This window comes from Scleropages formosus, chromosome 15 (assembly GCF_900964775.1).
Source record: "Scleropages formosus chromosome 15, fSclFor1.1, whole genome shotgun sequence".
Taxonomy (NCBI): Eukaryota; Metazoa; Chordata; class Actinopteri; order Osteoglossiformes; family Osteoglossidae; genus Scleropages; species Scleropages formosus.
The window spans coordinates 799,102-871,190 of NC_041820.1; the positions used below are offsets into that span (position 1 = coordinate 799,102).

Here is a 72,089-nt window from a genome sequence, read left to right on the forward strand (position 1 = left end):
ACCCTTTCGCTGATGGAACTGCCATCAAGCATCCTTTTCTTCAGAGAAAGATAGAATACTGTTTAATTTGAAAGGGCCTGGTAGTGAATGAGCAAACAGGTGAGTGAGAGTGTGTTTTTAAAGAAGCTGGTGGTTGGTTTCTAGAGAAGTGTCAGTGTGTAAATGAATTCCAAGCAGCTCCTGGTTCAGGCCATGGTGATATCTTACCTGGACTACTGCAACTCTCTCCTGTCTGGTCTTCCAGCCTCCACCTCAAACCTCTCCCGCTGAAACACAATGCTGCTGTATGAGTTGCGTTTGACCTGCCGCAGTGTTCCCATGTATCCCTCCTCCTTGTCTCTATCCACCGGCTTCCTCTGGCTGCCCGCATCAAGTTCAAGACTCTGATTATGGCCTACAAGACCGTCAATTGATGTGCTCTCAAATATTGCAGGACTATGCTCCAGCAAAACCACTATGCTCTTCCATCTCAGCCCACTTGACTTGGTGGTCCCACGCACGACATCCAAAATCAAAAGCTTAAAGGTTCTGGCTCTGATGCGATGAAATGAATGAGGTCTCTCTTATTTACGTTGCATAACTCCATTTAGCTGACACTTTTCTCCAAGCGACTTACAGCGTAGCGCTGTGTTAAAATTATTCATCAATTTAAGCAGCTGGGTAATTGTACTGGAGCAATTTCAGGATAAGTACCTTGCTTAGGGGTACTTCAGCCAGAGGTGAGACTCAACCCTGAAACCTTCGGGTGCGAAGGCAGCAGCTCTAACCACTACGCTAGCAGCTGTGCTTCCACACAGAGCTCCCTGTTGTAATATGTGCTGGTTTAAATGATGGCCTCAGACAAACTGATTGTACTTGGAGAATGAATCACATGTGTGCATCTCTCTGTCCCTGTCTGTTGGCGAAATGCACTTTTCTTTTCTCTGAGTTGTCTGCCACTTTGGAGAAAAGCATCTAAGAATGAATTTAAGCTGCTGTACAGAAAGCCAGTGCCTGCAGTGACAGAGAGAAGTGAAAATTGTTTGAATCCTACTTGAACATGACCAATAAATACGCAAAGCAGTTAGAGACAAAGCCTGGGGTGACAAGACACAAGTCCTTCTCCCAGATTACACTAAAATGTTTTTAAAAATCAATGCTAGTAGTACAGGAGCTTATGTGGGATTCATACAGGCTGTTTTTTATATTAAAACTATTTATGTATTTCTGATGTAGAAGTGTTTGAAACCTTGTTTGAACTTTGAAGGCTTGTTCCTGCGGACTGTCGTTGACGTGGTGTTCGCAAAACACCACCAAGTACCTCAACACACGTTTTTTGCTTGTCGTATTTTTCACTGTTTGTTCACGAAGGCACACAAAACAACTACATTTCAGGTGCTGATAATTGTATTGTTTGTAGGTAGAATTAAAGCACTATTTAGTTTAACATTTTGTTGTTCTTTCTACGTGACGTGTGAAGTGAACTTTACCTCTTCAGCAGCGCACTCCTCACGTCACGAGACACTGCCACGCGCCGCGTGACCGCCGCCCGCGAGCCGCCATTTTCCCGCGCTCGTTGGGCTCCTTCAGAGGTTTGCGGTATAAAGGGTTCGATGGCGAAGTGACAGGAGCGCGTTATATTTCATACGGAAAAGAGGGATATACCGTCCTGTCACGTGCCTCACACGTTACATGTTATTAAGCGAAGTGGGATGTGAGCCATCTATCAACCATCTATGTTCATTTGCAGCGATTCATTTATCAGGTGCTTTTCTTCAAACTCAAAGCGACGCACATCTCAGAAAACGTGTTCATTACATTAGCAGAAAGAGAGATTATAAAGTGTTTCTAAGGTGCAGTTAGTCTGTTTCTTTCCACCATATGAACCAATGTACATCACACGGGTAGCTGTATAAGTTTATCCTTATCGACGATTCCTGATCGCCTCCCTAATATTTTTTAAAAAAACATTTACATTACATTACAGGAGTAGTCCCATAAAGGTTTATCCATTGTTCAATAGTTATGATCTGAAAGTTATAGCTCATGAACATTTACGCATTACACGAACTTAAGATATAAACAGAAGTGAGCCTGGAAAAGCCAAAGGTGAGTTTTCAGGCCCTTTTTAAATGTGGACGGAGATTCAGCAGTTCCGAGTGAGAGGGGAAGGTCATTCCACCACATCAGAGCCAGAACCAAAGACCTTTGTGCTTTTGCTTTTGAACCTTTTGTATATGGGATCACCAAGCAGGCAGATGTGGAGTTGCGTAGCAGTCCGGTTGGGGTGTGGCGGATTATCAGGTCTTGTAGATACCTGGGTACAGTTCCATTGATGCATTCGTAGACCGTAACCAGAGTGTTGAACTTGAACCGGACAGCTAGAGAAAGCCAACGCAGAAAGACGAGGAGGGGAGATACATGGGAACGCTTCACATCTCACCATTTTCTACACCTTTTTCGACACACGCTTGGAGTTGTTTCTCTGTCTTCTAGTAAATGAATCAGAACAAGTGGCCAGTTTGCTTTATGTTTATTGAATATTAAAGTAGGTTAATAACATTCACATGTTTATGGAAAACAACTTTTTTTTTTTTTTTTTAAAAATGATCAAATAAACAGTTATAAAAAAACAACCCGAATTCATAGGACACCTTCATGCTTAAATGATCTCCCTCATACAGATTTAAAAAGTACCTCTTACACTGAGCACAGAAAACATTAAAATAATCTGCCATCACTTCTACATTATAATCCACCATCTTTACCTCTGTTGAAGAAACATTGAATTTTACATCATACGAATACCTGAGAGAAATATTAGGTAGAACATGTAAAGTGAAGGAGCAGTCAAAGGAATTAATAAAATGATAAGCAAATATGCAGGATGTTAAGTATCAATATTGAAGTTAATAAATGGTAAGATTAAAATTTATCATACTGTTTCCATATACCATGTTTGTAATGTTAGACAGGTTCTACTGTAAACAGACAGAGAACCAGAAGTCTGTTCTGGAAAATTCAGGAGTTCTCTGAGAAAAACTGACAATGTTCCATTTTTGAGACTGGAAGAAGCCAATAAGGAATAAAAAAAACTACTTATTGAAAAGTGTGTTCAATTTTTTTTTACACATTAAACACCAAATAAACCATCAAATAATTATGTTTGCAGTCTTCCATTACTTTTCAAGTGCGCTTTTTCTTGTAGCTGTACTCCTGATGTAAATGTTTGACAAGAATGGTTCTTCTGTCCAGGAGGTCCTTTCACATAAAAATCCTAAGGTCTAATACTTCACACCAACTTTTCATATTCTGTAATTCTTCATCAACATCTGAAAAGACAAAGAATCCTGTTGCAAATGATGGGCTATACTCACATCACTTCAAACTGAGGTTCTTAACTTTTTCTATTTCACAGACCTCTTTAAGAATGTGATGAAAGCTAAGGAGCACTCTTTGCTGTCATGTCATATTTCATAATAAAGGAGAGGAAAATACTGAACTCAATTTATTGCACTGAAATTGTATTACCAGCACTTTTTTCATGTATAGTAAATGATGAATTGCCATACATTCAGACAAACAGAAAACAAATAAATAAATGATGAAAATGTAACAGTTATCACATAAACTTTTCATTTCCCGAGAGAATTTCTATATCCCAGAATGAGGACTTGCTGTCTGAGGACAGGACACATGAGCACATGATCACATGTTTAGCAAAGCCCAAGAGGGCCAAAATAAAGGCCATTCTGTAGATTTTTACCAGGTAGGTTGATGAAGTCGTCTGGGATCTGCCCGAGAGCCACCCTCATGTGTGCCGTCATCTGTGTCTCAAGTTCTTTCACAGTCCACATCTAATGGGGTCAGAAAATAATTATATATGAATGTACTGAATTAGGGGTGTGGTGGCGCAGTGGGTTGGACCACAGTCTTGTTCTCCGGTGGGTCTGGGGTTCAAGTCCCGCTTGGGGTGCCTTGCGACGGACTGGCATCCCGTCCTGGGTGTGTCCCCTCCTCCTTTGGCCTTATGCCCTGTGTTACCGGGTTGGCTCTGGTTCCCCGCGACCCCGTATGGGACAAGCGGTTCTGAAAACGTGTGTGTGTATTGAATTACTACATTACAAAACAATAATGATGGCCCCACGCACAAAAGGTAAAGTGTGGAGGTTCTCGGTTCTGGCTCCGTTGTAGTGGAACAACTTTCCCCTCTCACTCAGAACTGCGGAAACTTTGTCTACATTCAAGAAGGGTCTGAAAACTCACCTTTTCCGGACCCATTTCGCCCAAGACCTCTCCAGCTCATGTATGGTGTAAATTTTCATGCACTGTAACTTTATGATCACCTCCAGATAAGCCTTTATTCAGCCGCTACTCCGGCATTGTATGCGATTGTTCGTGTATCATATATTATAACAAAAAAAAATTGGTAGGTGGTTATCAGGATTCATCCATCCTGCGCTTTATGCACCTACTCGAGCGATGAACACCGGTGCATCGGTGCATCAAGTGGAAAGTAACAAACTAGGTTTACTTAAGAATCACGTCTGCAGCTGTGTCTCTTTCTCTTAATGTAATGCAGAAATTGTATTTTTGCTGAGATGTACCTTGCTTTGGACAAAAGCATCTGCTAAATGAATAAATGTAATGAAAAACAATATATGAATATTCCTTTTGGAATAGCCCAACTGAACATCATATATTTTGAGTTTAGTTGGAACAAAAATCAACACAGCACTCCAGATCCAAGGTGGAGAACCGTTGCTGCATAACCTTTCTCAGTTGCTGTAAGGAAAGTGTTCTGGTTGTATTCACACCTAAACAATTTGCTTAGCTCCATTTTTTTACAATGAATCATAAATGTCTCTTAGACTAAATGAAAAGTTTGCTGCAAATTCAAAAACTATGTGTATTGACAATTTTACTTTCAGAAAAAAATGTTTGTTGTATCTGTTTTTCTTGCTTTATGCCTGTGCTAAAGCTCTCTGTCTCACTGCGTGAGAAGAGCGCGCTATAAAAATAAAAATAAATAAATAAAATAAAAAACTAACCTTGAGGTCTTCAAACTGTCTCAGCATCTCTTTCATAGCTTGCTGAAAAATGGTATTTTTGGAAGACAGAATTTTTTCCTTCAGTGTGTCCTGAATATTTGCCAGAGTGTATGTCCCATTCCCAGAAAAATCTGGAAAATATTATTTATAGCAACAATGACACACAATTAAAAACACGTTTTCTGGGAGCTATAGGTATGAATCCAGCTTTGTCTATCTGTTACATGGGTTATCTGCAGGTTGTCCAGTTTCCTCCCACAGTCCAAAATGTACAAAAAGGGAGGAACATGTACAAAAGGAGCACAGAGGAGCTCACCTCTATAAGCTGTCATCATAGTTGCTTCGACAGATTTGCTGAGGGAATCATGGATGGACTTCTTTCTTTGAACGATCTCCTTTTCCATACTGCTAAGCAATTTTCTTTGCTGCATCATTTTTAAGGGAGAAAAAAATTGCATGTTAATGAAATAAAAGAGTTAATATAATGGCCGTTTAAAAGTGCTTCTTTCTCTCACCTTTGTCTTAATGTACACCTTACGCAGGTATTTTTCTGGCTCCTTTTTACATGCATCCAGATCCCAAGGTGCGATAAATGATTCCTGGAAACTTCCAAGCTTCCCATAGATTGATTGTCTTGAACTTCCGGGGCTAAAATAATTTGATGTTCAAGAATAATATTAAACCATTTCCTGTTTTTGCAAAAATGATCATGAGAGTTCTGTACTTGACATGAAGTCCCTTAATTCTTAGGCATTGCTAGATGCAAGTTAGTGGACATCTACCTTGTGCACCATTCTAGCCAGGCCAACGTTACTGCAACTCCACATTCTGCCGTATTTCCCAACACCAGTACAAGGTGAACTACAGTCTCCAATCTATAAAACCTGTAGTCCTCAGTCACACTCAATATCAATAACTGCTTCTCCATGTTGGGGTTCGAGCAGTCTGAAGTTTCCTCCAGGCACACAGGGTGCAAGGCAAGGCAGGATACACCCTGGATGGTGTGCTAGCCCATCAGAGGTTAGCCCTCAGGTGGATTCAAACCTACAACTGCAATTACTTCCATTGTATATTGCTTTGGAGAAAGGTAGTGAACAAATGTGAATCTGAGTACTTTTGAGAGAGTTTGCTGATTGAATGCAAATTAATCTGCACACTTTTCATACATTTATTGTCTTTACTGTTTTGTTTTGCAGGAGGGGGTGCGGTGGTGCAGTGGGTTGGACCACAGTCCTGCTCTCCGGTGGGTCTGGGGTTCAAGTCCCGCTTGGGGTGCCTTGTCCCATACGGGGTCACGGGGAACCAGAGCCTACCCGGTAACACAGGGCGTAAGGCTGGAGGGGGAGGGGACACACCCAGGACGGGACGCCAGTCCGTCGCAAGGCACCCCAAGCGGGACTCGAACCCCAGACCCACTAGAGAGCAGGACCTGGTCCAACCCACTGCGCCACCGCACCCCCCTACTCCGGAGAAATCAATTAAAGAAAATGGCCTCGTTGTGTTATTACAGCTAATGTTGACTATTGCAGCAACTGTCCATTTTAACAGTATTTTCTAATATTTTATGGTAAATGTATCACTTTTGGGGCTCAGGAACACATAAAATCTTTTATCTTTGAAATTAATAATTTCTTCTTTGAGTTATGACTTCTTTGAGGTATTGAAAAGGGTTTTTCAGGGACTCTACCTTTGACTGCAAAAGTAAAGTATCAATGGCAAAAGTTACTGTGAAAAGTATAATCTCCACAATGATGTTTATTTTTACTTAATGATGCAAATGTAACATTACTGACCACCTTCAATCATTAGTATTGGAATATAACAAACAGCTAAGAAACATTTAGCTAGCTGCACTGAACTAGTTGTAGACACTGGGTCCCGAACTCAACTGGGATGGAATTTAAACTCGATTTGTTTAGTTTTCTTAATTCCGTATATTGTCATGGTTGTCCAGACCTTTTTCCACTTTTTATTACCCAAATTGGTGTACTAAAAGGAATCTAATAAACAGATGTTTGTTTTAAAATAATTTTCATTTATCTGATGCTGTTCCTGAAAGCAACTTGCAACGTTAAGCTACTGATAGTTATACAGCTGGATAATTTTTCACTGGAGCAACTTGAAGTGAACACCTTGCTCTAGGGTACAACTGGAGGTGAGACTCAAGCTGCAACCTTTGGGTCTGAAGGCAGCCACTCCAACCACTACACTACAAGTTGGACCACTGCACTGTCTGCAACTCATTTGTTTGTGTAAAACACATATATGAGAAAGCAAAACACAGATTAAGGAATAAACCCCTTGCACATGTATACATAAAAAGCAATACTTCCTAATAGCAGGATTATGACGTATGAAAAAGTCACCTGAAGGTTTGCAGAAATACGTCATTCATATTTGCATACATGGGCTCTGCGAGTGTATAGTTCAGGTCAACAACATCTCCATTACCACACCTGAAATACCCATTGTTTTTACACAAGGCCTTGAGTGTCTTGTGGAAGCCCCTGTAACATTTCTTTTTCTGTGTGAATAGGAAATGAAAACAACAAACATAATGCAAATACAACAAACTTGCTGATTTAAGACAGTGTTTATCCATTGTTATTTTGCTTTTAATAAACCACATTGCTCAGTACTGTTATCACACACACACACATTTTCAGAACCGCTTGTCCCATACGGGGTCACGGGGAACCAGAGCCTACCCAGCAACACAGGGCGTAAGGCCGGAGGGGGAGAGGACACACCCAGGACGGGACGCCAGTCCGCCACAGGGTACCCCAAGCGGGACTCAAACCCCAAACCCACCGGACAGCAGGACTGTGGCCCAACCCACTGTGCCACTGCACCCCTACTGTTATTACAATTGAGTTAAACAAAATAATTAAAAATCAAAGAGTTACTGAAAAACTGAAGCATATGAACCATCCCTGCTGCTCCTTGCAGTCTGTGTGAACTGGAAATATATATATAAGTAAAAAGAATCATACACACCAGTGTTGCCATCGTATGTATGACAGTCTTTTGTAAAATTGCATCATTGTTAGAAAAATCTAAACACCTCACACACCAGCAAGACTAAATAAGTGCTGTTTCACTGATGTATAAATTATTTTATCTTACATACAATATACCAAGTACATATTGTTTCATTCATATAACCACTATGCCAAAACAACAGAAATAAAAATTAAATTTTTCGACTAAAAAAAAAAAATGGTAGTAGCCTTTGATTCATTCAGCTGGCACTTGTTACCACAGGAGCTTACAATGTTCTGCTACTTACAATTATCTACCTGCTGACAGAGCTGAGTAATTTCACTGGTGAAATTGAGGGTAAGTACCTTGCTCAAAAGTACTACAGCTGGAGGTGAGATTTGAACAGGCAGCCTGTGGATCTGAAGGGAACAGCTCTAACACCCCACTAGCAGCTCCCGCTGAGGACTAGGTTCACGCACACCAGTACGGGCCTGTTTCACTCCAGCTGTGATTAAGTGATCACAAAATTTACTGCAGATGTCCTCATTTTTTATTTTTGCAGCAGCTGGTAGTGTAGTGGTTAGAGCTACTGCCCTCGGACCCAAAGGTTTAAACCTCCAGCTTTAATACCCCTGCATAAGATATGTACCCTGAAATTGCTCCAGTAAAATTACCGGGCTGCATAAATGGGTAAATAACTGTACGCAGATTAATGTTGTAAGTTGCTTTGAAGAAAAGCATCAGGTAAATGTAAATTTGTTATTGTTCAATTGTTTCAGCACACCATAAATTCATAACCACATCATACAATGGCTTTTAGCCTTTACTATACACCAAATGTAAAAGTCAAGTTCATGAGTGCTGGAAATTATCATTTTGGGTTTTCTCAGTTACTCACTGGCTCCAGAAACTTTCTGCCATTGGTCAAACAATGCTTCTCAGCCTCTTTCACTCCCTTTACCAAGTTATTCCTCAGTTTACTCTGGACATTGGTCAGAAACTTGTGCAGCTCTTCACATTCATCATTCAGCTCCTTTTCAAGTCTTCCGAATTCCTTAGAAGTGTAAGATGCAATCTGAAAGAACACAGGACATGTGTTTGTGGATCCATGTTTCCATTGTTACTGATGTTGATTCAGGTTCCTCACTGATAAAGACCACACTCATTAGACTCTTTATACAGAGGTTTTCGCAGTAAAATCAGGGGATATGATACCTTCGCATTACAAGGGTTCTTTGAAAGGTGCAGAAATGTTACGACCCCTGCAACGTCAGACACATAATCTTTCACTGCCTTCTCTGAATGCCACACGTAGATCTTCTTCATGTGTTCAATCAGCATCGGCAATTCTTAGAAGAAGAAACAAGAACCATCATTATTTTGAATAGTACATTATTTTAGTAATAGTACATAGTACATAGTACATTATTTTGAATATTACTAATATGCTTAGAGAAATGTTCCTCACATCTTATCTTGTCAGGTCAGTGAATATGTAACATACAAAAATTACTTCCTTTTTATACATGGGTTCTTCAGCTAGAATTCATCCATTTAAATTTGTATCAAATATACTTGGAATGACTGACTGACATTTGATTCAATCAAGCCCTTAATTAATAGAGATAAAAATCCACGTATAGAGCAGCTAGCCAGAAAAGCTCTAAGGAAACGTGTCACAAATTGTCTCTCACCTGTTTCATGACAATCAAGAGTTGTGTCCTCCCCCTCTTCAATCGCACTGTATTCTTGAGAGCTCACAGTGAACACATCAAAATACTTGTCTGAGTCCACATTTTCACCAAGCAGAAAATTCTGAAATGATGAAAATGGATTTTAAACAAGAATCTTTAAAACACAGGTTGTCAACCCTTTCTGTGCCACGGATACTTTTAATTTAAGAATTAATTCCACAGGTAAATGAAAAAAAGTGGCACAGTGCGTTTGACCGGGTCCTGCTCTCTGGTGGGTCTGGGGTTCGAGTCCCTCTTGGGGTGCCTTGCAATGGACTGGCATCCTGTCCTGGGTGTGTCCCCTCCCCCTCCAGCCTTGCACCCTGTGTTGCCGGGTTAGGCTCTGGTTTGCCATCGGGACAAGCGGTTCCAGCCTGTGTCCATCCATCTTCTGTCCCGCTTGTCCTAAAAGGGTTGCAGTTGCAGCAGGGAGAGCAGAGAAGCCCAGCCACCCCTGTCCCCCGCAACTTCCTCCAGCTCAACCTAGGGGATCCCCAGCCGTTCCCAGGCCAACTGTGAGATATAATCCCTCCAGCGGGTCCTGGGTCGACCTCGGGGCCTCGTCCCAGTTGGCCGTGCCCGGTATACCTCCAAAGGGAGGCGTCCAGGGGACATCAGATGCCCGAACCACCTCAACTGGCTCCTCTCAATGTGAAGGATTAGCGGCTCTACTCTGAGCTCCTCCCGGATGTTCGAACTCCTCACCCTGTCACGGAGAGTGAGTCCCAACACCCTGCGGAGAAAACTCATTTCGGCTGCTTGTATCCGCGATCTTATTCTTTCGGTCATTACCCAGAGTTCATGACCATAGGTGAGGGTAGGGACGTAGATTGACCAGTAAATGGAGAGCTTCGCCTTATGGTTCAGCTCCCCCTTCACCACTACAGTCCGGTACAGCGACCACATTACTGCTGCCGCTGCTTCCAGTCTGCGGCCGATCTCACGCTCCCTTCTCCCCTCACTCGTGAACAAGACTCCAAGATACTTGAACTCCTCCACCTGGGGCAAATTCTCTCCTCTTACCTGGAGGGGGCATACCATCCTTTTCCATGAGAGAACCATCAACTCGGACTTTGAGGTGCTGATCCTCATCCCCACCGCTTCACACTCGGCCGCAAACCGTTCCAGTGCCTGCTGGAGGCACCCTGTGACGGTGCCAAAAGGACAACATCATCTGCAAAAAGCAGAGACGCCACCTTCCGACTCCCACACAGAATGCCCTCCTGACCTCGACTGCACCTTGATATCCTGTCCATGAAAGCCACAAACAGGAGTGGAGACAAAGCACAACCTTGGCGGAGTCCAACACCCACACTGAACAGGCCTGACTTAATGCCGAGTTTGCGGACACAGCTTTCGCTCCGTATGTACAAGGACCGAATGGCCCGCAGTAGTGGCCCACAGCTCCCAAAGCACCTCCCACAGAATTTCCTGGGAACACAGTCATAGGCCTTCTCCAAGTCCACAAAAAGACGTGTAGACCGGATTGGCAAATTCCCATGCTCCTTCAATGATCTGCGAGAGGGTAAAAAGCTGGTCCACTGTTCCACGGCCAGGGCGGAATCCGCATTGTTCCTCTTCGATCTGAGGTTCAACTATCGGCCGGAGCCTCCTCTCCAGCACCCCGGCATAGACTTTCCCAGGGAGGCTGAGAAGTGTGATGCCCCGATAGTTAGCACACACGCTCCGGTCCCCTTTCTTAAAGATAAGGACCACCACCCCAGTTTGCCAATCCAAGAGCGCTGTCCCCGAGGTCCATGCAACATTGCAGAGGCATGTCAACCAAGACAGCCCTGCAACATCCAGGGCCTTAAGCATTTCCGGGCGGATCTCACCCCCGGTGCTTTGCCACTGTGGAGCTTACCAACTACCTCACTGACTTCCACCAGGGAAATGGACTCTGATACCCCGGAATCCTCTGGCCCTGACTCCTGTAAGGGAGGCATATCACTCGGGTTTAAGAGTTCTTCAAAGTGCTCCTTCCACCTCCCGACAATGTCCTCATTTGAGGTCAGAGTTTCTCCACCTTTGGTGAGCACAGCTTGAGCAAAGCTCCTCCAACCCCTCCTGAGCTGCCGGATGGTTCTCCAGAACCTCTTTGAAGCTTACCATCATTTTCCATGGCCTCTCCAAACTCCTCCCATGCCCGGGATTTTGCTTTTGCAACCACAGCCGCTTCTGCCTTTTCGCCTGCCGGTACCTGTCTGCTGAGTCAGGAGTCCCCAGAGTCAACCAGGCCCTAAAGGCCTCCTTCTTCAGCTTGACGGCTTCCCTCACAACTGGTGTCCACCAGCAGGTTCTCGGGTTGCTGCCCTGGCTGGCACCAACAAGCTTTTACCCACAGCTGTGTCTGGCTGCTTCCACAATGGAGGTTTTGAACAGGGTCCATTCAGACTCCATGTCCCCTACCTCCTCCGGCACATGGGAGAAGCTCTCCCAGAACTGCGAGTTAAAATCATTCCAGACAAGGTCCTCCGACAGTCATCCCAGCACACCCTCATTAAACATCTGGACCTACTGGGTCTGCCCATCAGTTTTCCCCACCATCTGATCCAACTCACCACCAGATGGTGATCAGTCGACAGCTCAGCATCTCTCTTCACCCGAGTGTCCAGAACATGTGGCCTCAAGTCAGAAGAAACAACTACAAAGTCGATCATTGACCTTTGGCTCAAGGAGCTCTGGTACCAGGTACACTTATGAGCATCCTTGTGTTCGAACATGGTGTTTGTTATGGACAAATCATGACTAGCACAGAAGTCCAATAACATTTCACCATTCGGGTTCAGATCGGGCAGGCCGTTCTTCCCAATCACCCCCTGCCAGATTTCCCAGTCATTGTCAACGTGAGCACTGAAGTCCCCCAGCAGGACTATGGAGTCTGTAGGTAGGGCCCTGTCCAGAACCCCACCCACCTTCTCCAAGAAGGCCGAATACTCTGAACTGCTGTTTGGTGCATAAGCATACACAACAGTCAAAGTTTTCCTCTCTGCAAGCCTAAGTCGCATTGAGGCGACCCTCTCGTCCACCAGGGCAAACTCCAACTGTATGGCAGCCAGCCGGGGGATTGTGGGTATCCCCACACCCGCCCAGCGCCTCTCACCTCGTGCAACTCCTGAGTAGGAGAGGGACCACCCCCTAACAAGGAGTTTGGTTCCAGAGCCAACACTGTGAGTGGAGGTGAGCCCAACTATATCTAGTTGGTATTTCTCAACTTCCCCCACCAGTTCCGGCTCCTTCCCCCTAAGTGAGGTGACATTCCACGTACCAAGAACCAGTTTTCGTTGCGAGGGGCGGTGATGCCATGCGCCACCCCACCCCCTCCCGCCGCCAGGTATACATAGCACCCGACCCCCACGCTGGACCTTGCAGGTGGTGGGCCCACATGCCCCCCCCCCCAGGATGCCTTTTCGGGCTGAGCCCGGCCAGGCTACGTGGGCTGCCCGGCCAACAGGCGCTTGCCTAAGAACACTACCCCCAGGCCTGGCTCCAGGGGTAGGCCCCGGTGACCCTATTCCGGGCAGGGCAAACGTTCTCTTGTTTACTTTTTTCATGGAGGTTTTTGGATCGTCTTAGTCTGGATCTTCACTCCAGGCCTGTTCGCCTTGGGAGACCCTACCAGGAGCATAATGCTCCCGATGACATAGCTCTGGAGATCCCTAGATCACGCAAGCCCTTCCGCCACGCCAAGGCCCCGATCCAGGAAGGCCCAGCCTGTGTGTGTGTGTGTGTGTGTGTTAAATGTAATTCGACTGGTAGAACTGTGAAAAACTTACCTTGATCTTTGCTTTGTGATTTTTTCCGAACTTTTCTTTAGTCTTCTCATTACGGTACCGAATACATGCCTGTTTCTCCCTTTTTTTAAAATCTGGAGAGTCCTAACAAAAAACAGAAAAAAAAAAAACATTTCAATATACATTCAAACACAGTGTTGTGCTTTAAAAGCAGTGCCTGTATTTAATAGACAAAAGCTTAATATTATACCTTGAATTCACTGATTTGAAGTTTCTCATCAGTGATTTTGTCATTCCTGAAAAAAAATTACAGAAAAGGTTATTGCAGTTCTAATAAAACCTACTACAAGACATAATTCTTAGATCAATTAAATGGACTAACTCAGTTTTCAGGTGTGACGCTTCTGTTTATTCTACTAGTGCATTGTTGGAAAAAGGAATTTCTCTACTCGGCCACCTCCTGTCTGTCCATCACATGTACAGTATACACCCATTACATCACAGTTTTAATTCACAGCTGGTACTGTAGCGGTTACAGTTACTGCCTTTGGATCCAAAGGTTCCAGGTTTGAATCCCAACTCCAGCTGTAGTACCTTTGAGTAAAGTACTTACCCTGAATTGCTCCAATAAAATTACCCAGCTGTATAAATGGGTAAATAATTGTATGCTTGCAACTGTAATAATTGCAACCCTAACATTGTGAGTCACTTTGGGGAAAAACATCAGCTGAATAAATAAATATAATTTGTTCCCATTTTAGGAAAATTCCTGTTATGAAGGAACTAAATTACCAATATTTGCTGTTTAAAAAAACTGTTCTGAGATGAGAAATTTATAACAGAGAATTCATTGAAATGCCAAAACAAAAGGTATTTTATGCAAGACAATGACACCACCAACACTGTAATATTTGTAACAGAAAGTATTATTGTTATCTTTTGATAAGAAGTGTTCATATCTCAGTATGAATAACCAATTTTGCTAATGCTGGGTTGTCGAGGTCCAGAGCCTATCCCAGGAAGCATAAGGCACAAGGCAGGGTTCACCCTGGACTGGACACCAACATATTGCAGTGCATCATGTTGTATTTAATCTTCTCAATGTGCCTTGATCTGCCTTTTCAGCTTTCCCCAGGGCCTTCTGTACTTTCTTTTCAACTTTTACTGGAGATATGTAGACCTCTGGGCTCATGGATGAGTTTGATGTAATATAAAAAATGTAATAAATTAACATACATTTAAATTAACATTTATTACATTAATGTTAGAAATAAATGTAAATGTAAATAAATGAATAAATGTAAATGTAATGATGTAAAGATTTAAAGCTCCTATGATTACTGCCTGTGTTTTTCACTGACGCAAGCAGGTCCCATGGTGTTACAGGCGCTGTTTGTCAATCATTTACAGTTTTAAGGCTTTATTTATGCTAGTGCTCATTGGGTAATATAGAGGATAGTACAGTACATTTTGCCAGAATGGGTCTGACTGACTCCACTGAGGTACCAACACTTTGGGTGTGAGACACCAAGTGTCTCTCTGTCCCAAAATGTCACTACAAGTTTCTGACATAAGCCGTTGTACAGAATAAAACACCTACTGTGAAAATAAAATGACTGCACAGCAGGCACAAATATCGCTGTACTGAAAAAAAGCCTGCTGTATGAAAACAGGACATATATACTTCCATAAGCCACTGGGTTCCTGTTGGATGAGGCCCTGTTAAACAACAAGTGGAAGTATAAACTGCTGCTGCCCTCCACGTTCCCACCTCCACCTTCTGCCCCAGCATGTCACTCCAAGGAGCTCAACAACACCTGAGCCTCCCGTCAGCTCAGGGCTGAAAGGCAAAGGACATGCAGTGTTCACCCAAACTCACAATCACTGGCTAAATGAGATCTAACTAGTGAAATACTTACTTTTTTAACTCTTTTGGATTGATGTTGTCTGTCTTGGTGCAGATGAAAGTGATGTTGTGACACTCTCCTCCTCCAGCGATGCTCCTCAAACTTTCCTGAAAGATTTTCTGCGCCTCTTTGTCAGACAGAGCTCTGTTGATGTCATTGACGATCCAGATGGAGGCGCAGCGGCTCAGGCACTGTGCACACAAACAATGTGTTCTCTTAGCTGAGGTTTCTCATGTTTTCTCTCAGTCTGTGGGCTTTTTCCAGCAATTACTCATCTAAGCAAGAGAGCCTTTATGTTTTAAATAGTAATAATAATGACAATCTAATATTTTACAAAACAGACAGTACTCACCATAGTGACGTGCAGTGATTAACCTGTTTCTCTGACACCTTTGTCCAAATTCACTTAAAGTGATAGATATACTTCAATAAACTGCCTATAGTCACTAACGCATTTATACAGCAAAGCCATGTAATACACACACACACACACACACACACACACACACACACACACACACACACAAACTGACAATTTAAAGTCACCAGTCTACCTGAAACACATATCCTTGGACTGTGGGAGGAAACCAGAGTCCCTGGAGGAAACCCACACAAACATGGGGAGAACAGACTGAATAAACGCAGACGCAGCAGGGTCTGAGCCCATGTCCTATCACACCATCCAGACAGTGTGAGGCACCACCATGCTACCCTACCATACACAGAGTAACTTGGACACCTTCCAAAGAAAGTATAAGCTTTATTATAACCAAGTAACCACTGGACTCCCTTTTCAGGATAGTGGCTCATTGCATGGTGTGGAAACTATGCAGTGTTTGTAGCCCCTCAAACACCAGTTATACTTAGATATGGTTGTATAATTTTACAGCAATCATTATGTGTAATAATATGTGTATTTGTTACTGTAATGTTATTTAATGAGATTAAAATATTTCATGATGGATTTAGAATGTTTTTAGCTTTTCGAGCAGTGGCTTTGGATGTTGATTCATTCATAAATGCAGCTCATTTATGAACCCCACTGTTTCTGTGCACAGCCCAAGGCCCACAAAGCGCACTGTACGATGTAGTATTATCAGAGTTCATTACCTCCTTCCACATCTCATCTCTCTGTTTGTTGGCGTCTCCAGCCCCAGGAAGGTCCACCAGCACAATTGTGTCCAGGAGAGTAGGAGAGCGAGGAAGGGAGATGGTCACACGCTTCACCAGAGGCCAGTATTGGGGGTCTCCGTCACTGTCACTACGAATGTAGCGGCCAATTTCGTTCGACAGCTCTTCAGCCTGTGTGGACAGTGTGTTAATGTGCAGCTTCCCAAACTAAAGTGTATTAACACTGACCTGGAACTCCTTTTTATACCAGTAGCTCAGCATAACCTCTAATCGTTGTACTTACTGTGTCGTAAGTCAAAGAAATGCTGCAGTTTTTCAGAATATCTGAGACTTTCTTGTTTCCCACCAATTCATCATAACCTTTTTCAAGTCCATCCTCTCCGTAAAGTGACTTGATTTTTTCTTTAGCCATGTCTCGCATCTCATCAGCATCATCATCGTACTCAGTGTCAGCATCAGTCCTGTCCTCCTGATCATTAGAGAGTGTTTCCAGCAGGAAGCGCAGCTCCGCATCCCACTCCTAGCAAAACATTTACTGTATGTTCTTAATGGTATTTGACTTCCACACCTCACATTTCTCATTATGTGTTTTAAATACAAATAATGGTAAATATTAACATCTCTTATGAATTAGTTGTTAGGCAAACACACATCCAAAGCATTTTATGTTCAGTACTACTGCTACTTAGAAGGAATACAGTGCAGTAATACAGTACAGGGATGTGAACTGACAACATTCAGGCTACAAGTCTGTGTTCCCGTGTCCTTGGGAGAGAAAATTAATGATGAAGCAGATGTTGTGTCTTCTGGAATAATGTTGCATTTGACATTGGACTGCCGTTATCTAGCTATGGGTGCTGTTCCTGAGACCTCTCTGTTCTTCATATTTCCTACAAGCTGTGAAGGCACTCGCCCCTTGTCCTCACCGAGATGTTCACCTGTCACTAACGCTGTCTGATGGTACTTTTCCACTCATGAATACTCCTGTCCCCTCCCTTAGACTGTGTGTCCGTTCAAACCCAATTCCATGGCATCCTCAACCACTGCACAGTTTACTGCTCTACTAGAAACCACATCACTGTGAAAATGTTTTAATTTATCCATTTTGTCACTTTATACATGCAAACACCAGTGCGACAGTACACTCTATTCAGGATGAGGGACTCATTATTAGAGAGTGTAGCTCACCTGTTTGCTCATTAAATCAATGTCTGCTCTGTATTTGTCAGACTTAGTGTTGGCCTCTACGTACACGATGACGGAAGTGCAGGCTTGAAACCCCCCAGATGGTAGAAGATGTTTTTCATTCACAATCGCATTGATCAAGGAGCTCTTTCCAGCTCCTGTCCTCCCAAACACACCAATGTAAATTTTATCAATTGGTTTGCGCTCTGTTAATGACGTGATGTTCTTGCTGCAAAACAAAGAGCAGCTGCTATGAAACAATTTACAGCACTTCTATGAAAACACTTGTATACAAAAATATACTGTACTTGTCTATCATAAATATTTTAACAGTGTAAAAAGAAATAAAGTTTTACTGAAAGGTTTCCAAAAATCCCATGCTTTCTGTGCAGGAAACGTTTTGAAGTTTCATGGAAATGTCTGCTATAGTCTCTCTGCAGTTTTTCATGGCATCCTCACCTGTTAATATGAAATATACAATTTATTAGACAAATATTAGTTCAAACAGGGTTGTACTTTCATTCCAAGAATAGCTTTAGTGTGACAAGTGACTAAGTAAAAATACTGCGCTTCCACACACACACACACACACACACACACACACACACACACACACACACACACACACACTGTCAGAACCGCTTGTCCCATACGGGGTCATGGGGGAACCGGAGCCTACCCGGCAATACAGGGCGTAAGGCCAGAGGGGGAGGGGACACACCCGGGACGGGACGCCAGTCCGTCGCAAGGGACCCCAAGCAGAACTCGAACCCCAGACCCACCGGACAGCAGGACTGTGGTCCAACCCACTGCGCCACCGCACCCCCTACTGTGCTTCCACGATATGAAATATTGCATACAACGACCAAACCAGCTAGAATAGCCTACCTCCCCTACGTCAAAGATACCACCAACAAGATAAGTAGATTACTCAAAAAGCATGACATTAAGACCATTTTCACCGCCAGGTCCACAACAAAAAGCCTTATCGGTACAATGAAAGATAGCAGCCTGCCGCTGAAGACCAGCGGAGTCTACGAAATACCCTGCAGCTGAGGCAAAACCTACGTAACGCAGACAGGATGGCCGATCTCAACCCGGCTCCAGGAACACATAAGAGCGACGAAAAACAATAACATCAACTCGGCAGTGGCTGAACACTCACTGCAGGCCGGTCATGTGATCGACTTCGAAGAGACAAGAGTTCTTGCACCTGTTCCGGGATACAAGAGCCGCGTAGTAAGAGAAGCGACTGAGACAGAGAAGCACCCCGGTAACTTCAATCGAGAAGAGGGTTTCAAACTATCGAGGACCTGGACACCCCTCATTTCCAATCTTCATTCCAGACCCACGACGACCCGACCGCCTCAGACGGAAGTTCAGATCAACGAGCCGACCAGGAACTCGAAAGATGCAGTGCAGGTGGAAAACACAGCAGGGACACCATCCAACGGGACCGCCCGCTACGCCCTCCGACCACGACCCGGCCCGTAAATACGCCTACCCTGGTCAAACACTCCAGTTCACATCCAGCCTTCGCAAGATGTGGAAGCTCCCTGAAGATGCTTCCAACAGGGCAAGCGAAACGTCGCAACAGTTTCCTACACAACGCGGTCTTATCCAGAAGGCTTAAAACCCCAGTCAGTTGACACCAGCCACGGAAGCCGACGTGTTTTGATAAATATTGCAGTGTTATATCTTTTGAGAATAGTAATCAATCAATCAATCAATCAATCAATCAATCAAATAAATAAATGCTATCAATCCCAGAGGGAAATCCACTTGGGTGAAGACTATACAATATACACCATATATACACACAATACATACACCTACATACACATAGTGAGGAAAACAGGGATAAATAAGTAGGTAAGTAAGTGACTTGCTGAGTAAATGAATAAAGAGGCAAATAAGTAGACAAGTGTGTTTATATGTAAATGTGTGCTGGGTGAAGGTGGCATTAGGTGTAATGGGACAATGTCACTGGGACGTCACTGTCAGGTGGACTACAAAGGTGCAGAACTGAGAGTCCTCAGTCAAACCTCTTAAAGAACTACTTTAACTCATTGGTCCTTTCATGGTCACCTTCCACAGGGCCTCTACTAGATTGCTGGCAGCCAGCGATGGACTTGAGGCCCTTCCACACCTCTCGTTCACCGTTCTTTCCCAGTTCCTGCTCCACTTGCTTCCTGTAGGTGTCCTTTGCCTCCTGGACCCTCATCCTCTGTTCGCTCTGCACCTGATTAACCTCATGCCTGCCACCTGCCCTAAATGCTCTCTTTTTCTCATTAATGAGGACCTTCAGGCCACATGTGACCCAGGGTGTGTAACCAAGGAAGCAGCGAACTGTTCTGCTGGGAGCAGTGGTGTCCACACAGAACTTGATGTGTGCTGCCACATCGTTCACCAGTGAGTCCATCAGTGTCCTCCCCTTGTGGGTCACAGAGTAGCATAGTCAGTGGTCTAAAAGTAGTCCCCATCAGTCTTTGGTGACCATCTCCCACCTGCTGTGGTCCTCACCACTTGTCAGTGTACAATGGGCCTGTACATGGGTCTCAGGTAGACCAGGTTATGGTCTGATCTGGCCAGTTGGGCGAGTGCTGTGGCATCCTACACATCAGCAACTCAGCAACATTAGCATGGAGCAAGTCCAGAACCTTCCTCTTAACTGTGCTACACATGATGAACATGCCCTCAAACAGACGGTGGAGAGTCCTGAGGTTCAATAAACTCAACAGGTTTATGAATCCTTTCATTACTGAATTCAACAGATTCTCCACGAGACAGAAGTAGACAGGCAAGTGCAGTCTAGTCCACAGTACCGGGAGTGCAGGTCAGAACAAAAAGTGCGATAGTTGTGCAATATTCTTCATGGGAAATCTGGGTGTGCCACATACTGAACATCGTAGTGTACGTTGTGTGTTGTCTTGATGTCTTGTGTTCGAAGCATGTGTCATCTGGAAAATAACTGAATAATTTACTTATCTCGTGATTCATATAATTATTTTTTTTACTTATTATTCTCATTATTTTCTCACTTCCTACTTTTATTTATTCTTTTTTTTTCTCTCACATCCTTGTGTGCTCTGTAATACGTCATTGTCCTGAGGATAGAGCCACTACGATGCAAAGCAAATGTCAAAAAAATCTGACAATTAAGTTCAATCGTATCATATTGTAACACAACTGACTGAATGTGGGTTATGTTAATGTCCCACTAATATCCTGTGACACTTTATGACGGCTACCTACATGTACTCAGAAGTTGTTCTATCTCTCTTGAGAACAAAATTCTTTTTTTCTTCTTTCTCCTCTTCTTTGCTGGGCTCACACCACCTTCCTCCTCATTCCTCCTTTTAGGTGCCACTAGATTTTGAGGGAGACAGAAGATGAGGAAGAGGATTTGAGTGAGGAAAGCTATGAGGAGTGCACAAAGAGGCTACTGAAGACAAACCCTGCGGTATGAAGGCAGTGAAACACAAACATGCAGCCAGAAGCACAGCGAGACTCACCGCTGGTGGACGAGTCTCCCGCTGATGCCCTGCTTGGCTGCACCGGTTCACCTGGGACACGACCCTGCTCCTCCATCGCTTCTGTGTTTTCGGAGATGTTTTACACTGAATTATTGTTACACATTGGTACAGTGAACACATTTCTCATGTTAATTCTGACTGAAACGATCCGGAAGCATCATTCTGACTGACAGACTTCGATTAGAACATTACCAATTTCATACATGTACAAAATCATTTTACTTAACGACGACAACATTTCACATGGGCGACATGGTGGCACAACAAGTAGCGTTGCTGTCTCACAACATCTGGGGGTGCAAGAGGACAGTGGTTTGATCCTTGCTTAATCTACTGTCTATGGTTCAAATGACAATAAAGTCACTTGACTTTATCAGTGTAAAGTACCCTGGTGAATAAGGTGTGGGCTCATAACACTACATAGTGCTCATTGGAAGTCGCTCTGGAAAAAGGTGTCTTACCGCATTCATACTGCAGCTCATCTACTTCAACATCCAGCAGTACAAGTTCTTCATGCCAGTACTCTGCTCTCTCTTTTAGTTTTTCAATATCACTGACCTGCTCGATTGGAAATATTCTCAGGTCATCCAAAGAGTGACCGTCGCTGTTGAAGTGTCTGGAAACAGGACGATACTGTTTCTTCAAGACTGAGTTTTTTACAGTACTGAACCTTTTCTTCAGGGGACCTACAGTTTTCTCCACAAACTGCTCTCTGCATTTCTGGCACTCAATCACGTATATGACACTCTTTGTATCACAGCTCAGAACTTCTCTGATGCTGTAAGACTTCTTCGTTCCTGTGCTTTCAAATTGTTTGATGTTTGCTTTCATGTAACGACAGCAGTCACATCTCCTGGAGGAACAGTTGTAGACACCTGGATCAGGTCTGTTTGCCCCTGTTGTAACAGAAAAAAAAAAAAAAAAAAAACATACAGATCAGCAGAGCCACTCAAGCTTGTGTTCATCATACAGGCACACACACACACACACACACACACACACACACACACACACACACACACACACTGTATATTTTAGTTAGTCATTGCTGCTAAACATGAGCAGCACTAAACACCACCTTTGTCTTGTCCAGCCACCACTTCAGGGGATTTACAGTACAGTAGGACCCCCGTATCTATTGTTTCAGTTACCGCGGATTCACTTAACCACTGTTAACTGTGATCCAATAAAATTTAATAGAAAATTCCAGAAATACAATAAACGTTCATAATTAAAATTGCGCACCATTCTGAGTAATGTGATGAAATGCTGTGCGATTCCGCCCAGGACATCAATCATCCCTTTGTCCAACGTATCTACGCTGTATACACTACCCACCTGTTCGTCACTTAGTACAGTCTCAGTTATCAAATCAACCCTCACGGTATCGCAGTGTTTCTGTTCAAGTAACCCTTATTTTGCTCATGATAATGTCTTATTGTGTCTAATTTATAAGTTAAACTTTATCATAGGTATGTACAGTATATAGTGTTCGTTACCATCCGTGGTTTCAGGCATCTGCTGGTGGGCTTGGAACCTATCCCCTGCGAAAAGGGGGGTCCTACTGTATTGTGAAAAAGGTCACATTCCTACATCCTTCAAAATTGTCTTTTGGTTCCATATTTACACACGTAGCAAAGTCAATCGTTTTGTTCTCAGACATTTCCGGAAACTAAATATTTTCAAAGCCAAGGATCTGATTTATATGGGAATAGATACAAAAGTGAAGGAACAAAAGAGCCCAAGTGAACAACCAGAAGTCCAAGTAATCTTCTGAACACCACCAGTTTAACATTTAACTTACAGTACAGTACAGTCCCTATGACATAAAATACAATACGATACGACTCAACTTCATTGTCAGGTTTCCTTAAAATTTGATTTGCATCGTAGCGGCTCCATCCTTCAGGACAATGACATATTAGAGAACAGGGCAACACACAAAGAAGACAGAGAAAAGAAGAAAGAATAAAGTAGAGGAATAAATAAATAATGCACAATGGTAGCTCCAGCACTAGTGATGATGGGGGAGGAGAGCGCCATGTTCACCTTCACTAGTTGGCATCTATTAGTGAGGAACCACTAGATAAGATGGAGACTGATGTGTAACGGACACATTTTTACCATCAGAATATTGGGTTGAATAGTGCTGAATGCTGATGAAAAGTCCAGAAAAATTGCTCTTGTGCGTGTGTGAGGTTTGTGCAGAGGTTTTCAAACCAGATGTGTAACTACTGCGGCGTCACGACTATGCACTGGTGACGTCCTTAACTAGAATCTGCTCTAGAAACTTCATCACCACTGATGCTTGCACCACCAGACAAAAGTCATTGTATCTTTGGGGCATGTTTCCTTAGGACGTGCTGCGACCAGGGAAATCTTCCACGTTACTGGAACGGTGTGTGTATCTATGGAGAGCTGGAACACTGTTTGCCGAGTCGGGGCCACTTCCCTTGCACAACTTTTTAAAACAAAGTTACATGCACCAGTAGCTTTCCTAGCATTAATGAGTTCAGGTGTTCTCATCAGATGATAAAGATTAATAATAATAATTCTATTTGAGCTACACAGTACAATACCTTTAAGGATATCATTACATTTTTCACTGTTACACTGAAGCTCAAACCCAGTGAAATATCTGTTCAGTGAATCTGAAAATTCAACACCATCTTCTGATGAGCTTGGCTTCCTGGATGAAGACGTTCCTGCCATGTTCTCCGTAATGTCCCTGAATGTTCCAGGGTTGTTCGTCTCAAAAGCATCCTTTTGTCCCAACTGTTTTCTGCGTTCATGTTTTGCCTCCTTCAGCTTCTCTCTTAGGTCTTTTCCGGCCAGTTTGACAGCATCCCAGTCCTTACTGTTAAAAGCCTGCCTCCTCCGGTCCACGGCATGATTGATGCCCTTGGTAGTGCGTGTCTTTTTCTTTGGATACACCTTAATCTTTTTTGTGGAAATGATGGAGTGCGCACACAAATTCATGTTGTCACTTGTTGTGATGACTGTGCTTTCTTCCAACTTGCTCTGCTGAAATATACCCTGGTCTGTACACTGAAAACAAGCCTCAAGCTCCTCCTTCCTTTCTGGAGTCCACACCCTGAGCTCTTTCGCCTCTCGTTTCCCGCCTTTTAGTTTTGACCTATATGTTGGGATTAAATGTACAACATTGTGATCAGATTTTGCAAGGGGTGGTCTGATTCTGGATTCATAGGCCCTTTTAACATTAACAAAACACTTATCCAAAATCCTCCCTTTCCTTGTCCCATTTCTTACATACTGCTGGAACCCAGGCATTTCTGTCTCCAGCTTGCACTGATTTAAGTCTCCCAGCACTATGGCTGGGACATCCGGGTACGTTTGCTGTGCTTTGCGCACGCAGTCTGCGATGGTGGCGGCCGCTTCCGACGCCTTTCTGCTGGGTGGGACATAGACAACAAACAGCAGAATGCAGCCAAATTCTTGCGGCGTCAAAGTCATACTGAGAATCTCAACATTTCCATCGCAAATCCTGTCGTTTACCTCGTGCCGTTGGCACCATACATCGTTAATGTACACACAAATTCCTCCTCCTTTCCTTTTGCCCGACTCGATGCATCTGTCTGCTCGCACCAGCGTAAATCCCTCGATTTTGTAACGGGAGTCCGACGTTGACGGGAGGAGCCAGCTTTCGGTAAAACACAGCAGTGACGCTTTGTGAAACTTGAAACAAAACCTCGCGTACTCTCGGACCTTGACCATCTTATTCTTAATCGAACGCAAGTTGGTTAGAATCACAAACGGAAGCGGAGATCCGTTGACGCTTAACGGCAGGTGTCCACACGTTCGCCCCCATTTCGTCCTCCTTCTCAGATCCACAGTCGCCGAGGATGTCGCCGAGTTCTTTGTATTCTGGCGGGACGGATCAAGTTCTAACAGCATCTCTCGGTTGTATGAATTTGTGGATCCAGTCTCGCAGTTGCTGTCTTCTGCGTTACCACTCTCTTCTTGTTGTGAGCAGTTTGTTCTTTGAAAGCTGTATGAAAACACTAAACCAACAAGTCTAACGAATACATGTCCAATGTTTAGAACTGTCATGTTTACATAATGGTGCTCTGGATGGTTACTGTGGTTCAAATTTAAAATAGCTACATTTTCCTGTACATGATATATTTACAAACCTTTGAAATGTCAGATTTTCAGTGTTATTGTTGGAAGATAAAGTGTTGTCACTCATTTAATTAACTGCTTTTCATAGCTAGCCTGCTAACTAGCGACAAACAGCAGGTATCCAGTTGCTGATTTCAGATATTAATGTTGCACATGAATTTACAGTACCTGCATTGCCTTGTTCCTCACTGTGCCTCACGTTACTTCCACCAATGTGAACGGATATTTGTACATCCATCTGTGGAAGAACAGATCATTGTTAGCACTTCCCATGTCATCCTTTGAACGCATATATGATGAGTTAACATCAAATGCCTGATAATGACTGTGAAAATCTGGGCTATGCAGTAGGAAACGTGCACTACTTTCTAACTGAAACCATGGGGCCAGTTAGTATTAGAAGAGTATACTCTGGTAAACTTCGATGTACAGTAACTACTAATTCTGGCATTCTTCTCAAGCTGGAACACTCCAGTCAAGGCTGCAGGACATTCACAGTCGCACAGCAAGTAGAACTGGTGCCTCAACTCTCCTGTGCTGTGGGTTCAGATGTTGGATTAAATCCGACTCACTTTGTGTAAAGTTTGAATGTTCTCCTCATGTTTATATGGGTTTCCTCAGGGTGCTCAGACTTCCTCCCACAGTCCAAAGAGAAGCGTGACTCAGTGTGATCTGTTATTTTGATGGGCTGTCAATTCTAAGTACAAGCATCCCTTGCTTTACGAACTCAGCCAAAAATTTTGATATTACAGCTCTTGATACACAATTTTCAGATTAAAAAAACAAACAATCACACACACACACACACATTTTCAGAACCGCTTGTCCCATACGGGGTCACGGGGAACCGGAGCCCAACCCGGTAACTCAGGACGCAAGGCTGGAGGGGGAGGGGACACACCCAGGACGGGACGACGGTCCGTCGCAAGGCACCCCAAGCGGGACTCGAACCCCAGACCCACCGAAGAGCAGGACTGCGGTCCAACCCACTGCGCCACCGCACCCCCCAACAAACAATCAAAATAATGAAATTTATCCAAAGTGTGTCTAAAAAACATGAAAGCTGAATGTCTCACGAGTGAAGAAGTGCAGTAATGTACTGTAGTGGGTACGTTTGCATCCGCATCTCTCCGTCTCTTGGTGTATTAGGAACGTGAGAGTAACTTTAAGAGAATGGGCCATTACACAAAGTCCATGAAATTCTATAGGCGTGTCTGTCGGGCATACTTTGTGTGTTTTTTCATTAATAGATTTTTAGAGACAGCAGAGCAAATGGCAGTAAAACTTTAGCACATGGTTTTTCAAGTATATATGCACATTTCAGCAGCACTGCGCAGTTTTAGAAAGTTGTTCACAATATACAGAAAGTACTCACTGGATCCCTCCTTGACTGACAGCTCATCCTGTTGGGAACATATCAATTAAAAAGAATAGTGAGAATTGCCCTTGAGCAGTAAAGCTATAAAAGTGTTTTTTTATGTTACTGAAATCATGATTTCATAGCTAGAGAAGCATTTTAAAATGTTCTAGTGGTATATAGATAATTTTGTTTGGTGTTTTTGGTGGGGCTGGGCGAACATTATTATTTTCCCCCGTATAAAATAATGGCAAACAGGTTTTCAGTATCCAAAATTTCCATATCCACATCATTTTCCAGAATGGATTAATTCCATAAATGGAAGGATGCCTTTTATTTACTGGCGTATACCTAGCATATTGTGTTTCCTTGGACAAGGGTGACAGTTAAATATGAGTTAATTATAATTCATCTGGACTAAGTAGTTATTTACCTTGCGCAAAGGGTTAGGCTGGACCAAGCTGTGCCGGGCAGAGCGATGCTGTGCTGGGCCACTGCTGGCAGTGATGTATTGCAGCTGTATGTTGAGAAAAGAAAATGACATGTGATGTGTGCAGTTCTGAACCCCCCATCTCTGTTCCATCAAGGACAAAATGCAAAACTGCAAATCTATTCATTTTTCAGCACTTCAGTGGTGCATGAAAAAAATACTACGAGGAATTTTCTCCTTTAAATGGACTCTATAAATTCTCCTAGTTCACATTCAAAACTTTGTTAGGCAGCCTGCACCTAATGTCAAACAGAACAATTCCTCTTTGTTATATTCAGAGAGTTGCATAAACTGGGTAATAATGTACTGGTTATTATATGTATGGTATTAAAAACTACTCAAAATATCTACCGGGAGGAGAACACTAACACAGTTGTCGTTGATACGGCATCACAAACACAAAGATACTAGAGTCGGCTAAGTGACACGTGTGCTCACTGTCATATTTACACATCACAGTACAGTTGTACTGTTATATGTTTACATGCAGTTATAGGATTCAATCCATTAGTTTTTCTCTAATGCAGTTAATTATTACACATATAAAACACAGAGAACCCTTAATGTGAAAGAAAGGCAGTAATGGAGTGTAGCACGCCAAGGCTGGCCGGGGAGGGGGCGGAGACGGGATTAAAGCAGCCACAGCTGGGGTTAATTTCATCCCCGATTTCTTCCCCGGTGCCTCCTCCTCCCCGGGCAGCCTTGGCGTGCTACATGGAGCAAAAATGAATTCGACACCACAACAGCTGCCATCAAGAAAACACAACTGTGGTTTGAACAGCACAAACAGGGCAAGGTGTGCCACAGCTGGGATAAAAAAAGGCAGAAATTTAGTGAAAAGTACTAAAAATGTGTTTTTTGAAAGAGCACAAATGCAGCACTAACAAATCTTGAATTTTGATACAGTTCGAAGTTTACAAAAAGTAATAAAACTAAAGCATCAGGCCAAAGATACAAGACACAAACAAATGCAACTGTGAAGAGACTTCCAGTGCTTGAGCCCTGTTTCAGGGTCACACTGTATTGAGATTTGCAAGCGATTTCATTGGAAAAGGTCCACGTAGCATGCCGAGGCCGCCCGGGGGAGGGGGCGGAGACGGGGGCGAAGCAGCCACAGCTGGGGCTGATTTCCCTCCTTATTTCTTCCCTGGTGCCCAGCAGTAGGAAGAAGAGACCGAGGAGGAGAACGAGGAGATCCCGATCCCGATCCCGATCCGTGAGATGACGCTCGCGTCCCGACCGACCCGACTCTCCCAGCCCCCCTGACCAGCACGAATCCTCTCCCTACCTGTTCCCTGGTCCCCCTTTCCCGTCCCCTTCCTTCTCCCCTGCCTAAGGGCAAATCAAAGCCCACAGCAACGGGCTACTGCATCTCCTGTCTCCTGCCTCGTCTCTTACAGTCCATGACACGGTCATTTTGTCATTTCTCACTGAAAGACAGTAAGAGTTCAGTGAAGACGACTCTTGGTCAGCAGATGACTTTCTCCAAGGCTTTTCTGCAAAGCAACACACATCTCAGAGAACAATACACAGAGTTCATTAGAACTTGGAGAGATCCGAATGCAGAAACGTGACTCCGGAGTACAGACCAGATTTGTCACATTCCACCATACGAACCGGTATACATCACACGAGTAGCTGTATGAAGGGTTTTCCGTTATTCGACTGTTTGTAATCACAAAATTAATAGACAAACATTTACACGTTCATCACGCACTTAAGCGACCGGGAAGAAGTGATTCTGAAGGAGTTCTGAGACCCTTCTTAAATGTAGAGAGGGATTCAGCAGCTCTGAGTGACAGAGGGAGGTCATTCCACCACTGGAACCAGAACCTTTGTGCATTTGGTTTTGAACATTACATATTTGTATAGACAAAAAACAGTCTGCAGTATGGGTTTTAAACAAGTGAGAGTGGAAACACTTTTCCTTTGTACTTCCATTTACTTGTGCAAATGTACTTTCCACGATGCAAAACGAGTCCTCTAAGTTTCGATTTCTCAGGCGAGAACCTCCCGGGCTGCAATCCCACCGTTGGAATGCGGAAGATCGGAGGGCGCTGATGGCCACATTACAGTGTATTTGCGCAGCGAAACGCTGCTCTGCTGACACATGTCTGTTTTTCTGTGTCGGTTTCCTGACTGTACTACGGTACTTCCTCAGAGTTTCCGTTTTTTGGAAGAGGAATGCCAAGGGTTGTATATCCACGACATGGCATGTTGTAACAAATGCAGTTATTCATTAATTTCAGAGAAAAAATAAATGAATGAATAAATAATAAATAGATACATATACCTTCATTCAGTAACACTACACTTCAGCTCACCGATTAGGTTTGCGGCAAAACTTTGACCAGCTTCACTAGGAAAATAAAACACAAACAACAGCCGATGGACACAACACTCACAACGAGTGACAGTCACCTCCGTGCACTGCCACAACAACAATCAGGATCACAATGTCAACAACATGGCCACAGGGAAACTCTGAACACATGGGCAGCATGGTGGCACAGCAAGTAGCGCTGCGGTCTCACAGTAGTTGGGTGGTGTGAGAGGATGCCCAGTCAGTCTGTGTGGAGTTTGCATTTTCTCCTCCAGGTGCTCTGGTTTCCTCCCACAGTCCAAAGACATGTCATGCTGTTCAGGTTCGCCCATAGCGTGAGTGACACAAAAAGAGTGTGTGTGTGTGTTACTGAGTCTGATGTATGGATGAATGAGCCAGTGTAAGTAGTGTATCTAGCAGTCTAAGTCACCGCGGTGAATAAGGTGTGTGAGCTGATAATACAAATACAACCCTCCATCCCGCTTAAGTCGCCTTAGAGAAGGAAAAAAAGCATCTAAATCATGAATAAACGTAAACGCAAGCTGTACTCGCGGAAAAAGAGACACGTGACTCAAGTTCGGGAGAAAGTGAATAATGAGCACAGATGTAATCCGCCCGAGAGGAAAGAGCTCATGATAAACAGTCCTACCTTCCCGCCTGAGGGTCCCGCTCTCTCTCTCGCAGCAGCAGCACCGACGGACACTGAAAGGTTCTCCCGAGGAGACGCGCGCGCCACCTTTTGACCACGCGACGCCACTCCCTACACTGGACACGTGACTCTGTCGAAATTGCGCACTTCTTGCGAAACGAAAGTGAAGTCGCCGCACCTACAAACCGCACAAAAGAAAAAGAAAAAAACATGATTCGTTAGTGCTACTTTTGTGTGTGAACATTAACTTTTTGCCGTTCTTGTTATTGAGAAATTGTGGCACGCGGCACACTGGGTACTTTGGATGGGGCGAAGAACGACACACACACACACACACACAGAGAGACAGCGTTGATAATAAACATTTTATTAGCAGGACACGGGCACACATTTCAAATATTGCTCTCGGTCCGAGGACCCCATTTCTTCAAGGAGCTGTGCCTCAACACAGCCATCCCAGTCTGCTTAGCGTCCCCAGCCTTTTTTTTTTTTTTTTTCTTCCAACTGGCAAACACGGTCACCCCATCAATCATTTTCCCCACAAGCGAAGTGTCCCCAGTAGCTGAACGTTTTCTTCATCACATCAATCAAAAGTTTACCTTGGTTCAGCTGTTTAGTTACAGTTTTATCCTAATGTTTTACATGCATTCCTCCACCGGCATTTAGTATGATTCATACCCTCCAAAAAGCACCTTTCTCAGTCTATGTTCCAGTGGTTGAGGTAAGCAGTTTGTGTTGCTAGGGAGCACAGTGTGAATGTGACAGCAACACAGCTCTGACTAGTATCTGAGGCGAGTTCTGGGAATAAACGAGTTAAAAACCCAGCAGGGAGTACAAGGACAAGTAGAAACTTTCTTAAGTTAAAACAGAACTTAGATGAAATAACTTAAGCCCCCGCTTGCTTGGTTAGAGAAACTCAAGCCCCCTGTTCCATCACCACACTAGTGAGACTACTAAAAGAGTGAAGACTAGTCCACGCACGTGCTGTACATGCACCTTCACCCTTCATTCATGCAGGCTAATAGTGCATTTATACAACACGCTCGTGATCCGCTCATAAAAACGTGCGCGAGGCCACCCGGCCAGCTCCTTCGAGCGATTGGTCGAACTCGCTGAAGAGCGCGAGAGGGAGAAAGAGCCTCGACTAGTCTGCTCCTCGACCATAATCACATAAAACTTTTTAAAAGCACCACGCCTGGGCAGCAAAGCTACAGCTCTAATAATTATATTAGATTATTATCAGGTATACGAAACCCAAACTTGCTAATATGGCATCGGGAACCTCACGCAAAAGAGAGAGTAACCATTTACTATTTAGATTTAAAATCTGTCCATGTTATAAAAGAAGTTAAGTCATGAAGAACAGCGGTTGGCAGTGCAACGGTCAGCAAACATCCATGATGATGTGGCAAGTGTCCAACTATCAAAGTGCACCCATAGATTTCTGAAAGACAAATTAATTTCTGTCTTCGGCGCCGTAAGAAAAGCAAACTCTCAGGACCCAACCTGTCCCGGACTATGGCTAAGGCTTATAATCATGTGCTAAACCCAGCGCCTCAGCACCACACAGGATTGTACGAAATGACTTTTTTCCTTTTTCTTTATGGAAACAACTCATGTGAACAAGTCAAATAGTAATTCTTTTAGTGATTCGATGCATAGGGCGCCATTTTATGTAATGCTGCCCTCGAGAACATGTGGAAACTGTTAAGCACGGTAGCACCTCACCTCCGACAAACCCTAGTATGAAGTGTACTGAATGAAGACGAAACGCAGCCGTAACGAAATACACACATGATTGAGTGGACTGTAACATCGAGTGACACAAGAGTGGACGGCGGAGCACAAATGCAGCACTAACAAATCTTGAATTTTGATGCAGTTCGAAGTTTACAAAAAGTAAAAACTTCCGGTGCTCGAGCCCTGTTTCAGGGTCACTGTATTGAGATTTGTAAGTGATTTCACTGGAAAAGCTTCATGCCGAGGCCGCCCGGGGGAGGGGGCGGAGACGGGGGCGAAGCAGCCACAGCTGAGGCTGATTTCCCTCCCTATTTTTTCCCCGGTGCCCAGCAGTAGGAAGAAGAGACCGAGGAGGAGAACGAGGAGGAGAACGAGAAGATCCCGATCCCGATCCCGATCCCGATCCCGATCCCGATCCCGATTCCTGAGACGACTCTCCCAGCCCCCGTGACCAGCACGAAACCTCTCCCTACCTGTTCCCTGGTCCCCCTTTCCCGTCCCCTTCCTTCTCCCCTGTCTAAGGGCAAATCAAAGCCCACAGCAACGGGCTACTGCATCTCCTGTCTCCTGCCTCGTCTCTTACAGTCCATGACACGGTCATTTTGTCATTTCTCACTGAAAGACAGTAAGAGTTCAGTGAAGACGACTCTTGGTCAGCAGATGACTTTCTCCAAGGCTTTTCTGCAAAGCAACACACATCTCAGAGAACAATACACAGAGTTCATTAGAACTTGGAGAGATCCGAACGCAGAAACGTGACTCCGGAGTACAGACCAGATTTATCACATTCCACCATATGAACCGGTATACATCACACGAGTAGCTGTATGAAGGGTTTTCCGTTATTCGACTGTTTGTAATCGCAAAATTAATAGACAAACATTTACACGTTCATCACGCACTTAAGCGACCGGGAAGAAGTGATTCTGAAGGAGTTCTGAGACCCTTCTTAAATGTAGAGAGGGATTCAGCAGCTCTGAGTGACAGAGGGAGGTCATTCCACCACTGGAACCAGAACCTTTGTGCATTTGGTTTTGAACGTTACATATTTGTATAGACAAAACAGTCTGCAGTGTGGGTTTTAAACAAGTGAGAGTGGAAACACTTTTCCTTTGTACTTCCATTTACTTGTGCAAATGTACTTTCCACGATGCAAAACGAGTCCTCTAAGTTTCGATTTCTCAGTACTACGGTACTTCCTCGGAGTTTCCGTTTTTCGGAAGAGGAATGCCAAGGGTTGTATATCTACAACATGGCATGTTGTAACAAATGCGGTTATTCATTAATTTCACGGAATAAATAAATACTGTGGCGTGCGGCGCTCTGGGTTTGGATGGGGCGAAGAAGGATGCACAGACAACATCCATAAAGAACGTTTTATTTGAACACCGGCACAGGAAAATGCTCTCGGTCCAAGGACCCCTTTTCCTCAATTTATTTTTTTCTTTTTTTATCCCACGGATCAGAATGGATCACCCAGGCTGTCAGGGTGTCTGGTTCCATACACTGTCCAACTGGACAGCTCAAAATTTCTCCATTCATTATTTTCGATGATTCAAATCTTTATTCAATAAATAAATGAATCCTAAAAACTGCCATGCCAATAATAAAATAAAACAATGAAAAAAAACAATAAAAATCAATAAGACCGACTAATAATGACTGCATGGCAGAACCTTTAAAACACTAAAAACATAAGTGACCCAAGGCTTAAAACTATACATAATAAATAATTAAAAGGAAAACTTACCCGGTAACATAATTCACAGCTCAAGAGGGGCGGTCCCCTGGCCTGTTCCCAGGGTGTTACCGTACACCTTACCTACCGTTTTTGGGTGATTCCCTCTTCACAACAGGTCTCCCTTAATGTTTTAGTGGAATAGGTGAATGATAAAATACATATACAGAATTAGAACACAACATGCACCCACACAACGAACTGATCTACACTACACTAAACACACACACATTTGCTGAAGCCACTTGTCCCAAGGAGAGTTGCGGTGAGCTGGAGGGGGAGGAGACACACCCAGGACGGGATGCCAGTCCATGGAAAGGCACCCCAAGCGGGACTTGAACCCCAGACCCGCCAGAGAGCAGGACCTGACCAAGCTGGCCGCACCACCGCACCCCCGCATTAAATTAAACATAATAAAATAAATAACAATAAATTAATTGATCAATACAAACACACCACACACATAGTCATTTACAAGTGACTACTTAAAAGTGCAATAAGTGCTATAATTTTTAAAAATGTGCAAATTAAATAAAATGTGCCATAAAGGATTAAAAACCCTACACCTAACATAAAACATATAACACACCGCAAAACACGACACTTACATTCACCCAAAAAAAGTGTTGCAGTATTTTGTAAGTGTGAAAGGACATGTGTTACTTAACCTTTGTTGCGATCTACATCGCTTTGGACAAAAGCGTCTGCTTATAAATGAATAAATGTAAATGTAAATGTACCCAAGGATGGAGGATCTGCCACAAACCTGTGGGATCACCAGCCACGTCTGGGCGGCTGCTGCCTTCTGAGCGCCAGGGTTCCATCCCCTCGAGACTTTGTCGTACGTCAAAACTATCTGCGGATCAATCTTCCTGCACAGGCAAGTCACCAAACACCAGACCTCCTGTGCCTGCCCGTGGTCCCAAAAGGCAGTGCGAGAGTTTCACTGTTTGCTGCACTGGAGTCGCAGGCAGAGTGGGTGGCTGGTCAATTTGTGCCTGTACAGGACCACTTTGACCGGCAACTCACTGTGTATACAATACCAGTTCAAATTTTGCAGATGGTGGTTAAGCCCCTTTGGCTGAATCCTGGCCCAGGTGCCCTCCTCGAGTCCCAGAAGAACTCGAGTTCCTTTCCTCTTGACCAAGGCCTTATACAAGGCCTTGTGTTTGAGGAGGGTCTCTGCCTCAACCCCGGCTGCCGTGGTCTTACTCCACTTTACAGCATGGCTGTAATGAGCGGGGGGGCGTGGTGGCACAGCAGGTTTGGCTGGATCCTGCTTTCTAGTGGGTCTGGGGTTTGAGTCCCACTTGGGGTGCCTTGTGATGGACTGGCATCCTGTCCTGGGTGTGTCCCCTCCCCCTCTGGCCTTATGCCCTGAGTTGCCTGGTCAGGCTCTGGTTCCCCATGACCCTGTATGGGACAAGCGGTTCAGAAAGTGAGAGTGTGTGTGTAATGAGCGGGCTGTGTTTCGGCATTCGGCCCGGTGCTGGATCAGGACTTCACCAACTGGCACATTGGAAGGGCCAACCAAAGACACACAAAGTACTGGTGGGGATGCTCGATGGGAGCTGCCAGTCGGTTACATAACTGGGAGAGGAAGAGACAATCTAGTTTAAGAGGAATGTCAGGCAAATCCCTCCTCCTTTGGAAGGTACATGACCTCCCTCCTCATGTACTCATACCTGCCCCCCCAGATGAGGTTGAAAATGTCCTTTGTGAGGCCTTTCTGCATCCAGCAGGGCAAGGGGTACGCCTGTGCAAGGTAGAGCAACATTGGGAGGATGTCCACCTTCAGTGCCAGTGTTTTCCCTATTAAGGAGAGGGACCTTGTCCTCCACAAAACCATTTTCCATCTGGCTTTGGTCAAATAGATAGATAGATAGATAGATATACTTTATTGATCCCACAAGGGAAATTATTATGTTACAGCAGTTCAAATGTTCTTCCCAATTGGCCCTGGGGGCACCCTTCCGTAAGAAAGTTGACACCCAACACCTTGAGAGTGTCATGGTCACTCCGAGGAAGGATGGACTCAAGCGCAGAGTAAGGAGTGAGGTAGGTTTAATATATCCAAATCGGTATCCAAAAGACAGGTCGTGGGACAGGCAAGGGTCAGGCGATCAGCAGACAGAGTACAAAGGGTGAAGGCAAAGATCGTGGTCGGAAAATACAAGCGGCGGTCAGTCACGGGCAGAGTTCACTGGTACACGTCGGTCGGGAAACAAAGAGGCAAAACTAGGTTCCGCACCCCTGCTTGCCCGTCGTCTCCTTTTAAGCAGCTACCATCAGGAATCTGCAGGTGTCGCCAATGAGGTGGGTGCGCAGGGCGTGACAGAGAGGACCGTTGCATCGGGAAAAACTGCCAATGCAGTCTTCTATGTTTTTCCAGCTGCTGAAGAACTTGACAAGAGACTTGCCGAGTTTCAGCGTCGAGCCTGAGGCACATCTGAACGCCCGAACCAGACCGAGCGCCCGACTGAGCGACAAGTCCAAGCACAGGAACAACGTAGTGTCGTCCGCATACTGGGCCAGCTTCACTGCCTAACCCCTTCCCCGGCTGCCAGCAGCTCGATGTAAAGAACGTAAATGAGTGGGAAGAGTGGACAACCCTACCTCACTCCACTCCACTGGGGCAGGCACGCACCCATTGATGGTAGCTCGGTTACCTACCTCGGTGTAGAGCACACGCACCCACCTCAGGAAATTAGGGCCAAAGTCCAGTCTGCTCAGGGTGTTAAATAGGAAGCAGTGCTCCACTCAGTCAAGCGCCTCCTCCTGGTCCAAACCAAACAGTGCAAGGGGGACCTTTCGATCCTCCGCCCAGGCGATTACGTCCCGGACCAGGTGCAGATCCACTTGTCTCCAGATCTGAGTCTGGAGTGTCATTACACTACTGTTGACACCCGGCGCACGTGGCAGGGATTACAGAACATCACAGACTATCAGAGCAGAAGCAAGTGTGAGATCACTGACAGCCGCATCACACCTGACAAACTCAACAAATTCTTTGCCCGTTTCAAGGTCTTGAACAACGAACCACTGGGTGTTAAACTGATTGGTGGGAACACACAGAACCCACCATTCACGGTCACATCTGCAGAAGTGCCAAAGACTTTTGGGAAGACAAACCCACGGAAATCAGCCGGACCAGACAGCATCCCTGGACGCGTACTTAGAGCCTGCTCATCGGTGCTAGCTAATGTCTTTATGGATATATTCAATTTGTCCCTTGCAAAAGCCTAAATTCCCACCTGCTTAAAGAGGACCACTATCCTGCCGCTGCCAAAAAATAACAAAGCATCCTGTCTCAATGACTACCGACCCATTGTACTGACTCCAATAGTGATGAAGTGCTTCGAAAGAATTGTCATGAGGTACATCCAGACCATTATTCCAGACACTCTGGACCCTCTCCAGTTCGCATATAGACAGAACAGATCCACAGAGGACGCCATCAGCACAACAATACACACTGCCCTCACCCACCTGGAAAACAAGGACAGCTATGTTCGAATGCTGTTTATTGACTACAGCTCAGCATTCAATACAGTAATACCTTCGAAGCTCATCAACAAGCTTCACAATCTTGGTGTGCCACCTACTCTCTGCAACTGGCTTCTGGACTTTCTAACGGGCAGACCCCAGTCCATTAGAATTGGGAACCGCACATCCAGGTCAATAGCCATAAACACAGGAACTACGCAGGGCTGTGTGCTGAGCCCCATGCCCTGCGCACTCTTCACCCATGATTGTGTGGCCTCCCAGAACAACACCAGCATCATCAAATTTGCTGATGACACGACAGTCATCGGACTGATAACGGGAGACGATGAGTTGGCATACAGGAGGGAAGTGGCTGACCTAGTAGAGTGGTGCCATGACAACAATCTCTCCCTCAATGTCAACAAAACAAAGGAGTTAATAATAGATCCACGGAGAAGGAGGGTGCAACACTCATCACTGCATATTGGTGAGACAGTGGTGGAGAGGGTGAGCAGCTTCAGATTCCTGGGTGTTCACATTACTGAGGATCTCACCTGGTCTCGCAACACAACACATCTGGTCAAGAAATCACATCAGCGTCTGCATTTCTTGAGAAGGCTGAGGAAATCTGGCATGCCAAGCCGAATCCTCAGAAGTTTCTATAGGTGTGCAATCGAGAGCGTCCTCACCAGCTCTATCACAGTGTGGTTTGGAAGCTGCACAGTACAGGATCGTAAGGCGCTACAGCGAGTGATGAAAGCTGCTCGAGCCATCACTGGAACGTCCTTACCATCACTGGAGAGCCATTAACATCATCAAGGACAACAGTCACCCCCAGCACAGCCTTTTCACACCCTTACCATCAGGCAGATGTTATAGGAGTATTAAAACCAGAACTTCAAGGTTGAAAAACAGTTTTTACCCACAGGCCATCAGGCTTGTGAACAACACCCATCCACTGTCTCTCCACCCATCACGGCAGACACAGTTCACCCTCTGAGCCTGAGAGGTGTCATCTACCCCCGATCCCTCCTACACGCACATACACATCCGCAATGCCAATAACATCAGCGACCAGACTACCACCACATACCTTGCATACTTGCATACACAAATACACCCCCCACCCCCAACTGCGAATAGACCCAATCTACCTCTGCAGGACTTTGTACATGTACAACTTCCATGTTTATATTGCCCACTGCACACTTTATACATGTATAACCTCATTTCTTGGATTTTTGCACTAATAGTAATCTTAGTAATTTTTGTAATTTGTGACCTTGCACTAATAGCACACACACACACACACACACACATTTTCTGAACCGCTCGTCCCATACAGGGTCGCGGGGAGCCGGAGCCTACCCAGCAACACAGGGCGTAAGGCCGGAGGGGGAGGGGACACACCCAGGACGGGACGCCAGTCCGCCACAAGGCACCCCAAGCAGGACTCGAATCCCAGACCCACCAGAGAGCAGGACCAGGTTCAACCCACTGCGCCACCACGCCCCCCTTGCACTAATAGTAATTTTTGTAAATTTGTGATTTACGCCCTGTGTTTTCCTTGTGTTTTTCTTGTGTTTTTCTTTCCTTATGTCCTTATAATTTATGTCACAGGCTGCTGAGAGGATTCACAGAGTAAGAATCTCATTGTACAGTGTAACAAACTGTTTACTGTACACATGACAATAAACTCTTGAATCTTGAATCTCCTAACAGCTCCATAAATGATAGATCATAGATGATAATCATCTGCTATGATTATCTATGTATTTGAATGTCACTTCTATAGGAGCTACAGGAAGGGTGTGAACCAACAATATGGTGGTGTTAGACACACAAGTTGTGTCTCCATAGTCCTGTGTGTGTGTGTGTGTGTGTCTCCAGCTCTTTATTTGTTGGTGCTGCACTTTGTTTACTCTCAGTTGTACAAAACTCTGGGGAATTATGACAGCAAAATTTGTAAATGTAAAAATAACCAGAAGAAGCCACATGTTTTCTAAGAGTTTTTTGAAAATTAAGAACAATAACATTCACATGTTTACTCATAATGGAAAAGTCAACTGATTTTTGGAAATGATTAAAGAAGCAATGGTCACAAATCCCCCAAACCCACAGGACACCTTCACTCTCCTAGTGATGGAAAAAGCACTGGTTACACTGATAACAAAAGCCATTAAAATAATTTGTAGTAATTAGTACTATGATATAATCTACCTGTTTTACCTCTGTTAAGAAACATTAGGTTATATAAATTCTCAAGAAGAAAAAAACCCCGGTAATTATCATCGTCAACAATTGCTTGTCCCAAGCAGGGTTGGGGTGGGATTGGCTGAGTCTCGTTTTGTGGCGGGTCTGGGGTTCGAGTCCTGCTTGGGGTGCCTTGCGATGGACTGGCGTCCCGTCCTGGGTGTGTCCCCTCCCCCTCCAGCCTTACGTCCTGTGTTGCCGGGTTAGGCTCCAGCTCCTCGCGACCCCGCATGGGACAAGCGGTTTCAGAAAATGTGTGTGTGACTCTGATCCCTCAATGCATGAGTCTCGGCTCCAACATCTATAAAATTACTAGCTGACAAATCTGTGCAGTTTTGTTTATACATTAAAAACACAAGAGAACATCAATTATGTTGTACAGGTTTACATTATTTTTGGTGTCATCTTTATATAAATGTTTAAGAAGAATGGTTCATCTATACAGAACTTCCTTCGTAAACAAAAATTCTAAGGTCTAATTCCTCACACCAGCTCTTCATCCTCTGAAATTCTTCATCAACATCTGAAAAGGGGACGAATCCTGATGATTCCATGTGACCAGGCACATTCACTGAAATTATATCACTCACTGTTACACAGAATAACAAACAGAAATCAAATAAATGGTAAATAGTAAATGCTAAGAACAGCTGTCTTTCACTAATCTATACTGCAAAACACACATAGATTTCATTAGTCAGACATTAATAAATGAATATTAAGAAAATTTAAAAATTAAGTTAAATTCCTCTATCTTACAATTAATTGCTCCATCCCAGCACTCATGAAAACACTATCACATCCGTATGAAATCCCAAAAGGGTCAAAAATGTCTGAAGTCCATTCCGTAGATTCCAGTTATTATTACCAGGTAGGTTGAGGTTGTCTGGGATCTGAGTAAAAACCTTCCACATGGCTTTCCTCATCTGTGTCTTGAGTTTCGTCACAATCCAGGCCTAACATGGTTAGGAAATCATTAAATATAATCTTCAAACTGCAGATTTTGTAGACAAAGTGTTCTGTTTGTATTGACAGATAATTTTACTGATCTTAGGTTTTTAGGATGAATTATGAGAGTCCTTTGCACTGAATTAAAACAAAGTTTATTGTAAGTTACAAAAAAGTATCTGAGTCCACAAATTTCAAGTTTGAAATAATCCTAACCTTGAGCTCTTCAAATTGTCTCAGCATTTCATCCATGGCCCGCTGGAAAATGGTGTTTTTCAAGGACAGCATTTGGTTTTCCAGTCTGCTCTGAATATCTGGCAGAGTGTATTTCCCAGGCCCAGAAAAATCTGGAAAATTTTATTTACAGTAACAGTGACAAAAAAATAAAAATCACTTTCTAAACATCACTACAAATGGGAGGATGACCCCCTTTTGTCATGGTTGCGCTTCACGAGGACGGATTCAAGCGCAGAGTCTCGTAAACAGACGTTTAATAAAGCCAAAAGGGAATCCAAAAACAAAGTCGTGGGACAGGCGTAGGTCAGGCGATCAGCAAACGTAGTTCAGAGGGCTAGACAAAGAACGTGGTGAGGAAATACACAGGCAAAGGTCGATGTCAGAAGAGGAAATAAAGAAGGCAGAACAAGGTTCTGCATCCAGGCTTCCTCGGCGTCCCTCTTATAGCCGTTTCTATTAGGAAACAGCAGGTGTCGCCGATGTGCCGGCTGCGGGGGACGTGACACCTTTCTGTTACTGCCAGCAGTTAAAGATCCACATCTGTGAATTTTCTCAATACAGGCAGTCCCCAGGTTACGTACATTCGACTTACACACAACTCGTAGTTATGAACCACCCCCTTACTGACCGGAAGTTGATTTTTTTTTGACACCCTTAAGTAACAATCAGATAACTTGATAATTAAGCCTATTATATTAAAAATGTGAGTTACTGTATATACAATAATTAGTAATAATAAATTGGCGCTACTTTGCAAAGTGCATCAAAACATTGCACGTCTAGAGCAGTGTGTCAGCTTGTGGGTGGGGTGGGTGCGTGAGCCTGAGGTAGGACAAAGACTTCCTTCTTTTCCCAATAAGTGTCTTGTACGTTAATGTATTTGGCTTTAATTTTTTTGCTTTTACCCTCCTAACCATGGCACCAAAGCATAAATGTGATGTTGGTGATGCATCCACGAAAAGGGAGGCAATCACGATTGAAACCAAAGTGGAAATAACAAAGTGATTGGAAAAAGGTCAAATGCCAACAAACATTGGAAAAGCGAACATTAAAGTTTCTTTAATGTTTTGCACGCGCACACACACACATACACACTCTCCCTCTCTCTGAGAAAGCATTCAGCTATAAAAGACACTTCTCAACCTCTTCCCAGTTGCGGAATCTTACTCGAGGCAACAACCCCCCCCGCGTTCTCAAACCTCTGTTACGTTGCTCTTCCAAGTCCCGTTCCACATCTCTTTGATAACGATCGCCTGCATTGTCCCTCGACCACGATTTCGGATCCTTGCCTGCGTTCAGTTCGCTGATCGACTGACCATTCGGCCGTCTCCGACCACAAGAACACATCTAGTCCTTTGGTTCTGAATAAACAATCCTGCACTTGGGTCCAGCCTCCTCCGTGTCCTCTGTTCTTCATCACAGTAGTAACATTTATTATTATCTCTATGTCTCTTTCTATTATAAATACTGTAGTTAGATTTATTATTATTATCATCATCATTATTACATCATTACATTGTATTTTTATTACTGTATTGTTAGTAAAAATGTTTGTGTATGCAGAAGTATTTCTTTAATGTTTTTTTATGCATAGAAAGGTATACGATATACTAAGACAAATATTTAACAAACTGTCATTAGACACCCACCATACCTAACTGTTCCGACTTATGTACAAGTCCAACTTAAAGACAGACTGAGGACAAGGAACTCGTTCATAACCCGGGGACTGCCTGTATCTGCAGTTAGAAGATGCTACTGAAACTTCCTTCAATCTTTCTCCTTCTTTATTCATAGCACCCAACAGAACTCATCATACAGCTGCCGTAATAGAAAATCCTCCTAAAAATCTGTATAACTCTTTCCGTAACTGGAACTGTAATGCATGTTCCATGAGGAAATGCAAACAAACTCACACACTGTTTCGACAGTCCAGACAGGAGCAATGATTAAGAGATTATAACAGGTGAAACCAGCAAACAAGAGGAAATGGGGGTTCAGAATTTAACGCAGCTTAAGTAAAACTATAATTGAGAAGGAGATGTCACACCATCAACTCGGCATTGAGTAGCATCATGAATGAAAGCAACACCAGAGCTAAACGACAGACAAGCAAACTATTGAAAGGGGCCTCAAGCTGATCCGTAGCACAAAACAAGGATGAGAAGCAAATGATGACGAAGCATGTATAGCAATATTGGGCCATTTAAATCAACGAAACAAACAGCTGTGGTAGGACAAGCAGACAAGGAAAGCAGGGGTAAGCAGGTGTGAACTACAATGGGGGAGGGGCTCAGTTGTGTCTATGCTCAAAGTAGCTTCAATGAATGGAGCCATTCCAGAACATCAATTACATGTTGCATGTAATTCACTTACTTTCCTTAACCGCTTGTCCATGTTTGAGACACAGCAGTCTAGAGTCTATCCTACAAGCACAAGCCAAAGGGTTATGTAGGGTACACCATGGACAGGACATCAGTTCACAGCAACGAGGAACTGAACTTACATTTTTTCAGTTATCTGACACTTTTCTCCAAAGCAACAAACTCATTTACACTGCTGGGTAATTTTTTTACTGGAGTAAAAGGGACTTACCATGCTCAAGTATGCTATAGCCAGAGGTGTGATTTCAACGTGGGAACTTTGGGTTTGAAAGCTGCTGCTTTAACTACTACGCTACCAGCTTTCCCTATTCTTACACATTGACAGTCAGGGTTCCAAGTGGCCAGACCCTGGTTCACAAAAGCCACCCATGACTTGGCTACTCTGTCAAAGAGGACCTACCTCTATAAGCTGGCATCAATGTTTCCTTGACAGAATTGCTGAGGGAATCATTGATGGACTTCTTTCTCTGAAGAATCTCCTTCTCCAGATTGTAAACCAATTGCCTTTGCTACATTATTTTTAGGAAAGAAAAAAAATTGCACCTTAAAAAAGTAAGAGTTCCACACAGAGATCTCAGTTATATTTAAAGAATACAACCATTTTAAAAGTGCTCTCACCTTTGTTTTAATGTGTACTTTACGCAGGTATTTTTCTTGCTCCTTCCAACATATTTCTAGCTCAGAAGATCTGATGAATTCGTCTTGGAAAGCTTCAAGTTTTCCATTAATTGATTGTCTTGAACTTCTTGAAGGGCTAAAATGAGAATGTACAGTTTAAGAAGATTGTTAAAAGTGTTTTCTGTTTTTGTATAAATTATCATAAGTTCGGGGGTGTGGTGGCACAGTGGGTTTGGCTGGTGTCCACTGTGTGGCGGGTCTGAGGTTCAAGCCCTGCTTGGGGTGCCTTGGCAACGGACTGGCATCCTGTCATGGGTATGTTCCCTTCCCCTTTGGCCCTGTGTTGCTGGGTAAGGCTCTGGCTCGCCGCGACCGCACTGAGGACAAACGGTTGTTGACATTGATTGGTTATCATGAGTTCTGTGTTTGGTATGAAATCCAAGAAAATTCTATGGAAGCGAGGGGAGATCCATCTTGTGCTCCATTCCAATCACAAATCACAACAAATCCACCTTCTGCCAAAGTCTTCAACAGCAAAGAAAAGTGTGTGACAGCTCAACATCTCTGATCTTCACAGCAGAGACAAAATCAGCTTCTCTCTTTCATCAGTATTTTTTACAACCTTCTCAACAAACTACAGGGATCCATATATTTACATTTATTTAGGAGACACTTTTCTCCAAAGCAACTTCCAATGAACTTTATGTAGTGTTATCAGCCCACACACCTTATTCACTGTGGTGACTTACACTGCCAGAAACACTGCTTACAATGGGTCACTCATCCATACATCAATGGAACACACTCTCTGTGTGACTCACACACTGAGGGTAAACCTGGACAGTATGTCTTTGGAATGTGGGAAGAAACCCATGCAGACACAGGGAGAACATGCAAACTCCATGCAGACTAAGTGAGGATTGAACCCATGTCCCCTCACACCACCCAGGTACTGTGAGACAGCAGCACTACTCACTGTGCCACCATGCCACTCAGATCTTCTATCTAAAGACTGCAGATCTTATACACGCACACACACACTTTCAGAACCACTTGTCTCATACGGGGTCGCGGGGAGCCAGAGCCTACCCGGCAACACAGGGCGTAAGGCCAGAGGGGGAGGGGACACACCCAGGACGGGACGCTAGTCCATCGCAAGGCACCCCAAGCAGGACTCGAACCCCAGACACGCTGGAGAGCAGGACCTGTCCAACCCACTGCGCCCCCCGCAGATCTTATATCTACCTACTATATCTAAAACACACTGTTCTCATTTTGAATTAAATATAAATTCTGTACATCTACTTTGCTTTTTGAGAAACAGGTTCATGTGAGAGCAAAACTAAGTGGAAAAGGAATTAATTTCCCGAATCCTATCTTTACAAAGAAGACATTTAACACGTTATTTACAGGTGGTCCCCGATTTACGATGGTTCGACTTGCGATTTTTTCGGCTTTACAATGGTGAGCTGGCAATAGACATTCAGTAGAAACTGTACTTCGAATTTTAAATTTTGATTTTTTTCCCTGGTAAGTGATACGCGGGGCAATAGTCTCTCACGATGGTGGGCAATGGCAGCAATCCGCATCTCCCAGTCTGTCACGATGGGTGTGTATTAGGTGTATTAAATGCATTTTCGACTTATGATATTTTCGACTTATGATGGGTTTCAGGGAACGTAACCCCATCGGAAATCGGGGACCACCTGTATATCAATGGAATGAAGAGTGAAGACTGTCACCTGAAGGTTTGCAGAAATATGTCTCCCATACCTGCGTACAGGGGCTCAGAGAGAGTATAGTTCAGGTCAAAGACCTCTCCTTTACCAGACCTGTAATAGCCACTTTTGTTGCACAATGCTTTGAGAATCTTGTGGTAACCACAGTAATTTCTTCTGGGCTGTGAGGTTTGAAAATTAAAAGAAAAACTCAAACAGCAATCAAAACATTGTTTATCATTGTGTTAATCCAGCAGCATCTCATTTCAGTTAAAAGTGTGTACATTTGCGTGTTACTGTCTCACAGAACCTTCCTGGATCGGGGCCTTTGTGTAGCAGAAGGGCTTGCATGACCTAGGGATCTCCAGAGCTATATCATCGGGAGCAGTATGCTCCTGGTAGGGTCTCCCAAGGTGAACAGGTCTGGAGTGAAGATCCAGACTAACACGATCCAAAAAACCCCTACGAAACAGGTAAACAGGAGAACGTTTACCCTGCTCGGAATAGGGCCACCAGGACCTACCCCTGGAGCCAGGCCTGGGGGTAGTGTTCCTAGGCGAGCATCTGGTGACCAGACAGCCCACGTAACCTGGCCGGGCTCAGCCCAAAAAGGCAATGTGGGGGGGCCATGTGGGCCTACCACCCGCAAGGTCCAAGATGAGGGTCAGGTGCGATGCTTTTCAGGTAGCAGGAGCGGGCAGGGGGTTGCGTGACATCGCGGCCCCTCATGACAGAAACTGGCTCTTGGCAGGTGGAATGTAACCTCACTGGGGAGGAGCCGGAACTGATGTGGGAGATTGAGAGATACCGACTAGATATAGTTGGGCTCACCTCCACTCACAGTGTTGGCTCTGGAACCAAACACCTTTATAGGGGGTGGTCTCTTTCCTACTCAGGAGTTGCACATGGTGACAGTTGCCAGGCGGGTGTGGGGATACTCTGCTGCTATACAGCTGGAGTTTGTCCCGGTGCACGAGAGGGTCGCCTCAATGAGACTTTTAAGGTCACAGAGAGAGGATAAATTTCACTGTTATGTGTGCTTACACACCAAACAGCAGTTCAGAGTATTCGACCTTCTTGGAGAAGGTGGGTGGGGTTCTAGACAGGGCCCCGCCTACAGACTCCTTAGTCCTGCTGGGGGACTTCAACGCTCACGTTGGCAACGACTGGGAAATCTGGCGGGGGGTGATTGGGAAGAATGGCTTGTCTGAGCTAAACATGAATGGTGAAAAATATAAGAATGTACTTGGTACCAGAGCTCCTTGAGTCAAAGGTCAATGATCGAATTTGTAATTGTTTCATCTGACTTGAGGCTACATGTTCTGGACACTGGTGGTGAAGGGGGAGCTGAGCCATAAGGCAAAGCTCTCCATTTACCGGTCGATTTACGTCCCTACCATTACCTATGGTCATCAACTCTGGGTAGTGACCGAAAGAATAAGATCGCAGATACAAGTGGCTGAAATGAGTTTTCTCCACAGGGTATTAGGACTCACTCTCCGTGACAGGGTGAGGAGTTTGGACATCTGGGAGGAACTTAGAGTAGAGCCACTGCTCCTCCACATTGAGAGGAGCCAGTTGAGGTGGTTCGGGCTTCTGATGCCCCCTGGACGCCTCCCTTTGGCGAGGCCCCAAGATCGGCCCAGGACCCACTGGAGGGGTTATATCTCCCAGTTGTCCTGGGAGTGGTTAGGGATCTCTGGGCTGAGCTGGAGGAAGTCGCGGGGGACAGGGGCGGCTGGGCTGCTCTGCTCTCCCTACTGCCACTGTGACCCTACTTGAACAAGCGGGATAGAAAATGGATGGATGGATGGATGGATGGATGGATGGATGTGTCACAGAACTGGATCATAAATCCATAATCTAAATATAAACATCACCAGACAACAACAGAAAGAGTGTTTCTCTGAACAGTCACTCGTGTCGCTCTGAACTTTGGTAAAACAGAGAACAGAGAAATAACTACATGCCACAGAGAAGAAACATCAGCTTTACTGCAAATATAGCCAGCTGACCATAATTCTCTAAATTTGTATAATTTCATACACAGAATTACACAAATTATGTTTTTTACCTTTTTTACCTTTTGCAAGATATGAATAAAACACTGTTAGGTGGTCTTGGATGTGTCAAATAAATGATGAAATTTCATGTGTTCTCAGTTACTCACTGGCTCCAGAAACTTTCTGCCATTGGTCAAACAATGCTTCTCAGCCTCTTTCACTCCCTTTACCAAGTTATTCCTCAGTTTACTCTGGACATTGGTCAGAAACTTGTGCAGCTCTTCACATTCATCATTCAGCTCCTTTTCAAGTCTTCCGAATTCCTTAGAAGTGTAAGATGCAATCTGAAAGAACACAGGACATGTGTTTGTGGATCCATGTTTCCATTGTTACTGATGTTGATTCAGGTTCCTCACTGATAAAGACCACACTCATTAGACTCTTTATACAGAGGTTTTCGCAGTAAAATCAGGGGATATGATACCTTCGCATTACAAGGGTTCTTTGAAAGGTGCAGAAATGTTACGACCCCTGCAACGTCAGACACATAATCTTTCACTGCCTTCTCTGAATGCCACACGTAGATCTTCTTCATGTGTTCAATCAGCATCGGCAATTCTTAGAAAAAGCAGATGAAATAAATAAGCAAAACAGAACTACTTTATTTTTAATTCTGTTGGCAGGTCAGTGTGCAAGTAACTGTGACAGTGTTCTAGTTATTATACTTATGTTTGTTATTTTTTTGGTCTACCATGTAACGTAAGAAAAACGGTAACACACAATAATTACTTCCTTTTTGTACATGGCTTTGCCTGCTCTTCATGAACAGCTGATAGTCAAATACAGAAAAGAGTCTTTTTTTTCTCCAGTGGTTCATTTTACTTTTTACTGACTCAGTCAAGGCCTTAATTTAAGGTATGAAAAACCTCACAGATACAGCAACACATCAAAAAAAGGTTTGAGGAAATGTATTGTAGACGTTCTCTTACCTGTTTTATCCTCATCAAGAGTTGTGTTCTTTCCCTCCTGAATCAAACTGTATTCTCTGGAGCTGACAGTGAACACGTTAAAATGCCTGTTTGAGTCAGCAGTTTTGCCAAGGAGAAAATTCTGAAAGCATAAGTGAGATGTTTTAACCAAAGAGTTATGAAAAAATAAAAATCGTAAATGTGTCTCTTATTATTTACCTCTTGCAGGTGAACAGAACTTATATTCAGTTTAAACAAGTTTCATATTCCCAGCTGACTATTTTACAGGATACATTCAAAAGAAATTAAAGAAATTAGTGTTTTCTCATATTTATTAAGTCCACTGGCGTTAAATTCAATGCAAACATACCTCTGCTTTGACTTTGTGGTTTTTCATGAATTTGTCTTTCACCTTCTCGTTACGGTACTTTATACACGCCTGCTTCTCTTTTTTTTCATAGTCCGGAGAGTCCTAACAAAAGTGTACTTGTTAATACTCTCAAATAAAATTTTTAATGTGAGATATAATATTGTTGTCATCGTGCACACCGGAGTCCAGCAGGCAGACTCAACTGCAGGTGCGTGCTTATCGCGATTAGAGCAGACAAAAGAATGGTCGGGGACAGACAAGGGTCGGTCGGTCGATCGTCAGTTGTCGTTCGGAGGAGCACACGGAAGCCAGAGTCATGAGAACAAGAGCAGAAGGACGAGTAGCCAGAGGAGTCTTATCCAGGAACAGGGGAGGAGGGAGCAAGGAGGAACACGGGTGAGGACACAGAGCGGTAGCGAAGAACAGCAGCTTCTCTAATCGGGGTTCCGCAGTCTGAAGTGTCTGGGCAGTCTCTTTATACCCTGCCTCCCAGATTTTAGTCGCAGGTGTGGTCCATGTGCCTGCGGTCGGGGGCGTGACAACTGTAAAGATAGTGTGTGTTTTTAACAGTGAGAAGCTTAATGTTTTACCTTAAATTCAGTGATTTCAAGCTCCTCGCCTTTGATGTTGTAGTTCCTGAAAAAGCCATTAAAACGTTATAATTCAAATAAAAACAAAGGCTCTGCAGGTACATACAGTAATTGTAACACTGCAGCATTATGCTGTAACGTGCAACAGGAATCGTAAAAAGTTACCTTTTGATCTCTTCTGCATCGATGTTGTCTGTTTTGGTGCAGATGAAAGTGATGTTGTGACACTCTCCTCCTCCAGCGATGCTCCTCAAACTTTCCTGAAAGATTTTCTGCGCCTCTTTGTCAGACAGAGCTCTGTTGATGTCATTGACGATCCAGATGGAGGCGCAGCGGCTCAGGCACTGTGCACACAAACAACGTGTTCTTTGTTACTCCTCATCCACAGCAACATTTCAGTCATCACCTGTGTGTCTGAGGGCTTTTTCCAGCCCAGCTACATATCAGTAGGTTCTATGTCTGACATCATTCTACACATCCTACAGACCTGAAAGGATTTAATAATGCATTTAATACAATTATCGAATTATTATCCAGTATGGAGTTTTTCCAAATTTATTTCTAACAAAACAAGTGGGACTCAGGATATATAAATTAAGTCACTGTAGTATTCACCCAGTGAGCTAAATACTGTATATCATAGCATCTGCCTTCTGGGGCTGCTGAGCAGAGGCTGTAGGCTGGTACTTTTCTCCTCTTCCTAAGTTCGCTGTACTGACTGTAATATCTACATCTGTCAAGAAAATCAGAAGTCTTGGAAAATGTTGTTTTTAAAGATGCTTTTGCTAACCATCCAACCAACCATGTCAACAACCACTTGTCCCGAGAAGAGTCGCAGCGAGCTGGAGCCTTACCTGGCAACACAGAGCGCAAGGCCAAAGGGGGAGGGGACACACCCAGAACGGGACGCCAGTCTGTCGCAAGGCACCCTAAGCAGGGCTCAAACCCCAGACGCGCCATACAGCGGACACCAGCCAAACCTGCCCCCACGCTCCTCCCCCTTTTACTAACCAACCCAACTAATTAACATTCCGGTGATCCACTAATTGCATTGCCCCACAAACCCCAAGTTCCACACAATTCAGATCTAAAGTGTTCATTTACAGTCTACAATAAAGGACTACACTGTGATGGACTGGTGTCCCATAAGGAAGGTGGACACTGTCTCACAACCTGTGCTCTACATAGATTCTGGACCACAGGACCCTGCATTTGACAAGTGCTTATCGAGAATGAATGAATGAATGAACGAACAAACTATGAACTGCATGTTGTTACCTCCTTCCACATCTCATCTCTCTGTTTGTTGGCGTCTCCAGCCCCAGGAAGGTCCACCAACACAATTGTGTCCAGGAGAGCAGGAGAGCGAGGAAGGGAGATGGTCACACACTTCACCAGAGGCCAGTATTGAGGGTCTCCATCACTGTCACTGCGAATGTAGCGGCCGATTTCGTCCGACAGCTCTTCAGCCTGTGTGGACAGTGTGTTAATGTGCAGGTTCCCAAACTAAAGTGTATTAACACTGACCTGGAACTCCTTTTTATACCAGTAGCTCAGCATAACCTCTAATCGTTGTACTTACTGTGTCGTAAGTCAAAGAAATGCTGCAGTTTTTCAGAATATCTGAGACTTTCTTGTTTCCCACCAATTCATCATAACCTTTTTCAAGTCCATCCTCTCCGTAAAGTGACTTGATTTTTTCTTTAGCCATGTCTCGCATCTCATCAGCGTCATCATCGTACTCAGTGTCAGCATCAGTTCTGTCCTCCTGATCATTAGAGAGTGTTTCCAGCAGGAAGCGTAGCTCCGCATCCCACTCCTAGCAAAACATTTACTGTATGTTCTTAACGGTATTTGACTTCCACACCTCACATTTCTCATGATGCGTTTTAAATACAAATAATGGTAAATATTAACATCTCTTATGAATTAGTTGTTTAGCAAACACACATCCAAAGTATTTTATGTTCAGTACTACTGCTACTTAGAAGGAATACAGTGCAGTAATACAGTACAGGGATGTGAACTGACAACATTCAGGCTACAAGTCTGTGTTCCCGTGTCCTTGGGAGAGAAAATTAATGATGAAGCAGATGTTGTGTCTTCTGGAATAATGTTGCATTTGACATTGGACTGCCGTTATCTAGCTATGGGTGCTGTTCCTGGGACCCCTCTGTTCTTCATATTTCCTACAAGCTGTGAAGGCACTCGCCCCTTGTCCTCACCGAGATGTTCACCTGTCACTAACGCTGTCTGATGATACTTTTCCACTCATGAATACTCCTGTCCCCTCCCTTAGACTGTGTGTCCGTTCAAACCCAATTCCATGGCATCCTCAACCACTGCACAGTTTACTGCTCTACTAGAAACCACATCACTGTGAAAATGTTTTAATTTATCCATTTTGTCACTTTATACATGCAAACACCAGTGCGACAGTACACTCTACTCAGGAGCTATGGATGAGGGACTCATTATTAGAGAGTGTAGCTCACCTGTTTGCTCATTAAATCAATGTCTGCTCTGTATTTGTCAGACTTAGTGTTGGCCTCTACGTACACGATGACGGAAGTGCAGGCTTGAGACCCCCCACACGGTAGAAGATGTTTTTCATTCACAATCGCATTGATCAAGGAGCTCTTTCCAGCTCCTGTCCTCCCAAACACACCAATGTAAATTTTATCAATTGGTTTGTGCTCTGCTAATGACGTGATGTTCTTCCTGCAAAACAAACAGCAGCTGCTATGAAGCAATTTACAAATTTACAGCACTTCTATGAAAACATCCATAAACAAAAATATACTTGTCTATCATAAATATTTTAACAGTGTAAAAAGAAATAAAGTTTTACCGAAAGGTTTCCAAAAATCCCATGCTTTCTGTGCAGGAGACGTTTTGAAGTTTCAGCGAAATGTCTGCTATAGTCTCTCTGCAGTTTTCCAGGGCATCCTCATCTGTTAATACGAAATATACAATTTATTAGACAAATATTAGTTCAAACAGGGTTGTGCTTTCATTCCAAGAATAGCTTTAGTGTGACAAGTGACTAAGTAAGAATACTGCGCTTCCATGATATGAAATATTGCATACAACGACCAAACCAGCTAGAATAGCCTACCTCCCCTACGTCAAAGATACCACCGACAAGATAAGTAGATTACTCAAAAATCATGACATTAAGACCATTTTCACGGCCGGGTCCACAACAAAAAGCCTGCTCGGTACAATAAAAGATAGCAGCCTGCCGCTGAAGACCAGCGGAGTCTACGAAATACCCTGCAGCTGAGGCAAAACCTACATAGGGCAGACAGGACGACCGATCTCAACCCGGCTGCAGGAACACATAAGAGCGACGAAGAACAATAACATCAATTCGGCAGTGGCTGAACACTCACTGCAGGCCGGTCATGTGATCGACTTCGAAGAGACAAGAGTTCTTGCACCTGTTCCGGGATACAAGAGCCGCGTAGTAAGAGAAGCGACTGAGACAGAGAAGCACCCCGGTAACTTCAATCGAGAAGAGGGTTTCAAACTATCAAGGACCTGGACACCCCTCATTTCCAATCTTCATTCCAGACCCACGACGACCCGACTGCCTCAGACGGAAGTTCAGATCAACGAGCCGACCAGGAACTCGAAAGATGCAGTGCAGGTGGAAAACACAGCAGGGACACCATCCAACGGGACCGCCCGCTACGCCCTCCGACCACGACCCCGCCCATAAATACGCCTACCCTGGTCAAACACTCCAGTTCACATCCAGCCTTCGCAAGATGTGGAAGCTCCCTGAAGATGCTTCCAACAGGGCAGGCGAAACGTCGGAACAGTTTCCTACAGGACGCGGTCTTATCCAGAAGGCTTAAAACCCCAGTCACTTGACACCAGCCGCGGAAGCCTACGTGTTTTGATAAATATTGCAGTGTTATATCTTTTGAGAATAGTAATCAATCATTCAATCATCCATCCATCCATCTTCCTCCGCTTTTATCCGGGGCCGGGTCGCGGGGGCAGCAGTCCGAGCAGAGTCCTCCAGACTTCCCTCTCCCCGCACACCTCCTCCAGTTCCTCTGGGGAAACCCCAAGGCGTTCCCAGGCCAGCCGGGAGACATAGTCTCTCCAACGTGTCCTGGGTCTGCCCCGAGGCCTCCTCCCAGTGGGACAAGCCCGGAACACCTCCCCAGGGAGGCGTCCAGGAGGCATCCGGAACAGATGCCCGAGCCACCTCAACTGGCTCCTCTCGATGCGGAGGAGCAGCGGCTCTACTCCGAGCTCCTCCCGGGTGACTGAGCTCTTCACCCTGTCCCTAAGGGTGCGCCCAGCCACTCTGCGGAGGAAACTCATTTCTGCCGCTTGTATCCGCAATCTCATTCTTTCGGTCATGATCCAGAGTTCATGACCATAGGTGAGGGTAGGAACGTAGATCGACCGGTTAATTGAGAGCTTCGCCTTACGACTCAGCTCCCTCTTCACCACAACAGATCGGTACAATGACCACATTACTGCGGACGCCGCACCAATCCGTCTGTCAACCTGCCGCTCCATTTTTCCCTCACTCGTGAACAAGACCCCGAGATACTTAAACTCCTCCACTTGAGGGAGCAACTCCCCCCTAACCTGGACGGGGCAATCCACCTTTTTCCGACTGAGAACCATGGCCTCGGATTTGGAGGTGCTGATTCTCATCCCCGCCGCTTCGCACTCGGCTGCAAACCTCCCCAGTGCATGCTGCAAGTCTTGACTTGATGAAGCCAACAGGACCACATCGTCCGCAAAAAGCAGAGACGAGATCTCGCTGCCACCAAAACAGACATCCTCCGTTCCCTGGCTGCGCCTAGAAATTCTGTCCATGAAGATAATGAACAGAATCGGTGACAAAGGGCAGCCCTGGCGGAGTCCAACATGCACCGGGAACAGGTCTGACTTACTGCCGGCAATGCGAACCAAGCTCCTGCTCCGGTCATACAGGGAACGAACAGCCCGTAGCAGCGAGCCCCGAACCCCATAATACTGAAGTACCTCCCATAGGATGCCACGAGGGACACGGTCAAATGCCTTCTCCAGGTCCACAAAACACATATGGACTGGTTGGGCAAACTCCCACGAACCCTCCAGCACCCTAGTGAGGGTATAGAGCTGGTCCAGTGTTCCACGGCCAGGGCGAAAACCGCGTTGCTCCTCCTGAATCCGAGGTTCGACTATCGGTCAGATTCTCCTTTCCAGTACCCTGGCATAGACTTTCCCAGGGAGGCTAAGGAGTGTGATCCCCCTGTAGTTGGAACACAATCTCCGGTCCCCCTTCTTAAAAAGAGGGACCACCACCCCGGTCTGCCAGTCCAGAGGCACCGTTCCCAAACTCCACGCGATGCTGCAGAGGCGTGTCAGCCAAGACAGCCCCACAACATCCAGAGACTTGAGAAACTCGGGGCGGATCTCATCCACCCCCGGAGCCTTGCCACCAAGGAGTTTTTTGACTACCTCAGCAACTTCAGCCAGGGTAATGGACGAGTCCCCCTCCCAGTCCCTAGCCTCAGCTTCCTCTACGGAAGACGTGTCGGAGGGATTGAGGAGATCCTCAAAGTACTCCTTCCACCGCCCGAGGACATCCTCAGCTGAGGTCAGCAGCACACCACTTCCACTGTAAACAGTGTTTGTGGAACACCGCTTCCCCCCTCTGAGTCGCCGGACGGTTTGCCAGAATCTCTTTGAAGCCGACCGAAAGTCTTCCTCCATGGCCTCACCGAACTCCTCCCAAGCCCGAGTTTTTGCCGCGGCGACTGCCAGAGCCGCGCTCCGTTTGGCCCGTCGGTACCTGTCAGCTGCTTCAGGAGTCCCATGAGCCAGCCAGGCCCGATAGAACTCCTTCTTCAGCTTGACGGCATCCCTTACTTCCGGTGTCCACCACCGTGTTCGGGGATTGCCGCCGCGACAGGCGCCGGAGACCTTATGGCCGCAGCTCCGAACCGCCGCCCCGACAATGGAGGCGCGGAACATAGTCCATTCAGACTCGATGTCCCCCATCTCCCTTGGGACCTAGTTGAAGCTCTGTCGGAGGTGGGAGTTGAAGACCTCTCTGACAGGGGCCTCCGCCAAATGTACTTTTCATAGAGCGAATTAACACAGTAATTTCTTCTACAGTGATTACGTCGAAGTTACTGAGATGGTGCGGACAACTAATATTATCGTCAGAAGCGCTTATGTTTGCTAAAACCAAACTAGAAGGCACTATGGATTTGCGGATATTCTCTAATTTATTATTGAAAAACGACATAAATTCATCATTAGTAATGCTAGCAGAAATACATTGTTTGTCTTTGTGTTTACCAGTTAAGTAAGCAATGGTATTAAACAGGAAGCAAGGGTTCTTGTAATTTTCATCAATTGACTTTGCGTAGTATTCGGATCTGGCATGAAAAAGTGCCTTTTTATATTTTTTTAGACAATCTGACCAGGCTACAAAATAAACGTTTAGTTTCACTGAAGTACAGCTTGTTTGTACGTACCACTGAGCAAAGTACAGGTATACAACGGTATACGGACTCCTGGTTTACAGACTTTTGATATAACAACGCTAGAAAAGTTGTACCTGTGTTCGGTATATGAACCAGCTGCTCCCAGTGTTAGGTACTTTTTTTCAGTGTTTCGGGTAAACTATATCAATCGGGGTCCTATACTGTGCTCGAGAAGGGTCTGTGCCTCAAAGGCCCACTTACTCCACTCTACTCTACTCCCAGTCTTACTCCACTTTAAAGCAGAGCTGTAAAGAGCAGGTCTGCTCTAAGCACAACATTAATTAACTTTATTTTTTTTAAATGTGTTGCAAGGGCTATGGAATGCCTGGCCCTGTGAGCGAGCAGCTGGGGAACAAATATGCAACATTTACAGAGCTTTGTATCATAATGTCCCTATATATATATATATATATATATATATATATATATATAACAAACACAAGTATAATAACAACAACACAACAGCTTAACCACGATGCAGAGAAACCAGCAATACAAACAAACGACAGTAGGAGACAGAGCTCTTAGACGATCGGCTGCGCTGTGCCTTGTTATTCTATGACTAGGCTGCTCCCAGGTGCAGCCGTTGATTCAACAAGAGTGGTTGTGTCCAGGCTGTGCCCTCCCACAAGGACACTACTGTATTTCCATTATTACTCTTGGCTGTACCTTCTTTGTGTCTTGTATTTTAATAAACTCTGCATTATGAAGAGTACACTAGTGTCTTCATTGTCTCCCACAATGCCAGCCACCACAGGAGATGAGATTCAAACCCAGGCCTCTGAAGCCACCACACCACCAGCTGGCCTTCGTTGTCTCTTTTGCTCCGTTTCTATGTTCCTGACGTTGACATCTGATGAATCTACAATCACAACCAGAAAAACCATTGTTTTTTATAACTGGTTTCAGAGTAAGTTCTTAAGACAACTTAAAGGATTGTATAGAAGAACTGATCATTGCGAGTCAACATCCATTACAAAGTCTGGCAATAGGGTTACACACACACACACACACTCACACACACACACACACACACAAAGGGACAGTTCTACAGAAATTGCCCCTGGGAACACAGAGGGCTCACTGAAATTTCATTAGTGGTCAAATATAATACAGGAAACACAACACAAACGTATTAAATGATGACAATAGAGATTAAAGTTTGATGTTAATTTCTGGAAATATTGATTTTAGTCTTTTTTTTTAATTAGAAGTGAAATATGAACAAAACAATGTGCCCTTCCTACCAGTCTTAAGAAATGAAAAACAAGATTTCAGTTAACATAAATGATGAGAGGACCTTACAACAACATTGAATTAGTGTGAAATATCATCAGTGCACTTATGCTGGGTTACCAACATCCATCCATCCATCCATCTTCTGTCCCGCTTGCCCTAAAAGGGTTGCGGTGGCAGCACGGAGAGCAGAGAGGCCCAGCCGCCCCTGTTTCCTGCAACTTCCTCCAGCTCAACCTGGGGGATCCCCAGCCGTTCCCATGCCAACTGTGAGATATAGTCCCTCCAGCGGGTCCTGGGCCGACCTCGGGGCCTCGTCCCAGTTGGCCGTGCCCAGTATTCCTCCAAAGGGAGGCGTCCAGGGGGCATCCTTATCAGATGCCTGAACCACCTCAACTGGCTCCTCTCAATGCGGAGGACTAGCGGCTCTACTCTGAGCTCCTCCCGGATGTCCAAACTCCTCACCCTGTCCCGGAAAGTGAGTCCCAGCACCCTGCGGAGAAAACTCATTTCGGCCGCTTGTATCCGCGATCTTATTCTTTCAGTCATCACCCAGAGCTGATGACCATAGGTGAGGGTAGGGACGTAGATCAACCCGTATATGGAGAGCTTCGCCTTATGGCTCAGCTCCCCCTTCATCACTACAGTCCGGTACAGCAACCGCATTACTGCTGCCGCTGCTCCTAGCCAGTGGCCGATCTCACGCTCCCTTCTTCCCTCACTCGTGAACAAGACCCCAAGATACTTGAACTCCTCCACCTGCGGCAAAAACTCTCCCCTTACCTGGAGGGGGCATACCATCCTTTCCCGTGACAGAACCATGGACTCAGACTTTGAGGTGCTGATCCTCATCCCCACCGCTTCACACTCGGCTGCAGACCATTCCGGTGGGTGCTGGAGGCAGCCATGTGATGGTGCCAAAAGGACAACATCGTCTGCAAAAAGCAGAGACGTCACCTTCCGACTCCCACACAGAATGCCCTCCTGACCTCGACTGCCCCTTGATATCCTGTCCATGAAAACCACAAACAGGAGTGGAGACAAGACACAACCTTGGCGGAGTCCAACACCCACACTGAACAGGCCTGACTTAATGCCGAGTATGCGGACACAGCTTTCGCTCCGTATGTAGAAGGACCGAATGGCCCGCAGTAGTGGCCCCGGTACCCCATACTCCCAAAGCACCTCCCACAGAATTTCCCGGGGAACACGGTCATAGGCCTTCTCCAAGTCCACAAAACACATGTAGACTGGATTAGCAAATTCCCATGCCCCTTCAATGATCCGTGAGAGGATAAAAAGCTGGTCCACTGTTCCACGGCCGGGGCGGAATCCGCATTGTTCCTCTTCGGTCTGAGGTTCAACTATTGGCCGGAGCCTCCTCTCCAGCACCCCAGCATAGACTTTCCCAGGGAGGCTGAGAAGTGTGATTCCCCGACAGTTAGCACATACTCTCCGGTCCCCTTTCTTAAAGATAGGGACCACCACCCCAGTTTGCCAATCCAAGGGCACTGTCCCCAAGGTCCATGCAACATTGCAGAGGCATGTCAACCAAGACAGCCCTGCAACATCCAGGGCCTTAAGCATTTCCGGGCGGATCTCATCCACCCCCGGTGCTTTGCCACTGTGGAGCTTACCAACTACCTCAGTGACTTCCACCAGGGAAATGGACTCTGACAGCCCGAAAGCCTCTGGCCCTGACTCCTGTAAGGGAGGCATATCACTCGGGTTTAAGAGTTCTTCAAAGTGCTCCTTCCACCTCCCAACAATGTCCTCATCAGAGGTCAGAGTTTCTCCACTCCTGCTAAGCACAGCCTGAGCGAAACTCCTCCGACCCCTTCTGAGCTGCCAGATGGTTCTCCAGAACCTCTTTGAAGCTGACCATCATTTTCCATGGCCTCTCCAAACTCCTCCCATGCCCGGGATTTTGCTTCTGCAACCACAGCCGCTTCTGCCTTTTCGCCTGCCGGTACCTGTCTGCTGAGTCAGGAGTCCCCAGAGCCAACCAGGTCCTAAAGGCCTCACTCTTCAGCTTGATGGCTTCCCTCACAACTGGTGTCCACCAGCAGGTTCTCGGGTTGCTGCCCTGGCTGGCATCAACAAGCTTTTACCCACAGCTGTGTCTGGCTGCTTCCACAATGGAGGTTTTGAACAGGGTCCATTCAGACTCCATGTCCCCTACCTCCTCCGGGACATGGGAGAAGCTCTCCCAGAACTGCGAGTTAAAATCATTCCAGACAAGGTCCTCCGACAGTCATCCCCAGCACACCCTCATTAAACATCTGGACCTACCGGGTCTGCCCATCAGTTTTCCCCACCATCTGATCCAACTCACCACCAGATGGTGATCAGTCGACAGCTCAGCATCTCTCTTCACCCGAGTGTCCAGAACATGTGGCCTCAAGTCAGAAGAAACGACTACAAAGTCGATCATTGACCTTTGGCCCAAGGAGCTCTGGTACCAGGTACACTTATGAGCATCCTTGTGTTCGAACATGGTGTTTGTTATGGACAAACCATGACTAGCACAGAAGTCCAATAACATTTCACCATTCGGGTTCAGATCGGGCAGGCCGTTCTTCCCAATCACCCCCTGCCAGATTTCCCAGTCATTGCCAACCAGCAGAAGCACAAAGAGTCGATACTGCTCGTGGTCCTAAGGAACTTCCACTCACTGCTCTGGTCAAGTCCTTGAAGGTGTCTCCTGTTCCAACCAAACCAAATTCCCAAGTCACCTTTGGTCCACCATAAAACTCTGCATTTGGGTTCCACTTCATCTGTTTCCAAGTCATCCTGAGGAATTATATGTATATTTCCACTTATATAGAACACCACTTTTTAAATTTCTATGATTAATTTACAGATATCTAGTATTTTAGCCAAAGGAAACAGAAGTAATTCCACAGCTGACACAAGAGTAAGACAAGTCTGTGTGTTACCTAAGAAGTGCGGAGTCACAGACCTCGAGCTTCGCCTTTCACAACGCAGATTTCAACTTCTTTTACTATGTTTACATTTGTTAGACAAATACAGGAAGAACATAGGATTTCACAATATAATATTAAAATTTATCTCTAATCTTTTTTTGCAATGATGCACATACATTTAATTTCTTCATCATTTGAACATTCAGTGAGGATTTCCTCAATAGAAAACACACTTATGCAGCTGCTCACAAAAAACAAAATTAGTTTTATTGTTCCTGCTGACAGACCAGTCAGCGATCATTTCTCACTGATGCGCTGTTGTAGTAATAGTGAAAACACACACTCACACAAAGTTCACCTTTCATTACGTTCAACAAGGTCAGAAGTGACTCAAGGTTGAGTGTAACGAGATTTTTTTCATCTCTGGACATCAGAACTTCAGAAGACAATGTGCTGACATTTTGAACCTGGCCAAAAGTCTACTGATCATAAAAATGAGTGAGATCAAATGACAGGTCAATACTGATAGAACCGAAAGCCAAAAAAGAGAAACTTGGTTTGAAAAACTGATTTCAACAGACTGTGATTTGAAACACCGTGCAGAAGGTGCAGCTGGAAATGATCCAATTACACAAAAAACTTTAAACATTCTACTAATACTTACACTCCAGCGTTGATTCCTATGGCAAACAGCATAATGAGGTAATCACACTTCTTATACATATTATTTTATAAAGAGTCAAACTAATATACATACCTATATACACAGATATTAACAGTTTTTTTAATAGCATGTTTATAGTTTAAAACATTTTACATTAAAGTTCAGAACCTATAATAACAATTTCCTTTGGAAAAACAAACGTTAAATATTTCAAATGAACTGGGAAACGAACCTTTGGATTATATGATGGCGCAAAAAGAGAATGAATAGAGTGAAAGAAAAACAGCACAGAAGACTTAATATAAAACATCTGTGGTCAGTGAAGCTCCAGTTCACTGGTCAACTGAGGTGTCAGCTAGGGAGTGAGGACCAATGAGCATGCTGAAAGCTGGCGCATGAGGACCAATGAGCACGCAGAGAGCTGGCAGGTGAGGACCAATGAGCACGCAGAGAGTTGGCAGGTGAGGACCAATGAGCACGCAGAGAGCTGGCACGTGAGGACCAATGAGCACCAAGAGAACTGGCGGGTGAGGACCAATGAGCAAGCAGAAAGCCGGCAGATGAGGAGCAATGAGCATGTAGAAAGCTGGCAGGTGAGGACCAATGAGCACGCAGAGAGTTGGCAGGTGAGGACCAATGAGCACGCAGAGAGCTGGCACGTGAGGACCAATGAGCACCAAGAGAACTGGCGGGTGAGGACCAATGAGCAAGCAGAAAGCCGGCAGATGAGGAGCAATGAGCATGTAGAAAGCTGGCAGGTGAGGACCAATGAGCATGCAGAAAGCTGGCGGGTGAGGACCAATGAGCACGCAGAGGCTCAGATGTAGAAGTACTCGGTTGGCGCAGTGCCCACAGCAGCCGTGTGCGTCGATGCTGAGAGTTCAGCTTCCGATTCCAGGGCAGAGCTTCCACTGTCCTCTGCGTCCACCAGCTGCTCCCCGTCACTCAGACTCAGTCTGCTGACCCCGTCGCTCACGGCACCCGTCTCCATGGCAACCTCCTCCCTGCACACCTGCGTCTGAAGCTCGTGCCGGGCTCTTGCCAGTGCTTGCCTCTCGATTTCCTGGAACAGGTCCTCGTTATGGTTCTTCCACCGGCGGAACTTCTCAGAGGTCAGATTTGTGTCCTCTAGGACCTTGTTGATCACCTGGAGCTCCGCCTCTTTGGCCTGGAAAACAAAAATGAAGACAACGCAAATAGAATAAAAGGCACTGAAGCAACAGAAATAACGACAGAAGACCAGTTATTCCATTTGCAGTAGGAGACTGATTTTAGGGGCGACTTCAAAAATAAAAGAGCTCCTGGAAGAGCATACAAATGGCCTTTCAGCACCAGGATCCACCAGGACTCAGTGTTTTCCTTCACCCGCATAATGCAGAGTTTTTGTTATTTACAATTTCTCTACTAAGCGGTAAAGCAAAAAAGTGAAAAGTCCTGCAGGCGATAGTCTGTTCCCTGACTGACCGCCACCCGACCCCTGACCCTTGACCCCTGACCCCAGCCTCCAGCCTTGCCTTGAGTGTGCTCTGCAGTGCTCGGAGAGCGTGGGCCTTCTCGTTGATGACTGGGTTCTTGTTGCGCCGGATGAAGGATCTGCGGAAGTGGTCGTGGGTAATTGGCTGCTCGTGGCCAATTGGAGACACACCGTCCTGCTTCAGCCGCTGGAAAAGAATGTCCATCTCATCCTCTGCTGCCCCTGGAAGACGAGCAACAGAAGAGCAGCAGGAGATGGATGACCCTGTGTGGTCTGACTGCAGGTCAGATGCTGGAACTCAGGGTCCCCCCTGCAGTGAACAGTTGTCAGTGCACTTTCAGGTCTGGAGCTCCTCGCTTTTGGCTCTGATATAGTAAAACGAGTTCCCTCTCACCTTCAGAACTCCAGAAGTTCCTTTCAGGAGTCAAGAAGGGTCTCGAGACACATCTCTCTCACATGCTTCTCTCTCTTTATATTCTAACTGATTTGCATCATATATGTAGCCATTTGTGTAATGTCTCCCAGAAAATAAACTGTTACACTGGACAAAGTAACTCTGTGTCAACAACCACGTGTCGGCATCTAAAGCTCTTCATCTGTCCTGAAATGAACTTGATTTACTGAGTCGTCGATCATTGGAAAGAAAGGCTTGGCACAGGACTAAATAAGAGTACAGTTCTGCTGCCCTCTTGTGGAGAACAGCGGTCAATGCACAGTTTCACAGTTCGGCCTTTGCTGCCCTCTTGTGGAGAACTGCAGTCAATGCACAGTTTCACAGCTCGGACTCTGCTGCCCTCTTGTGGAGAACAGCGGTCAATGCACAGTTTCACAGCTCGGACTCTGCTGCCCTCTTGTGGAGAACAGCGGTCAATGCACAGTTTCACAGTTCGGCCTTTGCTGCCCTCTTGTGGAAAACAGCAGTCAATGCACAGTTTCATACCTGGAACTTTGCTCCCCCCTGATGTGGAAAGACCTCCTCCACTCCCCACTGGCTCCTTGTTCTTCTTCCCCTTGAACCGAGGCAGTGTGTTGCTCTGCGTTTTCTGGAGTACAAAGGGAATTTAAATTTATTCATTTAGCTAATGCGTTTCTCCAAGGCAACTTACAGTACAATATTAAGCTATTTACAACTATTTACTCATTTATACAGCTGAGTAATTTTACTAGAGCAATTTAGGGTAAATACCTTGCTCAAGGCAGCCAGAGGCAGGGATTGAACTTGAACCCTTTGGATCCAAAGGGAATAGCGCCAACCACTAGGCTACCAACTGTTCCTAATTTTACTGGAGCAATTTAGGGTAAGTACTTTGCTCAAGGGTAATACAGCAGTGGGTGACATTTGAACCTGTGACATTCAGATCTGAAGGTCTCAGCTCTAACCACTATGCTTTCAGCTGCCCCTCATTCACAGACCAGCTCATTACTGCCATTATTACTGGCCACATACTGAAACTACTCAATCAAGGCAGCTTGAAAAAAAATTCTCAAATACAGTATTTGAAGGTGTCAGATGTAACAGTGTAAGTGTTCTTAGAGCATCACTGAAAGAATTAAAACTGTTTCACAAATTAAAGGGATGACCACCGTATTTCCGGACAGTAAATGGAGATGCAGCATTACGCACTGCAGTATGTTGAACTCCGTATATATATTTTACAACTATGTGTGTGTGTTTGTGTCTCTGTGTGTGTGTGTGTGTGTGTGTGTGTGTGTGTGTGCGTGTGTGCGTGTGTGTATGTGTTCACCCACAGAATCCACCTTGCTCCTGTGCGAGCGTGGGGAATGGGAGCCCTCGTCCTCAGGTTCCGTTTCACTGTAGCACTCTGTCCAGCAGAGGGGAGCAAAACAGGGAGTCAAACAGTATCGCTCTGCCATCGCACAACCGCATCTTCTCACTATCGCTTCAATATGAATGATCCATCAGGGAAGAGCTGTCAAGACAGCATTGCGATCCACTAGCTTCTGTGGGTTTCCATGGTAACTGCCTGCTGGAGACCAAACCAGCGTAGAAAACAAAAGCAGCAGCGACAGCGCTGCACAGAAGCAGGAGACCGAAGGGGTTTTACAGACAGGCGGCTCGTTCCTGCAGCGGTCAGAGGGTCCAGGTGGGGGTGGGGTTCCGTCTCCTTACCCTCCTCACTGCCAGGGGGATCCTTGTGGAGCTTCTTGTACTTCTGGATGGCTGCAATTAAACTATTGATCCACCTGTGGATAGAACAGTAGGATTAATGTTCAAAAATTAACACATTAAATGTGTGTGTCGGGCTGGAACAACATACGTTGTGACCATTGTTATTGTAACTCATGTGATTGTCTGCAATGCCCCAGGCCTTCGCAGCAGCACCGATTCGTCAGGTCCAACACACACACACACACACACATAAAATTCATGAATGAACGGACAGGTAACAAGTTCGACTCCCACCTCCTGCCGTAGTACCCTTACCCTGATTGGAACAGTAAAAATTACCCTGCTGTATAAATGGGTAAATCAGTGTATGTTCCGCAACACTAAGTCCCACTGGAGGAAGGAGACGAACTAAATGAATAAATGTAAGAGGAGACGGACAGATGTGTAAACAGCTCACCTTTAGTGTTCGCCTTCCCTGAGTCGCTTTCCTCCTGATGAAAAGAAATTCGATTTATACATCATGAGCATCATAATCCTCACAGTTCTACACATTTAGATGTTATTTTCCAGAGCATTTCCTTGTGTAGCCCACCCACTCAATTCTGATTTTTTTCGGAATTGTCTTACCATACCTCTGAAAACCCCATCACATGGGAAATGAATTGGTGGTGTCTACGACAACGTAACTTTGGGATACGTCTACTGCTGCTTTCCAATCTGAGGTGTATGACTCTTGCTAGGGTGAGGAGAGGCCCAGTTAGTGTAGTGTAAAGCTATACTGTTATATTGTGAGATTAGACCTCCCATGCATCACACTTAGCAACCACAGCCCTTTTTCCTTTCCCAAAAAACATCACAAACAGGAACAGGAAAGGTAGGCAAGGCAGTGAGCACATACGAAGAGCGATGAACAGGGCTGAACAAGGTTCTGCGTCTGCGTGTGCTCCAAGCCTCCCTTTAATGTGCCCGTTCCATGATCCGCTGCAGGTGATCCTCGTTGCGCTGAGGAGGGCGTGACACTACCCCCCCTCCACGAGCAGCTCCAGCCGCCCTGCGACGATCAGGAGGACAGCCCTGGGGCCTGGGCGTGGGACGGTCCGGATGGTCCCTATGGAAAGCACTGATGAGGTCTGGGTCTGGCACATCGTGAGCGGCCACCCAGCAGCATTCCTCCAGCCCATAGCACTCTCAGTCCACCAGGTACTGAAGGACTCCTCCCTGCCGACGGGAGTCCAGCAGCGCCGGGACAGCATAGACAGGCGCCTCTCCATCCTGTAGGGGAAGAGGAGGAAGTGAGTCTAGTTGTGGTTGGTGCAGGGATGCACCGCACGGCTTGAGAAAGGACACGTGGAATGTCGGGTAGATCCTCAGGTGCCGCGGTAGCTGGAGGCGGTAAGAAACCTGAGTGATTCGACGTAGGACCTTGAATGGACCAATGTATCAGGGGCTGAGTTTCTTCGACAGGTACGCCCCCCGTAGACCCCGGGTGGACAGCCAGACCCGCTGCCTGAGCAAGAAGGAGAGCGGACACCTCCGGCAATCCTCCCGTCGCATCACTTGGGCCTGGCTACGGAGGAGGTGTCGCCGGATGGGAAAGCACGGCCTCTACCCCTGTCTCTGAGGTATCCACTTCCACCACGAAAGGCTTATCCGGATCTGGGTGACGGAGGATAGGGGCCAAGGTGAACCAGTGTTTTAGGGTCTCAAAGGCTCATTGTACCTCCTCCGTCCAGGTGAACTGCGCTGCCTTGGAGGAGGTTAAGGCCGTCAAAGGGGCAGCCAGGGCGCTGAAAGCCCTGATGAAACGCTGATAAAAATCAGCAAACCCGAGAAAGCGTTGGAAGGCTTTCACGATGGTGGGTCTTGGCCACTGGAGGACAGCCCGGACCTTGTCCGGATCCATGGCGATGCCGTCTTTACCGAGCACAAACCCTAAAAAAGAGACCGGCTTTTGGTGAAAAAGGCACTTCACTGCCTTAACGAAGAGGCGATGCTGCAGCAACCAGCTCAGCACCCGACGAGCCAGCTCCACGTGTTGTTCCCAGAAGGGAGAGTAGATGAAAATGTCATCTAAGTGGACCAAAACTCCGTTATTGATGAGGTCTCCAAGGATGTGGTTAACAAACGCCTGGAAAACACTGGGGGCATTAGCAAGACCAAACAGCATAACCAAATATTCATAATGGCCCAGGGTGGTGCTAAAAGCAGTCTTCCATTTGTCGAGGGACATACAATACCTGCCGAAAGGACTTCAGCGATGTGGCACTGCATGACCTGCTGTTCGGGTATGGAGAGAGGATATACCCGGCCTCAGGGAGGTGTCACCACAAGGAGGAGATCAATGGTGCAGTCCCAGGGCCGATGTGGAGGCAGTATGGCCACTTGCTCCTTGCTGAACACCTTTGCCAGGTCCTGATATTCTGGGGGAATGCCGACCTGAAGGGGAGAGTCAGCACGCTCGACGGAAGTGGCCCGGCAGGGGAGCCACAAACACGTCCCTTGACATCGTGGCCCCCATGACACCAGTTCTCTCGTGCTCCATTGGAAAACTGGGTCGTGCAGGGAGAGCCACGGGAAACCAAGAATGACCGGGGCCTTAGATGAAGGAATCAGGTAAAACTGTAGCTGTTCTTTGTGGCAGGCCTCCACTCCCAAGTGTAGAGGCCTGGTACCCCTTACCCAGTGGCTGTTCGTCTAGTGCGCTCACCCTCATCTGGACCTTACACATATGTCAGGGAACCTGGCGGGTCTTTGCAAACGAGGTGTCCATAAGCAACCGGCAGCCCGAGTCCACCAATGCTTGAGTTTCAACCATGTAGGTGCCCCAGGACAGAACAATGGGGACCATGAGTCGGTTGCATGTAAGGGTTCCACTCACCTGGGGCTCTGGACGGACTGGGCAGTCAACGCGGAGATGCCCTGGGTCTCTGCAGTAGAGACACTGGTGGCTGCGGAGTCTTCGCTGCTGTTCCTCTGCAGTGAGGTGGCCATGCCCTAGCTGCAGTGGTTCGGACACTTTCCATGACGGGGAACATGTCACACCCCGGTCTCTTAAATTAATAATACTACAGTCCTCTTCACACATTCTCGAACTCTCCTTCTCTCACTCGACTCTTCTCAAACTTCCCTCCCCGGAAGATTACAAGCCTTTTCCCCAGTTAGCACTGATTGGCTAATCTTTAAATTACACCTTCCTGTCCAATAAACGCCAAAAAAAACTTACAATACGAGAATTAAAAAAAAAAAACATCAGCTTACAAAGCCAAGCCACAACCCTCCTCTCCATATTAATACAAAACTATTTTACATCAGTGATAATTTACACCCCAGACACACAATACAACATGGGAACAAATGTAGTAGGGGGCTACACTCTCTCCCCACCAAAATCAGTCATGTCCTCATGACAACCGACCCACATCACATCATACTCATTCAACATCTCATTATGAACAGGATATGCACATTCCCTTCAACCTATCCACTTATACAAAGTGCTAGTATATTTCTGGATAGGAGGTGGAGATGAACTACCGAGATCTTCACCAACCTTAACTAAAGTAGCCCTATGTGTACTAACTGCTACTGTGGTGGGGCTTCCCAACATGACTCTTCAGTCGCTGAGATCGCATGGACTCCGCCGAGCTCTCTGCGACATTATCCTGTCCCTCACTCATTCCCCTTACTGTCTGTGGCCCAGCACCTCTCTCGACTTCACCTGCCTGGACACCCGTCCTACTAGTTATTGTGGGTCCATCCAAGGTCCATCACTGCAGGATCCTCAGTCGCAGTCTCTTCCAGTCCAGAGCCATTCATGAGGACATCCAGACCCAAATCCAGATCGGACAATTCAGCAGATTGACTGCTCAGAGGTTCTAGTTCCAGTGACCTCCTAGGAGGATATTAATCATACCATACCCCCGTTTCATCATCTTCTGAGTCGGATGCAGGCTCCCTTGTATCATTCTGTTCAGATGCTGGTAAGCAAGAATGACTACAACGCTGGTCTCTCTTTGCTTTGAGCCGTTTACTAGCCCTCCTTTTAGGTTTGGGTGTCTCTGTATTCCTTTCAGACCACCGCTGTACCTCCTGCCCAGTAGGCAGATTATGATTGTGGTGCAGTACTTTCTCAGGGCCCAGTTCACCCTCTGGCTTCAATTTGAATACAGGCAACCCAGGAAGTTGACTCTCCACAGTATAAGGGGTATCTTTCCAGCGGTTAGCAAGCTTGGCCTTCCCTTGTAGTCCAAGATTTTGGATCAAGACCCGGTCACCAGGGGCTAAGGGGTAGAAACGGACCCTCTGATCATAGTGTTGCTTCTTTCCTTCATTTCTCTTACTCTCACTCTCGGATAACTGATAAGCAGCTTGAAGCTCACGCTTCATATTTTTAACATATCTTGAATAGGATTTGTTGGATATATCGTCACTTGAAACTCCAAATGCCACATCTACTGGCAACCCGGCTTCTCGTCCAAACATTAGGAAATATGGTGAATAGCCTGTTGACTCATTCAGCATGCAGTTGTATGTATGTACAAGATGGCTGATGTGTTTACTCCATTTCCTTTTGTCTTGCATCTCAAGGGTCCCAAGCATGTGAAGCAGAGCTCTGTTAAACCGCTCAGGCTGGGAATCGCCCTGAGGATGGTAAGGTGTAGTTCTAGATTTCTTTATGCCAAGCATGCTCAACAACTCATGGATGAGCCGACTCTCAGAATCCCTGCCTTGACCAGAGTGCACCCTCTTGGGAAAACCATAGTGGACAAAGTATTTCTCCCACAGGACCTTAGCGATTGTCGCTGCCTTCTAATCGCTGGTTGCAAAAGCTTGAGCATATCATGTCTAGCGACCTATAGCTGCAAGCACATTGCAGAGGTTCCTGGAATCAGGCTCAGTTGTCAGGAAATCCATGCAGACAAGATCCATTGGTCCATTACTGTGAAGATGTAACAACTCAACAGCTCTCTTGGGCAGTGTCTTCTTCTGAATACACCTGAGACAGCAAAAAAGTAAACTTTGGACACAGTAATGTCTGTACAGGAGTCAGAATCGCAGGTCACTGTGAGCTGAAAGTGGCAGGAATTATGGACAGCAAAGAGAAACAGCAAATTTGTGCAAATGTTTTGAGCCAACTGTGGATATAACTAACATACTGTATAATTAACATAGACAATAATAATGTCATGAGAAAAACCCAGTTTTGTCCCAAATAATATAAAATAAATAAAAGAATAAACTGTTTAATAATTAATAAATAGTTATTGTAATTATTACAATAAAGAAATATATTAGAAATACATAGTAATTCATAATTATAATTAATAGATATAATAAATACACAGTTAATGTTAGTTAATTACTTAAATGTTGTCAACAGTTAGTCGCCTATGCGCATGCTCCCATTGCAATAGCAATCTTTAGTTCTGTTTCCAAACGTTAATAAATAATCACAAAGTGCATTGAAAAGTGTTGCTCGTGGATAAACATCCTGTGAACTTACCTTCAGAACAAATGCATAAGCAGGTTTCCTCGGTGCACTGCTCGCTAAGAAGCCGATGACAAAACTGAACCTTTCAAAGGAGTCAGTGGAGAAGCACAGATTGGGAGAAGATGAAAAGGACACTATAAACTGGTTAGACCCTCGAAGCACTATAACTCTCTGCCATTACAAGGTGGCACACATACTGTAAGCACCAGAAGATGCCTTCATAAGAGGTAGCTCCACAGATTGGCCACAAGTCAAAGTCAGTTCAAGTGTCAAAGTTCCAGGAAGCAGAGGCACATCCTCCCCAGTCTGGAGTAAACGGCCTCTACAGACATTTCTCCGCACAAGAGAAAGCTGTAAACCTCAACTTTCTCTATCCTATAGTCTATAGAAGTCTACCCCACTTCTCTAGTCTTCTATAGTCTAGCAGACCAAAGTTCAACTTTGAGTTTTGTCACATACACAACCATACTTAGTACAACGCACAGTGAAATGTTTTTCCGACTGTCCGTAATACAGACTAATACTAGGGATAATACAGATAAGACAATACAAATAAAGTAGAAATTAGAAACATACTACAGAAATATGAAGAACATTGTTGGGAACTCTGCAGAGAGGAGACCAGGAGACTTTGAAGTATCTTCAGCAGGATTCTTTATTGCAGACGAGAGCATCGGCCCGCAACGTCAGAACGTGCCGTTTCGTGCTGTAGTCATCAAGTCTAACTAAAGGGGACATACACTGTGGTTTTATAAGCATTCGGTGGGCAGTCCTTAAAGGTGTGACCTCACATAAAGCTTTAGATGTGATATCTTCAAAAAAAGCATCAAGGGCAAGGAAGCCTTCAGAGGAACCAACCCCTGACTGCTATCTACCCCAAACTTCCTCATTACCAAATGGTCTGACCACCATCCAGTGACAAGAACTGGGATTTGTCAACGTTCTCAAACAATCTCATTTAGATTATTATTATTTATATATTATTTTTATTTTTTATAGAGCGCTCTTCTCACGCAGTGACACAGAGCGCTTTAACACAGCCATACAGCAAGAAAAATTGATACAAACAAAGAAGACAGTCAGCTAATGGCTACCATAATGAAGAATTTATTATAGAGCTACAAGTATACCTACTGGCCACTGGGGAAAGGAACAAAAACTCCCAACTGAAGGTGAGGGAGAAAAAAAAACCTCTGGGGTCCACAGGCCAGTGGCTGCCCACCCCTCCTGGGCATTCTAGAAAGTGACAATTTGTAAGCCAGTGTTTAACAAGTAGTTATAATGTTAGTAAATGGCATCTTGGATCCCCACCTCGGCATGGAACGTCTCAATCGTCATGGCAGATGGACATCATCCTCTGTCAGCACAGGATTCGTCTGTGCCACACCCATGCCATCGCAATAATCAGATACACCTGGACCTGGCAAGATAAAAGGCAAAAACAAACCGAGAAGGACGCGGAACCTTTATTCGCCGACCCAGCCAGCGCCCTTGCTTGAGTCAACCTGCTCCTCGCTTTCATCCTCGTCCCCAGTCCACAGCCCGACTCCCTCTCCCGTAACCCCTACCTTCCTGTGTTTTGATCCGTGTTTTCGTGTTTTGACCTATCGCCTGTATTCACCGACAACGATTCTGGATTGCCCAATAAACGACGTTTGCAGTACGAAGACCCACGCCTGTCCCCGACCACGGTTCCTGTCTTACCCCGCAAACTCCTGTGTGCTCCCGATTGAGTCCGCCTCCTACTTCCGGACGAGATCATGGCAGTCTGTCACCACTGGCCAGCCTCCTCAGGTCTTATGTGGCGAGGTAGTGCTCAACGAGAAGATAGAACAGAGTTAGTAATTTGTTACTTAAGGAAATTTAAAATGCATTTTTGTAAAGGTAATAAAATAAACAACCAAGGCAGCTCGAATTACATTACGAGTTGGAATGCCTGAGTGAACATGTAAGTCTTTAGTCGGGATTTGAAAATAGAAACAGATGGAGGATTTCTGACAGTAACTGGTAGACTATTCCACAGTTTAGGTGCTTTATAACTAAAGGCGTGACCTCCTACTGAAGTCTTATTGATCACAGGTACTTTAAGGTAACCTGCATCTAATGAACAGACATATTGTCCTGGGATATAAAAATTAATGATCTCACAAAGGTAAGCCGGAGCAATGCCATGTATTGCTTTAGATGCAATCAGTCACAAGCAATCACTGTGATCACATCAACAGGCAGACCCATTTAACTGTAGGTTTGATCTAATCATCCAACAGATGCTGTCTTGAATGCCCACAAGCAATGTGTATTACCCTGATGTTTTCACATGGCAACATGGGATAGACAGATGGTCAGTTGATCTCAAAGTGACCCTGAATTGTGGATTCCTACATTCCCCCCTTTGAGAGTTCTA

General features: G+C 45.2%; 3 protein-coding genes and 1 long non-coding RNA gene across 4 annotated transcripts; all 4 read right to left on the reverse strand.

Moving 5' to 3' along the window:
• Positions 1-3,084: 3,084 nt before the first annotated feature.
• Positions 3,085-8,962, reverse strand: LOC114912323 (uncharacterized). The gene is made up of 6 exons (XR_003798199.1): positions 8,911-8,962; positions 7,397-7,554; positions 5,546-5,678; positions 5,031-5,455; positions 3,746-3,836; positions 3,085-3,311 (listed from the first exon to the last, which is right to left on the reverse strand). It is a non-coding gene; the product is annotated as an uncharacterized LOC114912323 (long non-coding RNA).
• A 650-nt stretch (positions 8,963-9,612) lies between these two features.
• On the reverse strand, positions 9,613-17,911 carry LOC114912307 (nuclear GTPase SLIP-GC-like). Its single transcript, XM_029258570.1, has 8 exons — positions 17,706-17,911; positions 16,801-17,037; positions 16,497-16,688; positions 15,399-15,577; positions 13,730-13,775; positions 13,522-13,623; positions 9,707-9,827; positions 9,613-9,623 (listed from the first exon to the last, which is right to left on the reverse strand). Exons 1-8 carry the CDS (start codon positions 17,715-17,717, stop codon positions 9,613-9,615), a joined length of 900 nt encoding a protein of 299 aa, XP_029114403.1. The 5' UTR covers positions 17,718-17,911.
• Positions 17,912-29,572, reverse strand: LOC114909075 (uncharacterized). The gene is made up of 8 exons (XM_029258464.1): positions 29,553-29,572; positions 27,172-27,255; positions 26,757-26,784; positions 25,550-25,619; positions 21,700-22,134; positions 21,218-21,298; positions 20,958-21,071; positions 17,912-18,161 (listed from the first exon to the last, which is right to left on the reverse strand). Exons 3-8 carry the CDS (start codon positions 26,781-26,783, stop codon positions 18,055-18,057), a joined length of 834 nt encoding a protein of 277 aa, XP_029114297.1. The 5' UTR covers position 26,784; positions 27,172-27,255; positions 29,553-29,572; the 3' UTR covers positions 17,912-18,054.
• Positions 29,573-46,983: 17,411 nt separating this feature from the next.
• On the reverse strand, positions 46,984-52,134 carry LOC114912308 (nuclear GTPase SLIP-GC-like). Its single transcript, XM_029258571.1, has 11 exons — positions 52,105-52,134; positions 51,749-51,974; positions 50,836-51,072; positions 50,532-50,723; positions 49,419-49,597; positions 49,254-49,299; positions 48,664-48,765; positions 48,315-48,435; positions 47,810-47,943; positions 47,493-47,669; positions 46,984-47,031 (listed from the first exon to the last, which is right to left on the reverse strand). Exons 1-11 carry the CDS (start codon positions 52,125-52,127, stop codon positions 46,984-46,986), a joined length of 1,485 nt encoding a protein of 494 aa, XP_029114404.1. The 5' UTR covers positions 52,128-52,134.
• Positions 52,135-72,089: the final 19,955 nt, after the last annotated feature.

Bases quoted from the DNA above. Each gene is read 5' to 3' on its own strand.
- LOC114909075 (XM_029258464.1), bottom strand. From the start codon at position 26,783: ATGAGCTGTCAGTCAAGGAGGGATCCA. The intron at 25,620-26,756 runs GTGAGTACTTTC...GTTCTTCCACAG, and splicing joins GTCAGTCAAGGAGGGATCCA to ATGGATGTACAAATATCCGT. The intron at 18,162-20,957 runs GTAGGTAGCCGT...TCATATTAACAG, and splicing joins AGAACAACTTCTGAGTACAT to GTGAGGATGCCATGAAAAAC.
- LOC114912308 (XM_029258571.1), bottom strand. From the start codon at position 52,127: ATGGGATTTTTGGAAACCTTTCG. The intron at 50,724-50,835 runs GTAAGTACAACG...CTGTCCACACAG, and splicing joins TTTCTTTGACTTACGACACA to GCTGAAGAGCTGTCGGACGA. The intron at 47,032-47,492 runs GTGAGTAACTGA...GACTTCCTCCAG, and splicing joins GCAGAAAGTTTCTGGAGCCA to CTCAGCCCAGAGATCCCTAA.
- LOC114912307 (XM_029258570.1), bottom strand. The intron at 15,578-16,496 runs GTAATGAACTCT...TTGTGTGCACAG, and splicing joins GAGATGAGATGTGGAAGGAG to TGCCTGAGCCGCTGCGCCTC. The intron at 9,828-13,521 runs GTAAGTTTTTCA...TCATCATTTCAG, and splicing joins ATCACAAAGCAAAGATCAAG to AATTTTCTGCTTGGTGAAAA.